Source organism: Natrix helvetica, assembly GCF_964273705.1.
Source record: "Natrix helvetica genome assembly, chromosome: 4".
Taxonomy (NCBI): Eukaryota; Metazoa; Chordata; class Lepidosauria; order Squamata; family Natricidae; genus Natrix; species Natrix helvetica.
The window spans coordinates 28,500,779-28,572,867 of NC_138550.1; positions in this window are offsets into that span (position 1 = coordinate 28,500,779).

Sequence of the window (72,089 nt, forward strand, 5' to 3'; positions counted from 1 at the left end):
CCCTCTCCCTATTTTATTTGAAATCTAGATGGGTTAAGCTTTTACCATGTGTCTTCTGCTGACATTTATACCCTAGCAGTTGCCTTCCTTTGTCTACAGCACAAGTAGTCAATCATACGGAGAACCTAATTAGAGAGTAAGGAAACCCAGGTGTCCAACTTCTTTCTACATAGTACAACATCTGCGGCTCCTTCATGAGTACTTTACATTGACTGATTAACAATGGCAGTAATGTACAGGCATCAAGAGAGATCGGTTTCTCCTTGTCAGAACACTCAGAATGCAACTATCTGTTGCACAGCAAGACACCACTAGCCTGAATACCTCATCAGACTTCACTATCTTGAGTCTTGGCCTGTTGCTGCACAGACTTGTATCTGAAACAGAAGTGTTTTTCAAAGGCTTCTTTCCTAGGATTCTAGAAGAGGCCTAAAAAGTTTTGTTTTCTTTGCTGTGCTATGCTATGCTATGCAAACTGAATGGTGTCTGCCTAATCTGCCACCATCTGAATGGTGGGCCAAAGTTTTTCATGAATTTAAAAGAATGCTATGAAGCTCTGGTGCCATTTTTTTTAGTGAAGCTTTATAGACAAAAACAATCTTTTAAAACTCGGGGAGTAAAAGAATACTTTAAAATTCATCTCTCTGCTACACTTAGAGCATTTTCACATCTTCTAACCTACCTACACAAACAGAAAAAAATGTTCAGTTATGTAAACAGAGAATCTGGTAACCTTTCCTAAAACCTTTAAAAACAAGGAAATGTAATTCTTAGGCTTCTGACAATGTTAAAAAAGAAAAAGAAAAAGTCAACTTGTGCAGTAGTATTCAAATTGCTAGGGGATAGGAGTTGACAGAGGAGTGTTTCCCCTTATCTCTAATCCCCTCCTCTTCTCCCTGGATGCTACTAGGAGAAAGTAGAAAGCATAACTTGGCTGAGTGGCTTTGTTCTGAGTTTGCAGATTTCATGTGTGATGCCTGCTTTTCAAGCATTCCTTTGCATTATTCTTCAGGCAGTAAAATGGGCATATTTTGCGACAGTGGAAAGTTATTAAGTTCCAGTAAGATACCCAGTTTGTCCTACAGCATACATAGAGCCACATATTCAGTATGCTGATCCAGCCCTATGGTCCTGTGCCTGTTTCGGTTTTTCATTTCAGAGTCCCTGTCTGAGATCTGAAGATAAGGTTGATTTGTTTGCTCACTACAGAAGACTTCAGCGAGATCAAACTTTTCATCTGCAGCTTGCTGGGTGAGGCTTATAGTATCTGACACCCTTTCAAAGCGATTCTGACATCTCAAGCTGAATGCTTACAATTAGCTGTTGTTTTCTGAAACATCACTTTTAATTCATTCATGCTTGTGAAGCACTTTGATAGAATGAAAAACTGTGGGGCGTGAGTGCAAGCACCAAATGTTGATACTACAGTGCTTTTTTGTCAAACACGCATCACCATTCCTGAGACATTGCAATGCTTCTGAATGGAAAAGGCTTCTCTGGTATTTATACAGTCCCAATGATGCAATAAATACTAATCCTGGCATTAAAAACAAAGCAAGTCATAATTCCAGAAACTGCTTTGCATTTAGAGCACCAAGTGATTTTGAAACAGTTTACTGCTGGGGACAGCAGCAGAACTTATCCATGACATTTAGGTTTATGAAAAAAGGAAGGAGAATTCACCATGCTTGGTTAGACTTTCATCTAAAATAAACACATAAATAATAATCACAATGGCTAACAATGCACACAGTATATGTTTGTTGCTGTTTCCTCTCTTCTTGGCTGGCTGCAAATATGAGGAAAATGCACGACGAACAAAATCCAACGCCGACAACAGAAATAAGTCGAATATGAAAATGCATGAAGAACAACATCCATTGCAGAAACACTCAAACATACACACATGTCAAAATTTGAAGAACTCAAAATGAGCTGTTAGTAGATAGTTGATGAAGTGTGGGATTAAGGTTCACATTCTGCATCTAATTATGAATTTACCATTTATCAGTCATTTTTTTTGGCGGACTAATCGTATTGAATTTTTTGCTTCCCTCCCACCCGAGTTCTTGTAAAGGATTTCTCAGGTCAGAAGCTTGAAGTTCACTTTGGAAATTCTATTGTAAGCGAAGAATATGGAATATTTTTTTCTCCTGTAATAGATCAGCATTCCCATATGGGTTATCTATTGAATGGTCTCGTTACTGGTAATGGCAAACTTGCTGATAATGAGGCCATTATAGAAGTGGGCAAGGCAATCCCATTTCTGTCTCCTCCTTGCCTCTTCTGCTTGATCTGTTTTATCTCCCATGTCCAGAAAGCTGCTGCAGAGTAGGCAGACATCACTCTTGCTTGAAGTTTGAGCTGACGGCTGTCAGGAAGCTTTTGAAATTGGACCAAAGTCCATATAAAATTAGATCATGTATAGCAAGCATCCCATTCCTGCTTTAAAAGGAATCCGCTGAGGCACAGTACAGTCAATCCTGCATATGTATTATAAAAGCTAGAGTAATAAGTTAAACATGAATATTGACTACACCTATTTTAGGGATTCAGAAAAAATATTTATATTTTTATTGCCCTACCACCAAACAATTCATGTCAGCAAACATTTCTCCTTATGTTTAGTCATAACAATTACATAAGTCATCTGCTAATCACACTAAATCAGGAACAGTTTAATCATTGTGGAGTAAACCCCAATTGACTATGTTTGCACCACAAGAATCTTGATTTGACTCCACTGGAATTAATGTGGCAAGATCCCCCTATCTGAAGCTCCATGTATATACCAAATATACAAAAGGCTTGGGCTCAGTTTGTATTTGAAAAATCAACATTTTTGTCAGCGCTTTAAGCTTTCCCCAATTAAATCTGAGCAATGTTTACTTTTTCTTAGGTAGGAGTCGCTGCTGTTTAAAATGTAGCATTTTAAAATTACAGGTTAACTCAACCTAACATCTTCAAAATTGTTATTACATCTCCTTAATGTTATTCATTTACTTTGCATTCCTGGAGTGAGAATGCCTTCAAAAGAGCATGAAAGTAAATATCAAATATGCAAAGAATGACTGAAGCCTTTTATTCTTTTATCAGCTCTAAATTGATGTGAAATGTGTGTTCTCTCCTGTTCCAAAATCCAGAAGGATATATTGCTAGAAAAAATGGGGGGGCCTCAATTTCCCCTCTTTTAAAATTCCTGGCCAACAAGTAGCAAATCAAAGAAGGTAAATACTGCCCCTTGGTGAACAATTGGAAGGAGTTATTTTAAGCTTCTCTAGAGCCTAAAAGCTCATTTTCCAGGTATAACTTCTATTCTTTTTAGATACTATATTAAAAGGAATTATATCTGGCACAGCTGTATATATCATGTACGTTTAAGCAAACTATGAAATGTCATGCCGAATGATTTACCACTTTTCATCTAAGAATTTTGTTCCTCTCATATTTATAAAAGGAAAAATATTCAAACCAACTCTTTTCCCAAATACGCCCGTGAAATGGAAACAGTTTGGCCTCCATCCAATATAAATAGTCTTAAAATCAATGAGAAAGATTAGTTGCAATTAATTTAAGCCTCATTAATTTCAGTAAAACTTAAGCATGAGTAAGGCACTTTAAGGTAGATACCATTATCAAATATGCAGTTTATCTTAACTTGCAAATAATTAGAAGCTTGGATAATCAAATCCAGGAACTACTTCAGGGGAAAATTGATAACTTCATTATAAATTTATAACTCATGAGTTTCTAGTACTACAAAACGATCATAGTTGTTTTGTTTGTTTTAAGTCTAGTAGTTAATAAATGAGAGCCAATTTGGTGTCGTCACTAAGACTAGAAACCAAGAGACAATGAATTCTTATCCCATCAGCTGAGTAAAGCTTGTCTCTTGGGTCTAAAAAACAGGCACTGGCAAACCACTTTAATATATTGTCAAGCAAATTGCAGGGACTCATTCATGCAGTGACAAGGAGTCAACCCTGAGTCAAAAGCATACACAGATACAAATGTGTACACACACACACACACACACACACACACACACACACACTTTAACAAAAAAATGGGAAATGGTTGAATGAACCCATATTACAGAGTAGTTTCTTTTAAACGGAGTTTATTTATGATCAGTGTATAGACTAAGATAGAGATGCAACTTAATAAATGGTAATGCTAAACCTCTGATTTCTAATTAGAGATTGATTTTTTAGAAACTAACAAGACAGGATGTTTGGAAGACTACTGGGTTATGAGGATTTTGGAAATAGTGTTGGCTGAGCTTCTACTGGACTAGACTGCAGTCTTTTTTCCGTTGCCAACTCAAGCTTTATCTCACTTTTGCTTTTTTATGGCACTTGACAGAAAGAAAACTTGCTAGTTTAAATAAAATAGACTTGTATTACAATCTTCTAAAACTCTATTTATTCCTTTATTTGATTGATTTGATTTTTATCCTGCTGTTGCTCTGTAGTGAGCATTTAAGGCAGTTGACAAAAGTTAAGAGGCGTAACATATTTATTTTCATTTATTTATTACAATGTTTTGCTGTAAGGTAACTCTGGGTGGCTTATAACACCAAAATAAAAAAAACAGATCTATATTTACTAATGTATGAAATCACAATAAAATTGTAATAAAAATACAAATTATAACTAAAACTAACAGGTGAGGAGGAAAGGAGCAGAATATTTGGGAGATGGAGGCTGCTATTGATTGAATATCACCTCACATTGGGGCCTCAAGCCAGCTGGCACAGTCAGGTCTTCTAGGTGTTGTGGAAGGTCAGGAGCATTCTCAACTCAGGAGGCAAGATGTTCCAAAGGACCAGAGGCCATGACAGGGATGGATCTTCTGGACTCCGCAAGCTGGAACTCCTTAACTGATGGGGCCTATAGCATAACTCTTTGTTAGTGCAGGCAGAGTGGGCCTATCCCTCAGGAGTGAGACAATTCCTCAGGTAACCTGAACCCATGCCATGAAGGTTTTTATAGGTAACTAGCCAATAGTCTGGCATTGCCTGGATATTTATTTATAGGGGGAAAATGTCAAACATAATTTCTAATGTTGGATTTTCCCCCTTACCAGAGGGACCCCCCTTGTGGAGTACTGTGAAGCTCTTACCATGGCGACTCCACTGTGCTGTACAGTAGAAGCCATTTTATGGCAGTACAGTAGAAGCCATTTAAAGGCACAACAGGCTACATCTTAACAGAAGCCCCATCACCAAGGGGTGTTAGGGGTGTCTTACCCCCACAGTATTTTTCTTCAAAGTCATTTGTGTATCAAGTTTGGTTGAAATTGCTCAAGGCAGAGTTATTTTGGAATACACACAAACAAACAATCTAACAGGTACGGTTGCAATGGGGTTGCAATCTAACAGGTACGGTTGCAATGGGGCCTGGCATCCTCCACATGAACGCACGCAGTGCCCGCATGCATTCTACCTTCCAGCAATGCCTCTGCGAGCCTCCGCAACACTCCAGCTGCTCAGTGGAGCATTGCACAGGCTCTTTATGCGCCGTGCGCGGAAGCACCAAAGAGTAAAGACAGATAAGGACAACAAGCAGGCGGGCGGGTAGGCCCTCTGGAGCACCATACTGGAACGGTACCCGGTGCTCCGGGCAGGAATCGGTACACCCGTACCGGGGCTGACTGCCTACAACCCACCACTGACACACACAGCCATTTATATATATAGCCATTTATATAGATAACCAATACTTTGAAACCAGCAGCTTATGGAACAACAGTGTAACATGGGCTACTCTAGGGTCCTGAAAATTGCCCTGCACTGTGCATGAGTTGAAGCATTTGAATTTTTTCATGGATAGCTCCAGTGGTAGGTTTCTATTTTTTTTCCTACCAGTTCGCTCGCGTGTGCGCATGTGCTCGCATACGACACTTCTGCACATGCGCAGACGCTTCTGGGCAGGTGGTGGAGTGGGCAGAGCCTCCTACCACCACCACTATCGGTTTGCCTGATCTGGGCTGAACTGGGAGCAACCCAACTCTAGACAGTCCCATGCTGAGTGCATATAATAAGTTGGGGGAAAACAGTGAAATAACAGTAAATATTAAAATCTTCCAACAGGTTAAAAACATAGCAAAGCAGGTTTAGATTTACTGAAGCTTTAAACCCAGAGAGAATGAAGGGGGAGGGGGGAAGTAAGTGACTCTGGAGGGGAGTGCATTACTTACCCAGAAACAGTTCAAAAGGCAGACTTATCCCAGGGACAGAAAGATTTTACTTATTGATTTAATGATTTAAATAACGAGAGTGGTGACATCTTCAAGGGGACTTTTCTTACTGACCTTAACAATCAGATACATTTTTAACAAGTGAAGCAAGTCAGCTCCTAAACCACATAGAGCTTTGAAGGTCAAAACTGTTATCAGTAAGCCGTTGGTAATTCATAAAGGTCTTTCAATACCAGCATTGTTTGAACCTGCATCTTGCACTGTTTAGTAATATAGCTGTTGCATTTTACATCAATGTAAACTTGCCACCAGTGCCTAAAACAATCCAATATGAAAACCAAGAACTTGGCAAGCGCAGATCCTCGTGGTTTTGAACATATAATGTTAAAGAAAATCACTTTCAAATCACCTTATGGATGCTTTCATAAATTATTACTTATTCTATGTGAGATGGCTAAGAAAAATATTCTAGTTCAATTTTGCACATACTGATATGATTCTTGTAGATCTACAATAATAATAAATAAGGTGATTTGCACTGAATATGAGCGATTGTACTTACAATGAATGCTATGCCTTTTGAAACCAAGAATAATAACACTCTCATATGGAACCATGGTATTTTCTTATTCGGCTAGTTTCTTTAGTTCTGTTTTCTGCTCACTTGGGTTTATTGATCACTTGTTTTTCATTCTGTAATCAACATTTCCCCATCAATTTGCTGGTTGACAGGTCTGTAATTTTGAGAAGTTATAGGCCTAGTATGTGGTGTTGCCTATGTACACAATGGTTTCCTTTATGAATTGTGATTAAGCAAAGGAAGTTTCTTCTCGCTATTCTGGAGCTTCTGTAAGTATTTTAGAACTCTATAGCAGAGGTTGGTTCCTACCGGTTTGGACTGGTTTGGCTGAACCAGTAGTGGTTTGGGGGCCTAGGTCACTGGAAGAGCAGCAACCCAAGCTTGCCATACTCCCCAACTGGTTCTCCTACGGGGCCACCATCTTGATTTTCGGTTCTGAACATGCACAGAACAATTGTGATTGCACAAATTTATTTTTTTCTCTTTTTAAAACATTTTGAGCATGCACAGACCTATTTTCGCGCAAATGCGCGCAAACACATTTTTGTGTGCATCGAACTAGCAGTAATGCCAGGAGTAACCTACACCTGCTCTATAGTGGTTTTTACCATCTCATGTAATGTTCATTTCTTTCCTAGGACATTTCTAAATCAACACTGACTTCAGAACATCCATCTTCTTTGTTTGTTAAAAATTCCTATGCGATTGGCAGTTTGCCTGCTTTGCAGTGTGCCAGCTTTCTAGTCATTATTATTATTTATATAAAGGAACTATTTAAAAAGAAAAATACAGATAGGTGCAATGTACATTATGCCCATAGATAGCATATTTTCTATAGCTGGGGTAATCGACTGTAATACCACTGTGTTTTAGGTCATTGTATTATCTAGCTTTAACCTACAACACTTGCAGTTTTAATTCATGAAACAAAAGCTTGGGGCTTTTTAATGGTGAATTGAACTGAGATAAGTAAAAAAGGAAAGTTCTGAAATGATTGATGAGACAATATCATGTAAACAAGAAGAAAAGAAAAGAAATCTTAGCTAAGTCAAGCTCAATTTGGTGATCCCAAACAAGTTGAACCAATTCCTATTATTCTCATACAGAATGATGGCTAGCTATTCTGGCTGGCTGGGGAGTATTGGAATAGATATGGGGCATATCTTATTCGATGGAGATCAGATTGGAGCACAAAGACTTATATTCCTAGCAATGGTCTTTGGTATATCAAAAGAAAAACTATTTATAAGATACAATAATTGAATTCATGAAACATACTCCAACACACACACACACACACACACACACACAGAGAGAGAGAGAGAGAGAGAGAGAGAGAGAGAGAGAGAGAGAGAGAGAGAGAGAGAAATTTACATGTGCAATATGAAGTAAGTGATATTCTCCATAAAGCCTACTTATTTAGCTTCTACTATACTAACAGCAGCTTATTACTTAGGTATTTCAAATGTTATTGAATGTTATTAACTGTGATTATTCTTGATATTTACAATGTATTATTTCATTGTCCTATTGGAAACTGTTCTATGAACAACATTTGGCTCACCCAATTACCATCCATATATATTCTGTATTTATTTATTATTCATGCTTCTAGACTGCCCCCTCTCCCAAAAAGGGACTCGGGGCGGTGTACAGTCCATGCCAAATATATCAAAATACAATAAAAATTGAATATGTACAGTTGGAATGGAGGAGGTTAAAAATGGAATTAAAAGAACTGTACAAAGCAATATATATAAATATAGGATTTTGAACCCCTAAAACACACACAATAAGTTAAAAACAATGCCCCTAAAATAACCAGTTAATACATTTGCCAGGAGGGACAGTTGTAATTATGCCAGGCCTGCTAATCGGAACAGGTGCTGATGCTATGGAATGAAGAAAAACATCATAATTACAAGGACCATAGAATAGGAATCATTCTATCAAGACCCACCTATTCCAAATAGCCGGCCTGGCTCAATCATAACTTCATAACGCTCCTGATGGGTTTTTTAATTCAGTAATTTTATTTAATGGGATTTTAAATTGTGTTTTTTAATTGTCTTTCACTTATGAGTCTACCTCCTCCATGCACATGTATATGTCTTTGTTCTTTATGTATGTATGTGTGTCTTTATCTGTATTTTATCTGTTTTGATTGTACGCCGCCCCGAGTCCTTCGGGAGAGGGTTGCGGCTAATCAAATAAAAATTATTATTATTATTATTATTATTGTCAGGAAAGCCTGAGGCATGATGACCAAAGAATCGCTGGTAGCAGAATTTATGAAGAGCTAAACATTTCTGGATTTTGTATTAATTTCAAGAATATTGGAGTGGACCATCCTCTGACTTTCAGAGAAAGTAATCAAGACTCAAGAAAGTATGTTTACTATAGGTCATTACTGCATGCTACCGAGAGCATGTTTATTTTAGGTTTGGAAACCACAATTACTACTATTACTCAGGTCAGTTTCCTCCCAGCATGGCACTCTACCTGGCTGCCCCAATAAAGCACATTGTATACAGGACAAAATTCTTTATGGCAAATTTCCCACTGCAATTAAGATTAATGTTCAGTTTACCTATAATTAACATAAGGATTTTTGAATTTATATTCTTAGGACCTTAATCTATTTCTGATTTGGCTCAGGGCTAACTAGGTGTAGTAGTGGCCCTTCCTATTGCAACCAAAATAGATCCAGTAATATCTAAGATGACTGAATTTAAAAAATGAATGATGGTTAAGATGATGAAATTGTGTATTTTTTCATATTTTTGACATTTATCTCAAATGGTTAGATTTAAAGGTTTAGCTAAATATTTGTTTTGGATAGAGAGCAAAAAACAAGCAGAGTATTTTATTATGTATATAATATACAGTATGTATAAGCTACATTATTCTAGATGATTTATATGCAATGATAGTACAGTAACATCACCCTTTTAGCTGATGGGGGATTTTTTTGGATTCTCTGTCTCAGTTGCTATAAAAATTGCAAAGAAGCAATACAAGGAACATTGATTTATGTTTTCTATATATCATGTATGGTTCACTGCTCTTCTCATGGTTCATACATCTTCCTTATATGCAAGTGGTCAAGAAGAAAATAGGCAAGTCCCAATTCTTTAAAGATCTGGCAATACAGCTGAGATTTCATGAACAACAACAACCACACACACAAACACACACACACACACACGACATGATATATGATATGATATTATGCCAGTGATGCCTTCATGCTGCAATCTATATATCCATTTTGAATGCGTGTACTATTTGCAGTTAATTTATTAGCAAAATCCCAGAACAGTTGTCCTTAAAAAAGAAATGGCTTTAAGACATATTTTTTCCTGTCTGCATCTCCCAGCACCCACAATCATAGGTTGTTCTACTCAGATTAGAGCAATGTACAAATGTTTATTTGTGAGATGGTAAGAATACTATTTAGAAAATAACTGTCTTTTTACCTATTCCCCTCACTGCTATCTATCTATCTATCTATCTATCTATCTATCTATCTATCTATCTATCTATCCTATCCTATCCTATCCTATCCTATCCTATCCTATCTATCTATCTATCTATCTATCTATCTATCTATCTATCTATCTATCTATCTATCTATCTATCAATCATATCTATCTATCTATCTATCTATCTATCTATCTATCTATCTATCTATCTATCTATCTATCTATCATCTATCTATCCTATCTATCTATCTATCTATCTATCTATCTATCTATCTATCTATCTATCATCTATCCTATCTATCTATCTATCTATCTATCTATCTATCTATCTATCTATCTATCTATCTATCTTCGATTTGTTGTCTTTAAGTCCAGCCTTTCCTCAAACAACTCAATTTTTAAATTTATTTTTAATTTAGTTATCAAATTTTGAAACCACCCATCTCCTTTGCAAAGGACCTCTGGGCTGTGCACAAATAAAATATTGAACCATTAAAAAGTACAGTTTTTTTTAAAAAAAGACAAGGATGATTAAAATTCAAATGAAAAGTTAATATAAAGGCAAAGGGAAGCTTTCAGGGCACTAACTAGTCCCATGGCTGTGTGCTCCTCTGTGGGTCCCACACCAGACAACAAAGCCAGGCTTTCAAATGTTTGAAAAAGGTCAGGGGAGTGGGGGCCCACCTCACCAATGTTCCAGAAGATGGGGGCTTTCTTCCTGAACCATGCCAGAATTCCTTAACTGACATGGGCTGCAGCATATTTTCCTTGCTTGACTGGATGGGATAGTTCTGTAGGTAACTGACTCATGCCCTGTTGGACTTTAAAGATTATAACCAACTCTGATTCACTGATTGATCTGATTTGAAAAACAGAGCTTTCTGGATGGACACTTTGACTTGGAATGCTGAGTGAGGACGCCATTTTGGGAAGATTTCCCACCATTACACAAGGAATCATATCAAAATCATTTAACATTCTTCCACTTCCTATATGGAATTTGATTTGATCATAAATATATATATATGAAATAACAAAATTAAATATTTTTCTAGCCTTATGATTTAAAGTTATATCATTTTTATAGCTGTTTAAACATTAAAATAATAAGACAAACAACCATAAACGAATAAAAAGAAAAAATAGTACAAATAAAAAATAGGATAAAACACAGAAAGGAAAGGAAATAATATAGTAAAGAAAAAGAAAAGAAATATATAAATAAATCCCTATAAATAAATAGTTTTTAATAATTTATTAACATTACAACAATAAAATCTCTTCTTACCATATATCATCTCTTATCTATAAAGAAATCTTTGAAATCATTTAGTCCAGCAAAAGTATATTAAGTTAACAACATATTTATTTTAATCTTGATCAAATAAACCAACTTTATATTTCTTTATTTTTAACAATCTTGATGTTTAATCCCTTCAAATAAATTCCATAAATTGATTTATTTTCAATGTTATCTTTGTTCATTCTCAGAAAATCCTTCAAAATTTTAAGAAGGCTCTTTTGTTGATCCAATTTCGGAAAATTATTGAGGTTACTCTCTTGGTTTGTTATTTGTGTATCTCTTTTAATTATTAAGAGCCAGTTACATGTATAACTTCAGGATAACATCTTTTTCCATACCATTCTTTAGCCTGTCACTTTTAAATCTGGTTTCAAATAACCTTCACTCTTTTCTAGAAAGTTTCTTTCTCATAACATTTTTAAACACATGCTGTCTATAATGCCAGATAGTTTTAAAATTAACTTCTAAGTCTATTGTTCATAAACATCCTTCAAAACTTCAGGATCAAAGTATTTTGATCCATTCTGTTTTAGTAAATAAAATTTTCAATTTTTTCTCCTTTAATTGAAAATGTTAGTTTCTTCTGGTTCCCTATAGTGTCCAGTCTTCAAAATTCCATCCTATCTTATTGTTCAAAACAATAGCAATTTCCCTCAGAAAGGTTTCTTAGAATTAGCTTTAAAATCTTATTTCAAGGATCATCTGGACCCTTCATCTCATGGGAACTTATCAAAATCAATTTATAATCACATTTTTATTTTAGATTTTTTAAATCCCACCTTTATTACTTCTATTTATACTTTTGATGATTATTCCATAATTTGTTTTCTTAAATCCTTATATTTGTATTTAAACCTGTTTTTTACTGAGGATTGAAGGACACTCACCCAGTATTCTGAAACCTCCTGTTGCAGGTAAATGAAGTTAAGAAGCAATTTCTAAAACTGATAAGAAACAACGCTTGGTAAACATTATGTCACTATGGGCTGCATTAAGTCATTTTTCAATTCCCAGCCACTTGGCTCAATATAAAAACCTCAGTTCCTGCAGTCTACTCATGAGAAGCAGTGGTACAAGTTCTCCATAATTCACTATTTGACCACCAATCTCTATTGCAATATTGCCCTCTTCATTCTGGGACACTGTGGAATTAGAAGTCCAAAATTTAAATTACTGTGGTTAAGTAATATGGGGAAACCATTTATCCAGACTTGGATCTCAAATTGTAACTTCAAAGTTTTGAATGGAGCTTCAAAACTGACCATCTAAAATGTTTACACAAATACTACTTTTACTTTAATTTCTTGTTAAACTTTGCCACCTTTAATATGGGATAGCATGGGGTCAAAGGAAAGGCCGTGGGACATATAATGAATCCTGGAAAATATTTTTAATAATGAGTTTCTAAAGGATTGAGAGATAAATACTAAGGTGAATTAATATGATGCTATCACACAATGTTCTTTTTTGACCTTGACTGCTACTATCTTGAGCTTCATATGACCTTCCTTTTTTCTGAGCATAATGGATTTATATTCTATTACACACAATTTATTTCTCTGTTATGCTATTTTCATAAGGACGCATGGATGCATATAAAAAGAAGAAATAAATACCTGAATGGGAAAAAAAATAAGGTAGGAAAGATTTTTTAAAAAATCCAAGTGGATAAGCTACAATATGGATCACCTATTGCTCTTTGCAACATCAGAATTAATACCTGGTACAAAAACATCCTCACAACAATAGGGTATAAAAACCTTGGTATCTCTGTGAAGTAGTTCAGAAAGGTAGTTTTCTTCTGAATGCTTATTTATTCTAAATAGCACATTTCAGAGAAATAATATTGAATGAAATGCTTGATAACGTAATTGAACCTGTCTTTTATTTTGAAGATTGCCATTAAATTTGCAAGGGTACAAGAACAATATATATTTACCTTATTACACCATCCCTATCTTTCTATTCTTATCTTCCTTCCATTGTTAAGACCCAAGGAACATTTTTGTTAGACTCACTGGAAATCAGCAGAGACTTCTATAGACTGAGGAGCAGGAAATGGAGAGCTAAGAGATATATTCAAATTCATGAGATTAGATTTTTTAAAAATGCCCTTACTTTTTACGTGATATGTTAATAACATTTTTTTAAAGTTGAATTGTGTTGTTATAGCTTTATGAATATCTATTGTATATATATACATAATTACTATAGTTACTAAAGTGATGTACTAAAATATAAGTGCTTACCTTTACATCTTATTTATATCTTGCCAATCATTCATTGGGAAGTTCATATTTGTCAAGAGCTGCTGCAGAATTGGTAGCACATGTCAAGTCTTTTTCCAAAGAGTAGACTGACAAAGGTCAAGAAGAACTTAATATTGGTCTTTGACTAGCCTATAGTCTGTTCTTCACTCTATTATCCAAAAAATAATAGTGAATAAAGTAAAAATGCAGTCCTTTGTCTTATAAATAATATTTATTATAATCACTGGAGGCACGAATGACTAGACTTATTTCACCTGACTATGCCAGAATCTAGTCTCAATATAAGAGATTGTGGAGGAAATATGGATACTTGCTGGTTGGCCTTATCAAAGGCAAAATGAGATGACTGCTGCAGATAGTTGATTTTAAGCATCATGAAAAGGTAACAAATAGTTACCAGGGAAGGAATCAGGTCCTTGGTTTTGTTTTTGCTAGATCCTGATTATAAAGCATGTTAGTTTGGGAAGAAATAGCATTTGTAACTTTTGTTCCAAGTTAAAAAAAAAGAGTCAGGCTACTCCTGGGTTCCTACCTTGATATGTTCCCTTCAAAACAATTTTGACTTTTTCCTCTCAGAATACAGCATTGTCTCTTCTCATCCTCTAAGAACTAGTACACTATCATTTGATCTCCCTCATTTTTTAAATCTATTTATTTACTATAATCTATTATTTTTGACACCCTATTAAGATTAAATATAGCATGCAGTAATGACAACATGTAACAGTAGCCAGCCTTAGAATATACAATAACAACATAGAAGTAGTGGATAGCTTCTGCCTTTTAAGACTATCAAAGGTTAAAAATAAAGCAGCAGTCAAAAAATATACGAAAAACTAGTACTTGGTAGAGTAGTGATGAAGATGTTCAGGAGCTGTGATGTGTCTATACATATAAAGATCAGAATTGTGTAGGCAATCCTTTTCCCTTGATACTCTACAGATGCAAAAGTTGAACTGTGAAGAAACAGGATAGAAAGAATATTCATGCTTTTGAACTTTGGTGTTCTTTGGAAAAGACTCCTGAGAATATCAGGGATAGCCAACAAAACAAACAAATGCATCCTAGAGTGAATCAATTCAGAGCTCTCACTTGAGGCACGAATGACTAGACTCAAATTATCATATTTTGGACATATTATGCAAAGACCTAACTCATATGATGAATCTGTAATGCTTAACTCCTTGTGTTTTAATTATAATGTACTCTTTTATCCAATTTTCACTGACAGCATGCTGTCCTATCAAAGAGAACTGCTGATATCCTAGTAATTTTCCTTATTATAAAACATTTCAGTTGATTATCCCAAAGTTATTTATCTTTCAGACAAATTTGCTTCTAAAACACAAATATTTTGCATTTAATTTTGGAGACTTATCTTGTAGGAAAAACAACAGGAGACACAACAACATTATATTAGAAGTTCTCTATGGAATTGTCACAAAACTGTAATTTACCCTGAAATATAATTATACTGAATGTATGTGCACCCAAGTTATAGAGATAAACTGCATTATTTACCAAGGAAAATGCAACTTTGTTTATCACCCCATAAACCAGAAAGAGAAAAACCTGCCATTTCTGTTGACCCAGGGCATTTACTTCAGGTTTTTTAAATTCAAAACTCTTTTTCAACTTACACATAGAATTTATTATTATCCTGACTCAGGAAAGGGGCAAAAGAGATTTTCCGATACTGCTTAATTTATTACCATGTTTAAATTTGTTTATTTTGCTTTAACAAATATGGCTTGGTTTAGAAAACTAATTTCGGAAGAAATAAAACTGGATAAACGGGGAGTTGGTACTGTTGGAATTTAATCTGGAGAGCAATGGAAAGGAGTAAACTGATTCCATTTCACTTCTCCCATAAGTATGGTACAGTTTTTTTCCAAGCCCAAAGAAAGACACTTTTGTTGCTTTTGACCAATCGTAACTTATTTAAGCCTATCTAAATATGTCCATTGGGTAAATGGGCTATGGTTAGGAGTGGTATTCACTTACTTTCCCTACCAGTTCGCAAATGTGAGCTTGTACACACTCGCTTCACTCACACATGCCCCATCTATACATGTGCTCGGCCTTCCACGCATGCGCTTTGGCTTGAAAACATGCCTAACTAGGACAGCATAGAGATGGGGCAATTTCCACTACTGGTTTGAGCGAACCGATCCAAATCGCTGAATACCACCTCTGGCTATGGTTGAATCAGGATAACTGTAGTAAAATATTTCTGGGTCTCGTTTGATGTAATGTTATTGGGGATGCTGTTTCTGTGCCTCTGGGTGCAACCATAACTTTAAAAGTACTGTATGCCAACACTGTGGAACAGCAATCTAATATATTATGGCAGGAATATCTTGCAGTTAACACAAAGGTGCCTTTTGAAAAGGCAAGTGGTCTTTGTGAAAGTCCAGTTGACTTTTGAAAAAGCACCTTTGAGACAACCATGACCTGGATGACTGAGAATCTCCAGAGATACCTTGCCATTAACATTGCATGCACTTTATGCAGAGGAATTACCTGTTCTGACTTTTAAGTAAATAAACGAGCAAATTTCTACTTATTGTATGATTTGCATATTGATTTCAGACTGCATCATTATTCAGCAAAATTATTCTATAAAGCTTAATATGAGTTATTTTCATTTAAAAAAGCATTCTAATTATATTTACGTTGAGAAAATACAATGTTTTATTTCTATTCCCTTTCATAACCAGAGTTTTTCAGTGTTTTCCTTCCCAAATTTCATTTTATGAATTCACCCTAGATACATATTTGTTGTCATGTAGAACCTAACTAAATGGGCATGGGCTTGGCCAGCATGTGATGCATCCAGCCGATGGGCCAACAGTTTGACAGCCCTCCTCTAATGCTACCTCTAAGTTTTCTTAAAGAAGTCTTCCCTAATTTGATATCCCCCAGCTAAGTTGGGTTGAAGCTCTCAATATTTCCAACCAGTAATAATCGAGCCTTAGCTATTCTTCCAGAACTTTAAGAAGATTTCCTCTTTTGGAGGTAATTCAAATATCTTTCAGACTGTTTTAAGCTGTTTGGGTAGCCTACTGGCTAAGCTATGGCAGAGTTCCTAGTCTCATAGCCTGCGTTTCCAATAAAATTCAGTTGATAATGCATTTGCTTTCTTTATATGAAGTGAAGAAAATAAATTATGTCTGTTTCCAAAAAAAATAGTACCTTGAATTGGTTAGGAGCGATCTGTAATATTGAATTATTTAGAATATTGAATTAAATTATGTGGGCTTCAGACTTTGATTTTAATTCTACAACAGCAAGCAAATAAATATAGACTTCTGCTATTTTAGCATGACAATGAACACAGATTTTAAAGCTCTCCCATTTTACCAATGGAGCATTGTATTATGTTATAAGAATTCATGACAAGGAGAAAGGACTACACAAGAATAACAAAGAGGGTAGGACATACAGTAATTGACCTACGGGACTGATGTATGGTAAACTTTAGAGTCGATCTTTTTGAGAATAAGCAGTGGAAAGGAAAATAATGAAATTGGTCTAAAGGTTACAAAGTTCTGAAATAATATATCATTTCCCCCCATTAGGTTCAGAAAGCTGATACAGTCCTCTAAGTAAATGTTCTTGTATCTCCATTACCTGAAAACAAAGTCTTGTGGTGATTACTTCTCCATTTGAATATTCCTTTATTAAAATAATAGTAATTAATTTTGCAGATGGGATGTAGGTGTTTTAACACAGAGAATCTGTTATAAGAAGCACATTTTCTTAGAGTACTACAACCAGCGATTAAAAATTGTTAATTGATATTCAATTATTTTAATTGCTGAGCAACAACCAGTAATAAAGTGAGGTAAAAAAATCTTGCTCTGTATCACTTAATTCTATAGCATTTCAGAATTGGGCTGCTTCAAAGTTCCATTGCATATTATTTATTCTTGCTCCCACACACCACCCACACACCACCATCGAAATCCTTTTGGACTGAATGAATATACTGGGCAGAGCCATGAAACGTTGGTATATAGTTTTTCACATAAATTCCATACAAGAATCTTACTAATATTGGATGATCTCTTAGATTTCATAATACAACTTTTCACTCAGCCCTTGCCCTTTTCTTAATTAATTACTGATGATGCCTTACCTTTCTTTCAATACTGAAGACAGTTTTGTAATGACCCTTAGAGTGGAAGAACTCAATGCTACTGGTAAAAACTTTCCCCATGAAGTGGGGCTAAAATATCCATTGCATTTGCCAGGCAGAATTTATACATTCCCCATTTTTTTAGAGTCTGTACCTGAACTAGAATAATAATAATAAGAAAAAGGTAAACTTTCAGGAATCATGCAGCCTTTATTATCGTATAAAGGACAGTCCTTTATTTCAAAAATCTTTTTTATTTAATTTATTTAATTATTTATTTTCTTTGTTTTACTTCCTGAATTCTACTTTACCTTATGAAACTTTTTGCCCCCTTTTCAGGTTTGTTCTTCATTTTTTCCAAAACAATATGGTCAATATAAGTGAAGTGTTTGTAGAATACTGTCTCAATATGGATTTTAGATTTATGATTTTATGTATCTTGGATAGGTTTTTTTTAAAAAATGAGGCAAATGGTCTTTTATCCCAAATGCTAGAAACTCCCAAGATAAGTGCCTTAAATATAGATTTGCAACATTCAAAAATGTTAATTCTTACAATTACTATAATTCAACAGGAGAGGCCAAATGAAATAGCAGTTCAGCAATAACAAACATATATTCTCTATTGAAGGGGATTGTTCAGAGTGCATTATTTCTAACAATTTGACTTTCAGCTCTAGATGGTTGAAGTAGCAGTATATGCTAAACTGTACAGAAAGATTGGCTTCCTAATGTCTCCCAACCTATCTCTGAGGGAGAATGTGAAGAAAATGGCTGCTGCTAAACCTAATATTCCTTGTTACTATGGCAATTGTACTATGGTAAGTCAAAGACTTTTACTATCTTTTTAGTGCAGGCATCTTAAGAATACAATGGAATTTGCTTTGAGAATAAAATATTTCATATTAGGCAAGTTGGGGAAACCTGGATTATAAAACAACCTGGACCTTTGCAAGGAGAATCTTCATTCCTGTACCACCTTATGCCATATCATTCCTGCAATATGGTATTCATGTTGGTTGCATATTGGTTTTCCTTTTCCACTGACTCCACAGTGCACACCTGTTGGTCATTTCTCCATTGTGACGTGTAGGAATGTGACTTTGCTATCACTAATTTTGGATTCTGTGTATCTCATCAGTGAACACGGATTTAGCTGTGTTCCTCTGATAAAGAATTCATTCATTCTTTTCTACACATCTCAACTTCTGTGCCCAGGGGACTACCTTCCAAATAAAAAGAGAACATAATTTCAGTTTTTTTAAAAAAAAAAACAATTCCATGTTACACTTCATTTTTTCAAAGGTGCCTCTCTGAATCAGTAACTTGGTAATGCAGGTAGTCCTCGACTTACGACCACAGCTGAGCCCAAAATTTATGTTGCTAAAATTGGTTAAGTGAGTTTTGCCCCATTTTATGACTTTGCTGGCCACATTTGTTAAGTGAATCAATGCAGTTATTAAATTACTAACATGGTTGTTGAGTGCATCTAGCTCTCCCATTGATTTTGCTTGTCAGAAAGTTGGAAAAGGTGAACACATGACCCCGGGACACTGCAACCATCAAAAATGTGAGTCAGTTGTCAAGCATCTGAATGTAAATCACGTGACCATGGGGAGGCTGCAACAGTCATAAGTGTGAAAAATGGTCCTCAATCACTTTTTTTCAGTGCCATTGTAACTTTGAACGGTCACTAAATGAACTGTTGTAAGTTGAGGACTACCTGCACTACAGTCAGATCTCAGTGTTTGCATAGTCATTTTAGTATTTATTTATTTAGAGCCACCCGTCTTCTGATCATCTTTGGGCAGCTCCCAATCAAAAGTTCAAACAACTTGTAAAACCATATTAAAACTAAAAAACGAAACCTACTAAAATATTAAATCAAACAAAAACCTGGCATCACATCAAGCTTTTAATGTGCAGTCATCCAATCTGATCCCAGTGCTTGGGAAAAAGTCAAGTCTTCAAAACCTTATGGAAGGCGAAGAGTAGAGGCCTGCCAAAGTTCAGAAGGGAGGGGCTGCCATGGAAAAGGCACACTTCCTAGCTCCTATCAGACGATAATATTTAGGGAAAGGGACTAGGTGCATGCCCACCCTGTAGACCAGATAGAATTGGTAGATGTCTTTATGAAAAGACAATCTCACAAGTAACTTGGTTCTGTGTCATAGGGCAAAATGCCATTCATGAATACACCAGATAATTATTATGAGCCACGGTGGTGCAGTGGTTAGAGTGCAGTACTGCAGGCTACTTCTGCTGACTGCTGGCTGACTGCAATTTGGCAGTTCAAATCTCACCAGATTCAAGATTGACTCAGCCTTCCATCCTTCTGAGGTGGGTAAAATGAGAACCCAGATTGTCGGAGGCAATATGCTGACTCTGTAAACCGCTTAGAGCGGGCTGGAAAGCACTGGAAAGCAGTATATACAGTAAGTCTAAGTACTATTGCTATTATATATTATTATATTTTACTGTATATGTTATTTATAATATAAAAATATATTATTATTATTATTATCATGAGTAATCCAGATTTGCAGCTATAGAGGAAAAAGGAGTGTTGGGATTTGCCAAAAAAGCCTCTTTACCAAAGAGAGAGAGAGAAAAAATAGAAGATTCTTATATAGATGAACAAATGTCTTCTAATCCAAATGAAACACGGACAGTGGAAGAGAATTTGCTGTATCAAAAAGCAGATGCATGAGGCAGATCTTTAGTTCCCTTAATGTTCCTTTTGAACAAAAGTTAATTTGAAACTACACTGTAATTTTGGATAAATAAATGATCAGGGGATCTCAGATAATCTCTTTATTATGTGGATGCAGAAATGGAATAAATTAACTTTGTACTGATCTTGTGCATCTGCATCTTGCCTGAAGCAGTTGTACAGTTGGAAAAGTATCTGAATATGTGGAATGTTTCTGTGTGCGTGTGTGTGTGTGTGTGTGTGTGTGTGTGTGCATTTATCCGTATATGTATATTATATATTGAAAATGTAACATTTCTTAATATTCCTATAGGATTCTGAGCTTGTTTGCTAAGGAATTAGCAGTCTTCCTCCTCCTAAATTTGGTGTAATTAACAAATTTTACAAAGTTCTCTTATCTCATCTAAGTCATTTATGAAGATGCCTAAGACAGAACTCTACAGTTCCCCCCTGCATACATCTTTCCAAGTAGACAGACCTATTAACAACACATTGGCTATGTTTAATCACTCAATTGCAAAACCATTTCCTAGTGGTACCATCCAACTCACATTGGTCCAGTTTATTAAAAAAGAACCTATGGTCTACTTAATCAAATGCCTTACTGAATTTAAATTGTATTATGTTTATAGCATTTCCTTGGTATACTGATCTAGTCAAAGTTGTATGAGTTGTTTGGTGCAATCTCTTTTTAACAGGACCACATTGGCCTCCAATAAAAAAAACCGTTTCTCAGTGATCATAAGCCTATTGCCTGATTCTCTTTTCTAGATTTTACCAGGTACTGATGTCAACTTGATTGGCCTATAGTTTCATGGATCTACTTGTTTCCTCTCTTCAAATACTGAAATAACATTAGTATTTTTCCTTGTTCCAGGATTTCTTAAAGATTTCAGTCAATGGTTCCAAGATGACTTTAATGCCCTGGTGAAAGAGAATTGAATTCATTCAGAGCAACTAAGTGTTATCTCATAAATTCTTTACCTATTTTGATCAGTATTTCTCTTCTGCTCCTCATAGTTTACCTTTTGAAAAGTTGGGCCTTTTTTCTTTTTCAAGGTAGCATTTTTTTAAACATATAACTTTATTGGTTGTCAAAAAAGTACAAAGTTACAAGGTAAGAAAAGATTTGAAAAAGAAAAAAAGTCAAAGAAATATGTAGTCATTCTTAACAATAATGCAATTTCACCTCCTTTTTTGTTTGATCTCCTCATCTTGAACACATTTTATCCTTCTAGTACTGTATGTTTCCTCATATTCTGCATATTGATGTATAGGCATCTGAATCCTTTAGTACTTCCCTTCTTAAATATCCCTGCTGCTTCTCTGGTGTATATTTGAGAACCATCTTTCTCATTTTCTTTCTTACCCCTGACAACTGTGCACTCTTGGTTGGGTTACAGTAATAAATTTCTTATGCTGGATCATTATTATTAGTAATATGTAATACACTTGATTAGCTCTGCAGATCAACATTATGGTTAATATTATGCTAACAGACATTACTCTGTGGTCAGCCTCCTAAAGGAGCCTGTGTCATTTGCAGTGCAGATTCTGCAATAAAGAGACACAACTCCTGTATTAATTCTTCATGAATGCTGGGCCACACACCTCTTGCAGCATCTGCAATGGTCTATCTAAGTGAACAGATAACACCTGGAAGAAAAGTTTGGAATGTAAAGCTACTGGAACCCATCTATCCTATCATAACATTTCTTCTTGCAGTATCCATATAGGGATGACAACCAGCAAATTCAACTTCTTGTTATTGAAACCATATTGGGGCTCCTGTTTCCCTTATGCTACCAACATATTGCTATTAGGACATTCAGTTTTATGGACTTCACTTTCCAACAGGTGCTGGAAGCTAATAATATATGCACTTCATGAGCAGAAGAGATTTAAGCTAGTGTGTTTCAATATAGATAAATGCAGTATTTTGCAAAATAACTGTCTATTGTACCAAATGCAGCACTGAGGCTGAGAATGATTGAATTCTGCAAACTTGAGGACAAAGCAATTTATGTTCTAATCACAGCTTAGTAGGACAAATCCCTATAGGTATAGATTGCAGTATGCTGAAGTCTAGTTAAGTATCATTATATTAGATAATAGTTGAAAGCAAAATAATGGTAGTTTGAAACAGTATCAGGGACCATTAAAAAAACTTATATAACCCATTCTTGAACTCATAGCCATTGCACCATCACCCTGAATTTATATTGAAGGAGTGCTGCAAATCCCCCACCCCTATCTCCTGCAGGTCTATGCTCTTTTGGACACCCTGCACAATGGCATTAATTGGCAGCAACACAAGGGCTGAAGTTGAGTACCTAGTCCTTCATCAGTCTCAGCCAGTGACCACTGCCCCCAGCACCACTGCTACTACTGAGAAATGTTGCCTCGAGCCACACAACTTCCCCAGCCCCACCCAGCACTACTACACAAAGTTCCAACTGCTAATCTTTCCCAGGTCTTGCAAGAATGGGGCATCTGCCAGTCTCCAAATAGTGTAGACTGCTGTAGGGCCAGCATCTACTTTAGCTGCAGCCCCAGCATTGCCACCAAATATGCTGTGCAAGGTGGCCAAAAGGGCCTAGATGAAATGGAGGATAGGTGGGTTGGGGGAGTTGCAATGCTCCTGCAGTTGTTAGGGAAGCTGACTCAGTTGGATGGCAGACTTTTCCTAGGTCAGAACATGTTTGAGCCATGCAGCTAGGTGGGCTGCAGCAGTTGACACTTTTAGGGGCAGCTGCAGTTCTGTACCACATTGCAGTACCACCCCAATTCAAGTGAGATCTGTGCAGGGCCTCCCCCTCCCCTCCTAAGGCACTTCTTCATACTTGTTACCCCCCTCTGCTTAATGATATGCAATTCTTGGGTTAACAATGGCAACCAGGCTTGATGTCCCCCTTATCACAACAAGACTAGTTCACCTGCTGTCCAGTTCGGAGTGGATGCTAGTGATTAATCCTCCAAATGCTGAATACATTCTTTACAATAATTTACAAGTCCTAATTTCAGATCTAGCAAGTAAATCTGAGGAAAACTGAATAAAGTTTCTGAGCAGCTACCCCCAGACTCAATAAACTTTTTTTCATTGCTTTTACTGCCATTTTTACTTGTTTTGCAGCAGTGTTATTCTTTACTTCTATCACTTTATCTCCTGTAACTTTTTAATATACTAAGAAAACTTGTTGAAATTCCCTAGCACAAAACACAATCTTTTTTTTAACTTAAAGGTTGATGGTACCTCCTGATCCAGGGTGAAACATCAGAAACCCACGTCTGATCCCACTTGATAAAAATCATCCACAAAAGAGACCTAAAACAAGATGAATTGACAGCATCAGCAAAAATTGCAGGCCCAATTGGCAAAAAGAAAGATTAGGATGGTATTGGTTGGAAACATACATAAGTGGCCCATATCCTGCAGTGGATAGACAATGGCTAAAATGATGATCATGATGATGATAGAAATATAGAGATAGAGAGAGAGATGCGCACACACATACACAGATTTCTATTATAAATCAAGTGACTGTCAAATAATCAAGATAACACTCGAGAGTCAAGCCCTAGAAGGCATTCCAAGGAAATGCGTAACCACAGGACCAATAAATTTCCAGATGAGTAAACCACAAGCCAATGCTGAATTTCAATATTGAAATGAGAGGTAAGGGGAAAGTGACTGTTCAGCTAGAAATATGAACGGTTGATGAACCAAATGGATCTTTTCATTGAATATACTGTATCTTTTTGGGGAGGGTGGAGAGTCATCTAAATACCATTCTTCAGGCAAGATGGCATTTTGTTCACTTGCAACTGAATCTTACAAAACTAGGTCAAAACGATGGCAAGGTGAATAGTTATGAGCAAAGAGTGAGCCTGTTTGTAGCTAAAGTCTACGGGATAGAGCATAAAAATACATTATTTCTTTTATTGCAAGAAGCTAGGCATTGTTAATAAGAATTTGAAAGTTGATAACTTATTGCCCTTTTTTTGCAAGTTCTTAATGGACTATACCACTTTTTGCAGACGAATGAGACAGAGAGAGTGCTCTCTGTTACTTGGTTATTTTAGGGCTAGAAAAATATTGTACTAGTTCAAAGTGTATGTAGCCAAGAACATACTTTCCTTCTATAATTACACAGTGTTTAAAGTTCTAAATGAATCTATTTGCCAATATGTCTCTTTCTAATTTACATGACCTCTTGTGAACCAGAACATTTCTGAGATAGTCTCACTAAAAAGTTTCTATACCTATGAATCTGTCCCTTTGTATGACTAAGAGATTAAATGGTTTAACCCTATCCTCTAATAACACGTTATTCCACATTTCTTTTCTTCAATCTACAATTTTCTACAATACAAGCCAGTTTGGTGTAATGGTTAAGGCACCAGGATAGAAACCAGGAAACTGTGAGTTCTAGTCCCACCATAGGCATGAAAGTTGCTTGGATGACTTTGGGCCATTCACATTTTCTCAGCCCAACTCACATCACAGGTTGTTTGGGTAAAATAGGAGGCGGAAGGAGTATTAGACATATTTGCCGCCTTGAGGTTTTTATAAATAAAAATTAAAGATGGAATATAAATTAAATGAATAACTCAGGTAGCCTCCTATATATTTTTTTCCTGCCATGAGTTTAGGCTTTGGCCAGTTTTTGATCCAACCATTTTTTAATGCTAGCCTTGTTTCTAGCCACTTTTTGATTTCTTTTGAAGTGTTCAAAAGTGCATATACCATCTCAGAATTATTATATTGGCTCTCATGGTACTTAGACATGACTGGAATTTGGAAAGCTGGGATAAATCCTGTGGTTTTTCTTAATAATTCATCTGTGCAGCCTTTGCAATATGTACAATGGCTGTTTTATTGCATGGGTAACATTTCCCTGCCTTGATTAGCAATCTAGCCTAGCCTAAATTCAAATCCCTATAGGTGTAAAAGGAAAGAATATGATATCCATAATTAAATCTCAAATGCATACAGGAGCTATGCTATTGAAAGATCCCACTTCTAAAAATGTCAGAGGTTGCCATGAGCCAAGAGGTCATTTCTCTAGCTTCATTTATTCATAATTTTTTCTTAGCTGTACATAGCTTGAACATATAAGATTTCTCTATCAAAAATATTTAGTTTCTGGTAAACTTGTGCTATCCTTGTTCTATCTATTGCCATCCTTTTTCCTGAAATTCTTCTAACTTCTTTTGATAATTCAAAGAGATTATACCCGTCTTACACTCTATATCTTAGAAATACTGGAAAGTCTCTGTGGCAGATGTTAAACTATAAATTGGCTTCATCTGGGAGAAAGTGGTTTCCTAGATTTCTTGGCCCCAAACAATTTCAGGATATTATAGGCTGGAAGATGGCTTTCTTCCTAAGGAATTTAGAGTCTGCTTTTTTTTTTTAAAATGAAATAATGGGAAATAAGGGAAGGATAAACAGTGAAGAAAAGAATGCTGATGCTTGTATCAAAAGCCTCATGAGCAAATGTAGATTTTGAGAACACCTGTTCTAGAGGACATGCCTGTTTTGGGGTCACCTTCAGTGAAAATTGGTCTAAACAGCTTATAAATTAAACACATTCTTAAAACAAATGGCAACTTCAAGCATGAGATAAGCAATCTCAGTTAAGTTTGTTAGAAAGGTCAAATAATAGGGAGAGGGCAATGGTCATAAATTCAGCTTCTACAAGACATTTTCATATTTAATCTAAAACTCTGTCCCAGTTGCAAATTCTTTAATTAAAATGATCATTTTCATTTACCCGCTATTCTCCTTAAGTGTGAATGTGGATTTCAACATTAAGTTTTATGAGTTTGATGTGTATCTGATTTTTTGATAAAACTTAGTTTTTTGTATCCCCCCCCCCCCCAAACCATAGCTGACTATTTTTGCCAGCTTATAACAAGATCAGTCAGCGGATGCTTTTCACCATAAAAAGTTACATTGCTTTTAAATGCTTACTTCATCTGTTGAATTGCTTAACCACTAGAAACATAGTGGGGCAAATGTTATCTCCTCTGCCTACTGGCCTTCGTAACTGGTTGTAACTTGCTTTGTCAGAAGAAAAAGGAAATTTCTGCAGGCAAAAACACTGTTGGAAGAAATGTCCTTCTGGGTTCAGTTCCAAGTGGGGAAAAAGACACTGAAAACATGGAGGTTGCTTGGAAAGATGGTTTAATGGTGGACAAGACCTCATGATTTGAAGTCCTGGGGAAAAAGGTGATTACATGCTTCAAGATGTTGGGTGAAGAAGAAAAAGGGTCTTGCTGAGAGTCCCTGAGATTTTTATATCCTCTGTTGGGCTCCACCTTAACAGTTTCCTGTTCCTGTGTAAGAAATGTATCCCATTGGCTGTCAGACTCCCAGGGGGCAGGGGTCTTATGTAACTTTGTAGACTGTTTCAGGCCTGGTTGAATCTTAATGTAATCTCCCTAAGTGCTATGTGGTGAGATGGTAAGGTTAGGGTAGAAGGCTAATCCTACCTTTGTTGAATCTTGGGTGAGGGCATTTTCCTATCAATAGACATAGCTATCTCTTAAGGACATTTGCTGTGAGCTATTGAGGAAGGTGGGAGCTATTAAGATTGAGTCTGCTTCCTGCCTAAAAAACATTTCTCCATTTCTCATCTAGGAAAATATAACACTCTGCCTTTTCAATATTTCCTAGGATATTTCATTTTTCTAGGAGAGGGGTGGATGCTAACTTCCTTGAACAGAGAGGGAGGGAGGGAGGGAGGGAGGGAGGGAGGGAGGGAGAGAGAGAGAGAGAGAGAGAGAGGAAAAAAGAGAAAGAAATAAGCAACCCCCTCAAACATTTCACACTGCTGTTGCAAGGTAGATAGTACTGTACAGTTTTACTGAAAAGTCCAAAATCAAAGTTGCAGACTAAAGAGTATAATTCTACAATATTTCCTAGGAAATAAAGGCCACAGCATCTTCCTAGGCTTATTTCAAGGTGCAGACAACTGCCTTGGTTGCCTCAGAATCACTTACAGACTTCTTCTATTGAACTACTGGCTGTCAAGGAAGGAGTGGCGTCCTTGACTGCCTCGACTGCCTCTTACCGCCTCCCCCCAGCCTCTTTTCTTCTTTCTGTTAATTCCCTTCTGAAGGGTTGATATTTTATTCAGCAGCTCCTGCTGGGCTTGAATCTGTGACAGAAGTTTCTCAAAAAACTCTCAGTAGACAAAATGATAACAGCTGCTCTTTGAAACTCTTGGAGCCATAGCCTGCGAGGTGGTGAGGAGAAAGGGCTGCGAAAGGCACTGTTTGTTAAGAATAATGAGGCAACAAAAGTGACAAAGGTTTTCATTACAAATAATAGACAGCAAGCTTCAAACAACAAGAGTGTGCCATTAAAAAAAAAGCAACAAAGTTAAATAAATGTCTAATTAACAGCTTCAGGAGGGCTGCATGTTTTATTCTACAGCTTTGTAAGGGGCAGCCAGTATGTATACAAGAAATGGATTATGAGTTTGCTGAAATTCGTCTTTGTTCCTTACAGTTTAGTCCTGATTGGCTGCAAAAACAGGGGAAGGAAGAACTTAATGAAGCAATGCAAGAGTGTACTGTAAGATAAACTGTAGGTGCCAGCTATCTATAATTGTCGGTGCTTTTTTTTTTTGATAATAAAGATTTAAAGAGTACACATACCTTTCCCCCCCCCAAACATACACTTTTTTGTTGTTGTTTATATAAAGATACAATACATGCTAGTGTGCTCTCAGCTGAGACAAGAAGGAGGACGAAGAACCTGATTGAATTCCCTTTCTGGGAAAGAAATAAGCAGACAAGGTTGCATATTTAGGATACATATTAAATTGTCCTTCTCATTATTCTTGTCTGAATTAATAATTTTGGCAAAAGAAAGCAAAGAAATAGTAATAGTTGCTTTCTGTAAAATCCCCCCCAAACCAGAATATGACTTGAACAACATTGGCATTGACAAAATTACCATCATTTGCAAAAAGCAGTTTTTCTTGGAACAGTTGCATCCTGCAATGATACCGTTAACACCTTCAAACAACATCTTCCTCTCCCAGGTCCTTGATAAAGGTAGGTGGATAAAAACATTATTATTTCCAAGTATAACAGATGCCAAGATTAAAGAAGGCATTTAATTTTTGGATCACAGATCAGATACATCAACAATGACAAGCAGTTTTCCCCGGTGGGCTCCCCACTCCTTGGGGGGCACACGACGCCCCGTAGAGGCTCCTGCCGGAGGAGCGGCACGGCGGGGGATCCCCTGGATCGGCGGCGGCCGGGGGCCCCCCGCTTCGCTCTAGGCACCGGGGAGCATGATGGGGGATGCTCCGGCGTCTTCGCTGCGAGGCTGATGAAAGAAAAAGACAAGCAGAAGGACGCGGCTGCGGTGCGGTGAGGCGACAACTCCCTCTCATTCCCTTCATTGACTTTGAAAAATTGCCAGCAGTTTAAACTTCTTTCGGCTTGGCTGGAGAAGCGCGGCTGGAGGGAAGGGGATTCCCCCCCCCTCGGACAGGCAGCTGGAAACAATTTCGCTCTCAACCCCAAGGGAAGGAGGAGGGGGGAGAGCCAATTAAGGATGTCACGCTCCTATTAATGGCGAATTTTGAACTTAAACCCATAATGGAATGATGATCTGGAAAGTTTGGAAAGTTTGAAAACTTTGTTATGCCTCTAAGCCCGAAGCTGGCAGGGCAAGATGGCACACTTCCGTTGTCTTCATGAGCTGTGAAACCTGACTCCACCTTTAAAACTTCAGGCTTCCGGTCTTTGTCTCCGTGCTACTCAGACAAATATCTTGTTGACTGTTATCTCTTGGACTCCCTGGAGTGAAAAATTTAACTCTATTGCCAGGGTGATTAGAAAAATCCCCCTCTGCCTGAACCTTTTGTCTCCTGGACTCTCCTGGCTGTTCTACCTCTCTGACTGACCACTCTCTACACTGTCTGAACTCTTTATTCTATAAACAATGTCTCCTAAAAAACCACCTCCTGGAAAGCCTGGATTTGCTGCTTCTGCCCCGACATCTGCAACGTCCAGTCCTAGTACACAATCAACAATAACAGCTTTGATGCAACCTAAAACTACAGAGACTGAGTTTCAACAAATGTTTCAGCAACTCCTACAGGGACAAGAGGAAATAAAAAAACAACTAAAGGAGATGAAAGAAGAAATCAAAAAGAATCAGGCCCAAATCAACAAAAACTCACAGAGACTGGATCTCTTGGAGGGTGGGACGGCTGAGATGAGGGAGGGGATGGAAGGGGTGCAGAAGGGGAACAAAGAACTTGACACCCAGCAGATGAAAATAGAATTTGAGAGAATGTCCTTTTACCTTAGATTTCAAAATGTAGTGGAGGCAGATGATGAAAACATAAGGGACATTATGACAAGAATTTTGGCTGAATACATCCAGAGAGAGAAACAACAGATGGGGTGGGAAATAGATTTGGTTTATAGAGTGAACTCAGCTTATGCTAGAACACATAACGTACCCAGGGAGGTACACATTAAATTTCTTAGAAAAAGCACAAGAGATGAAATTCTGAGTGCACAAAGGGGGCAAGAATTGAAATATCAGGACAGGCAAATAACCATTCTGAAACAGATTCCCAAGAAAGTGAGGGAAAAAAGAAAAAGCTATTCGCAGATAGCGAAGAGACTATACCAGAAGGGGGTGTAGTTTAGATGGCTGATGCCTGAAGGTATGCTAGTATTCTGGGAGGACACAAGAGTTAGAATCAACACACCCATAGAGGCACAGGCCTTTATGGAAAAAAATAAAGCTCTCTTAGAAAAACCAGATGATCCTACACCAGATACACAGGACACGGGAGGGGCCGGAGCTCTGCCAGCAGGGGGAGATGGGGCGACACTGAGAAAGCTCAGATCACAAAAATGAATAAGATATCTGCTTGACATAAATTGACCGAAATTATTAATTGAACCTATATGCTGACTATATGTTACTATTTCATAATGACTTCTTTGTAAATGTAAACTTTGAGTATGGAGGGAGGGGGCACCTACCGCACACTGCAACCGCCAAAATTTGTACCTTTCCATTACCTTTTTCCCTGTAAAATTTAAAAAAAACCAATAAAACTTTATTGTTGTTTTTTTTAAAAAACAATGACAAGCAGTTTGAGGAATTGTTAGTTGGGCCAGAGGAAATCATCTGGAACACTTTCAAGAATGCCATTGAGAATTTTCTTGGCAAATACAGAGCACCAAACTACATTCAGCTGGTTGACAAACTTCTTACAGAACACAAGACTATGAAGTGCAACATAAAATTGAAGGATCATTTTCTGCATTCACACTTGGACTTCTTTTCCCAAAATTTAAGTGAACATGGAGAAAGGTTTAAGCAGAACATTGCCACAATGGAAAAAAAAAACAATTTCAGGTCAACTGAAATTCATCAATGCATTTGGCCCTGTTGAACTCATGTAGAGCGTTGGAAACATGCAATTAAATACATTATAGTCATTAAAAGTTAATTTAATATTTCTCAAGATTCCTACATAGTAATTCTAAAATTATCATAATAGAGCTGGAAGGGACCTTGGAGGTCTTCTAGTCCACCCCCCTGCTCAATCAGGAGAACCTATATAATTTCAGATAGGTTGCTCTCCAGTCTTTTCTTAAAAACCTCCAGTGATGAAGCACTCACAACTTCGGAAGGCAAGCTATTCCACTGGTTAATTGTCCTCACTGTTACAAAGTTTCTCCTCAATTCCAAGTTGCTTCTCTCCTTGATTAGTTTCCATCCATTGTTTCTGCTCTCTGGTACTTTGGAAAATAAATTGACTCCCTCCTCTTTGTGGCAGTATCTCAAACACTGGAATACTGCTATCATGTCCACCCTAATCCTTCTTTTCTCTAATCTAGCAACACCCAAATCCTACAACCATTATTCATATGTTTTAAGGCCTTTAATCATCTCAGTTTCTCCTCTTTGCACTTTTCCCAAAACATATTTTTTGTAATGTGATGACCAAAACTAGATGCAGTATTCCAGGTGTGGTTTACTTCACATGATTTTGGTTCTATGACTCTGTTTATACAAGCAAGGATTGCATTAGTTTTTTTGACTGCTGCCGCATACTGCTGTCTCATGTTTAAGTGATTGTCCACTAGGACTCTAAGGTGCTTCTCATCATTACTGTTTTTGAGCCAGGTTTCACCTAATCTGTCCTTGTACTTTTGGTTTTTCCTACCCAGGTGTAAAACCTTGCTTTTCTCCACATTAAATTTCATTTTGTTGTTAAGCCTGTCAAGATATTTTTGTAGCTTGTCTTCTGGGGTGTTATCTATTCCGGCCAGCTTAGTATCATCTTCAAATTTGATGAATTCCCCTTCTATTCCTTCATGTAAGTCATTTATGAAGATATTGAAGAACACTGGGCCTAAAACAGAACCTTGTGGTACCCCACTGCTTACTTCCCTCCATGTAGACGTAGTACCATTAAAGTCTACTCATTGAGTAGGGTTTGTCATCCAGCTATGATGCTGTCTATCTCACATTTTTCTAGCTTATCAAGAAGTAGGTTGTGATCTACTTTATTAAATGTCTTGCTGAAGTCTAAATATACTATGTCCACAGCATTTTGCTGATCTACTAATTTAGTAACTTTGCCAAAGAATGAAATAATATTGGCTTGGCGTGATCTGTTTTTAACAAACCCCTGCTGGCTACTAGTTATGACTTTATTTGTTTCTAGATGTTCACAGTTTTTTTAAAAAAAATATTTTTCCAGTATCTTCCCAGGTATTGATGTTAGGCTGATTGGTCTGTAGTTTTCTGGGTCTGTTTTTATCCCTTTTTTGAAGATGGGAACAACTTTAGCTCTCTTCCAATCCTCTGGTATTTACCCAGTGCTCCAAGAATTTTTTTAAAGATATGATACAATGGTTCTGTATTTGCGTTCAGTTTGAAGGGTTCTAATCATTCTATCATAATCACTAAATGTCTTACAGGAAGCCAAAAATTGTTGTCCAGTCTTTTTGCCTTGAATGAAAATGAATCAAATCACTATGTCCATATTTAGTGTTATAAATATTTACATTATTTATCAAGTGAACATGAAATAACTCCCCACCCGAATGCAGTATATTATTTGATGACCAATGGTAGAATCATATTTTTCCCAACTATAGTGGACATGTATTATTCCCTATTCCTGCTTGCCTTAAACTGACATGTGAATTTGGTGCTAGGCATGTTCATTCAGGGGAAAAATGTCCTATTCTTTAGGCATGATTTCAGTATGTTCACTGCATGTGTATCCTGGTATTCACATGGTTCCTGAAAACCTAGAAACATGGATTAACCATACATAATTTCTAATATGCCAAAAATATAAAAGTCAACTACAGAAGAAAGGCTTCAGAAAAGCCTAGGATGCATATTAACACATCTATAATTTCAGCAATTGATGAAAGAAAGAGAGAGAGAGAGAGAGAGAGAAAGAAAGAGACAGAGACAGAGACAGAGACAGAGAGACAGAAAGATACTCATAGGTAGATTAAGAATTTTTGATTTTTTTAAAATTAGAAATAACTCAGTATAAGATATAAGGGATTTTTTTCTATTAGAATTATGTATACCTATTTGGAAGTGCTCTTCCCATTGTTGATCACTAACCTTACCTTATTGTCTTAGTCACTGATTTCTCATTATGACAATGGGTGGCCAACCCTAATAGATTTTACTTGTCTCAAGGATGTGTTTAAATGATATCAGAATAAAGGAGAAAATACTATGTTAATCTGGTATAGCTAGTAATGAATTAAGACTGAGTCACTCATTGTTGGCCATGAAATGAAATAAACTCACAGAGATAATGCAGACAAAAAAATTATTTCCAGGCTTTTTTTTTTTTTTCAAAAAGTTTTATTGGTTTTTTTAAAAACATTTATGCGGAAAAGGGTAAGTGGAATGATTACAAATTTTGGCAGTTGCAAGTGTGGCAGACGCCCCCTCCCTCCAGACTCCTAGGTTACATCAAAATATCAAACCTTAATACATAATCATAAAGAATCAGCATATTAATTCTAGAAAAGATAATTTTCAATCAATTTATATAATTATAATATATAGTCTAGTTATAAATTCATTATTACTTTCGGTCTGTTTATAACATTGTGGTTTTCTTATTTATTTTTGTGATCTGAGCTTTCTTGGTATTGACCCTTCACCCCCCGCTGGCAGAGCTCCGGCCCCTCCCGTGTCCTGTATGACCGTTGTAGTGTCTTCTGTTTTTTCTAGGTTCGCTTTATTTTTTTCCATAAAGGCCTGTGCCTCTATGGGTGTGTTAATTCTAATTCTTGTCTCCTCCCAGAATATCAGCATACCTTCAGGCATCAACCATCTAAACCACACCCCCTTCTGGTATAATTTATTCGCCAATTGCGAATAGCTTTTCCTTTTTTCCCTAATTTTTTTGGGAATCTGCTTTAGAATGGTTATCTCCCTGTCGTGGTATGTCAGTGTTTGCCCCCTTTGTACACCCAGAATTTCATCTCTTGTGGTTTTCCTAAGGAATTTAATGTGAACCTCCCTGGGTACATTATGTGTTCTGGCATATGCTGAATTCACTCTATAGGCTAGGTCTATCTCCCATTCCATCTGCTGTTTATCTTTGTGTATGTATTCAGCTAACATATTAGTCATAATGTCCCTTATGTTTTCCCCATCTGCTTCTATTACATTTTGAAATCTAAGATAAAAGGACATTCTCTCAAACTCTGTTTTCATTTGTTGGATGTCGAGTTCTTTGTTCCCCTTCTGTAAAGCCTCTACCCCCCCCGCCTCCGCCACCCCACCCTCCACAAGGTCCAGTCTCTGTGAATTCTTAAAGATTTGGGCTTGATTCTCTTTAATTTCATCTTTCATTTCCCTTAACTGTTTCTTAATTTCCTCCTGGCCCTGTAAAATTTGTTGAAGCATTTGTTGAAAGTCTATCTCTGTAGTCTTGGGTTGCATCAGTTCTGTTATCTTTGACTGTGTAGCTGGACTAGACGTTGCAGACGTTGGGGCAGAAGTAGCAAAACCAGGCTTTCCAGGAGGTGGTCTTTTTGGAGACATGGTTTATGAAGCAAGGAGATCAGTCAGAGTAGAAACTGGGCAGCTGGAGAAGTAGAGCAGGCAGGCGAATTCAGAAGGCAGAGGATCCAAACAGATGGGGGTTTCTTTAGTCACTCTAGCAATAGATGAAAGTTTTTTCTCCAAAGAGTTCAAAAAAGAACAATCCACAAGAGATTCCTCTGGGTGACTCGGAGACAAAGACCGGAAGCCTGAATTTTAAAGGTGAAGTCAGGTTTCACAGTTCATGAAGACAACGGAAGTGTGCCATCTTGCCCTGCCAGCTTTGGGCTCAGAGGCATAATAAAATTTTAAAAGTTCAGAAAGTTCTCAGTTCACCCATAAGTTCTGGAGCTAAGTCCAATGAAAGTCACTTTTATAAGGGTGAGGCATCATTAGTTGGCTCTCCCCCCTCCTCCTTCCCCTGGGGGCAAAAGCAAAATCTTCTCAAGCCGCTTGTCCAAGGGAGGGGGGGAAATCCCCCTCCCTCTAGCCGCACCTCTAGCAGAAATCCGAAAGTTTAACTTTTTTTAAAAATGCTGAAAAGTCCATCAATTCAAGAAAGAGGGAGTGAAGAAGGGAAGCCTCTCACCATACTGCCGCTGCTTCGTTCAAGAGTGCGTTCTCCGATCGGCATGGGGCGAGACGCGCACACATGGGCGCCCTCCGAAACTGCTCCCCAGTGCCTAGAACGAAGCGGAGAAGCCCCCGCCAGCCGCCGCCGACGCCAGGACCCTCCGCGAGCCGTTCCCTCAGCAGGACACCTCTCCGGGGCGTCCTGTGCCCCCCCAGAAGCGGGGGAAGCCCACCGGGAGAGCGGGAGCAGGCAAAGGCTTGCCTGTCGCCGTAGCCGCCGGAACCGGAAGTCATTTCCAGGCTTTTTGTGTGCACATCAAAGGGACCAACTACGAGTGTAATCTATGAACATTGTCATAGTGCTATTAATACATAATAGTATAATGTGATTTTGCACTGAAAACAAAACTGAAGCCTGTGTTAGGTTTTCTGGTGGTCTCAGTGTCAATTGTTGGACATTATTAAGACCTACAGAATAATTTATCAGAAAAAAATAGGTTGGGATAATGTATATTTGAATTATCTCAGGTATGTACTCAAAATCAAAGCATGAAGCATGATAGAAAAAAGTGTCTGGATAAATAAATATTCATAACAAAAAATATCATGGATAGATCCTTTAAATAAAGTCAGGCAAGCCACACAATTTTTTTTTAATAGAAAAACTAAGCTTGCCTTTTGTGTAGGTGATAATCTTCCAAATGGGTCAGTAATTATATTGGAAGACAGAACAATATAATAGAATAGAATTACTTTGTGAGTGCAAACACAACAGAAAATCAGCAACCTTTGTAGTGTTTATATTTCCACCAGGGAAATTATATTTCAGTTAATTTGAAAAATAGAGCTAAAGCAAATAATGACTCATTTTGAAATATTTGTATATAGTGGTGGTGGGATAAGGAAATAAGGGAACTCACATTCTTATCTATTTTTTTTTCATTTGTTAGAGTTCATTGATTCAAATAGATATAATTTTAAGATTTGGATAATAGTACTGCAGTTTGGTCAATTTTCACATTATTCAGTAAAAATGAGACATTCTCTAAGTTTTGCCTTATATTAAGATAAAAGAAAATGATATTGTATAGCTCCCATATGTTGGTATCTGTCGATCATACTTCTTCTGTATTTATATGCATAACCCTATATACTGTATTAACACATATATATTAACACATGTACAAACACACAGAGACCTAACTCTCTACCTATTTCCTGCTAATTAGAGAAAATGCAAATATCTCCAAGGCTGTGAATATTCTCACTCTCTTAAGGATGGAATCAGCCGGTTGCATTATTGAATGAACAGGCAGAAAAGCACCCACCAGAAGTGTTTTTTTGTTAGTGTTCTGCTTAGAAATCAACACAAAAGTGTCTGCAGACTTATCTGCAGTGTTTTTTAGTGTTACCATACACCCACACATTTTTTGAAACAATATTAAAATTGGTTATTACAGCCCAAAATTCTAAAGGACTTAAAGTTTCAGAAATTAAGATGTCTCATCATCATAAAATCCTTTCTTATTCCCTATCAATATTGAAATAACATTTTTGTTATATATGTACATTTATCATTTCCCCCCCAATATGACATTCCCAGATATGTGTGATTATAGATTCCATCGTTCCAGGAGAAATATTGACTATGTTCGCTGGTGATGGGAATTAGAATTCAATGTCTCTGAAGTGCATCAGTTTGTGAATGCTATCTGAGATGTGAAGACAATCTTTCAATTGATAAATGTAAAAATCAATGGCTTTGCATTAACACTTGCATTTGCCCATGCAGTAGAACAAATGCCTAAGTCAGCATTGTTTGCTTCTGTTTGTTCTTTCTACTTAATCATATTGTGAAATGTTGATGAGCAGTGGTAAGGAAATACACTGCAGAATAATACCACTAAACAAAACAAGACAGAATATCTGTAAAAATCCATCAAGTTTAGAAAGAAAGAAATGACAACAATATTTTTTCCACCTTTATCACAAGCATTAGAAAACTTTCCAGATTACAGCACCAGGGTCACCCCATTGAGGAAAGCGTAGTTCAACAGTCCACAAAGTAATCCTATCAGTAAAAATGGTGAAGAATGAATCAAACGAGACAAAGGGGAATCTCCAGACCTTGCAGGGTACAAAGTACCCTCCTTTCTCAAAAGAGTTCTGGGCTAACTTGTATAGGGATGAGATGTTGCACAGCGTTATCTGTACACAGGGCATTGTTCCAGCTTTGAAGCAATGAAGGAGAACAGGAATTGGATATTGAGGTCACAGAGGGGAACAGCATGAAGTGCCATTTACCTGCTGGGAACAGGTATTGAGGATACCAAGGTTGGACTCAGAAGATTCTAAAGCAGTGATCTGAAACTAGTGCATGTCACCTTAACCTGGCAGGCATTGTCAAAGAAAATGATGGAAAATTATGACAAAATAAATAGACACTGATACACACATAAGGGCCAAAGACCACATTCCATTTCTTTTACTAGTAGTAACAGGCTATTAGGTGTTTGTGATTTGTTTCCTTCTTAATTTCAGTGACTAGATCTTGTGTGCACCAGGAAGAGGTTGACAGTCAACTGATCTGTATATTAAGGGATGAGTTTTGTGCCTTATCAATGGGACACAAATTCAAGAGTCTTTGATAAGAAATATATACTCGTTTTCTATGATTCTTGCCAATCTAGAAGTAGAATTTCAATGTTTTCAGGTGGAAGGGGCTAAAATAAATATGGCAGTCATAAACCCTGTTCTTTTTAATGTGCTTTATTTTAAAACACTGAAGCTCTGAGGAAACTTAGAGGGAACGTGAATAAACTCTGTCTATTTGAACAAGCTTTTCTTGTCCGGAAAGGTCTGATATTATTTAAATAAGCCCTTTAATTCAAGCTCTGTCTCCAGGCGCTAGATCAGAGGGGGCCCTTTTGGGGGTGTTTTTTGGTCTTTTGACTTGCTTGCTTTTTCCTCAGCTTTCCCATTTGATGATCTATTTCCCCTGCTCTGACTTCTGCTTTTTATTGTTGGATTCTGTTAAACTGCTCAAAGTCCTAACAGATTAGACCGGCTTATCAAAATCAACCAAAAAATGTAAAATTAGAAACAAAATCATACTGCAGAATACAGTCTAATATTATTATATATTTTTTGGGCTGCAATGAGATGCAATTACTTAGGAATAAGCAACAAAACGCAAAAAGGAGAAGTTGTTCATTTGATGCTGCTTTTTAAGAGTGATTGCTTTTATGTGGTTCATTAAACAGAGAAACCAGCAAAACCTATCTGCCCTGTCTGTAATAGTTGGAATATGTATTGCTCAGTACAAAATAGAAATCAATAAGTAGAGGAATTCTGTTATAAGGATCAATTAGAACCGTGTCTCACTTTTTAATCATTTGTAAAACAGAGGATTGCTGTAGCACAGGAAGAGAAGGGGGGGGGGACCACATCTGTCTCCCAAGGACATCCAACCAAATCTGCTTAGCCTCCTAATGCAAGCCTGAATAAGTTCTAATTAACTCACCCACAAGCTGTGACATTCTTTAATGTAACTAGGGAGTGCATAAATAGGTAGATAAAAAGTCATTCCTATTTTTACCAAAATATCAAACAAGCATACTTTCTAATCGCCCTCATTGGATAGCTAAACAATCAATATGTGGCTATTCCTTTCTCTGTGTGTGCTTGTGTGTAACAAGTTTGATGTGTGAAGCAAAGATTGCCAATAAGCAGTACAATAATGAGAGATTTTCAACGTGTGGTGTCTCTGTAAGAGACATCACATACATCATTGTCAACAATTTCCTAAAGTTAGATCCTGTATACAGTATAAAAATGTTTTATAAAAACTTGGGAAAATTCTTTTAAAACAACTCTACTTTTTCAATGGGTATTCTGTAGATAAAGTCTAATAAATGAACCAATCACTTTGCTGTATTTGTTGAGAGTCAGTATAGATTTCAAGAAAACATTAAGAATCTGTTACTGCTTTTTGAGAAAAAAACTCTTGGTATGAATTGTCTGAAAAAATATACTTTATATCAAATTTATAAACACAAGAAAAAGATCTTGCTCTAAATTAATTTAATCAGAATTAATTAACAATTAATTCTGCAATTAATTAATTAATCAGCCCTTCGCTATTATAGTCAATTATCTCTGTTCATACAAAGAGCTAGAATAATATATTATGGCATACTGTTAAAAAAGGGAAACAAATCAACCTTGTCCAACATTAATAAACAATATGACGGTACTTTAATTTTTTTTCTTTACCATAGTTTTTAAAGGACAAATCATGATTGGTTTTCATTGGATAAAGCTTAAATAACTTAATTCTTAAAATCTATTATCATTGCATGTTATAAGAAAATCACCTCCAGATTGAGAATTCATTCATGGTCTGCATCTAGGTTTTTAGTAGAACTTTTTGAAACAAAAATCAGTGATTGGAGAACATAGCAGGGATTTTTGTTATCCATAAGTCTCTTTGTATTTTAATTGTTTATAACCTTAATTGAGCCTTAATCAGCTTTCCACATTTGTTTTTCATTAAGATGACATCTTCTTGTGAATTACTTTCTAAAAGATGTGGTTAGTTGGAAATGGATTAAGAAGCTGGAGTGAAGGTAAGGAAGATTTAGGAAATAGGACTGGTTAAAGGAGAATACAATAAACTGCTTTAGAAGGTGGTGTTTAGGATTATGATGTGAAGGAGACAGAAAAAAATATCTGACCAGTGGCAGACTCTTCTTACATAGTATCATTAGAATTTGGAAGAGTCTGGGGCTAGGCTGAACTGATTCCTGAGTGTAAAATCAGTATCAGAGGATCAAACCAAGTGAAGTTGTGTAAATAGCATTGTACAGTGGAATTCTGGATAAGATAGTGGCATCAACACAAAAGACATTGCCTTGAACCAGAGCTAGAAGATAACTCAAGGTAGAGATCTGCTGAGGGTTGAGCTATTGAGTTTAGGAAACCCCACATTGTTTGCTGTGTGGACAAAATTTTGTGAAAGTTGAGAGTGTGTTGATTGAATGTTTAATCTCAGAAAAGGCAACTGATTCCTTGTGCTATGAGGGAAAAGTGTTCCAAGCAGACTCAGTATAATGGAGGCTGGGAATTCCTATTATAGTTTTTGAGATTATTACTTCAAACTAACATTAAAGGTATCTCACTGAAGCATTATTTTGTTTACTTGCCAGTTACTTAGGCCTTGACATGAGGGCACTGTGGAAAGCAATACGTTATTTTTTTCACAACCAGGACTACAATGACAGAACTTAGACTGAACTTAGAAGACACTGATAATAATGGTATTGGTAGCAGGTTTGACCTTCAAAAACATAGGATATGATGAGAGCTAAAGGTGGCACATTGTGTCCCCAGAAGGTCCAGGCAAGGAAAGAAAGGGGTGTCCAATATTGGACTGATGAAAACATTCTGATAATCGGGCTGTGAGATTGGTATAAGAACACCAATCATAAATCATTTATAGTTCTCAGCCTCACTAAGTAGGACAAACCAGAAAATTAACTCTATGGGAAGACTAGAACTACTTATATTTTGACTCTGTAGAATAACAGAACAGCAGACTCATATCTCCCTTCTGATATATTCCACTGAATCAACAATGTGTCTGTCTGGGCTGCTTCCAAATATGATCTCAAGGTTAAAAAAGGTTTTATTTCCCTTTGCTTAAGTAATGTTTTTTCTCTATTTTGTCAAGGTCATCTTAATTTATTTTGTAAAATAGTATGGCTTTGTTCAGTTGAATATGCTGTGAATGCCTTCTGGTATAATGCATACAGCTAACCTCTAGGTATAAGGCAGGGTGACTTGGATATCTCCCATTTGTAGTGAGAGAATGAAAAGTGGAATGAAAGGGATTCTGGCTCCTTATTTCATAATAAGAGAGAATCCTCACTAGATGTCACATGACATTTTTTTGTCAGTTGCTAATTAGATAATATAAGTTTTGTGATAAATGGTATAAGGAAGATTGGGGTGTAAAACTACATTGTTGGCTCCCAAATGCTGGTGATAAATATCTGAACTACACTAGGGGATAGGATCAGTTGAATCCCAGTTTTAATCCCTTCGGGGAGAGGGGGCGCTCTAGAAGTCTAATAAACTAAACTAAACTAAACTTAATGGGCCAAGAGATATGTGGCAAGAAACTTTCAGGCACCTTAACTGCATAGTACAGTAAAGGAATCAGGATTCACATAGATGTTCTTTAATTAGCTTTAATGCCAATAATTAGGAGTTAGAGTGCAGAATTTTGAGAACTAAGATAAGAACCCTCCAGCCTTCCTTTATTAGATCATTCATTAAAATAAGATTTCTTTGAAGCTTTTGAATCTCTTTTTTCTCTTAATGTTTGCATACGGGACCGCGTGTTGGTTTGTTAGATAAACCTATAATGGAATCTCCTATCTGCTGATTGTGTTTAGAGATACTGCCTTTCCTTTCTCCTCATTCAGCACAATATTTTGCAAGAAAGGAGACTGACAAATCTTTCAGACTGACAATCTGTTGACCCCCCCACTTCTGGGGATAGCTTCAATCCTGGATCACTGGTGATTGTAACATCAAGTTGAGTTGCTGATGGGAAATACCAGATCCACTTGTAAAAAGAACATGTTTATCTACAGGAAAGGACAACTGCACATGTTGTGTATTACTGAATCTATTTGGGCAAGGAAGACATCACCCTGAGAACTGCCCTCTCAGGTTTCAGAGTCTGTTCAGGAGACTCAATGTGATTGAGAGCAGGTAACATGCCTAAAAGACATCTTACTTGAAACTAAGGGGCCTGCTGCTAAATGATCCGGTATGAATATCTGTGTGTTTGTTAGGCCAAAGTAATAAAGAAGAGATCCCACTAATGTATTGACCATTCTGATGCATGGTATAGTCCTAAGTCACTTTTTTCACTGCTATAACTTTGAATGGTCATTAAACAAATGTTTGTAAGCCAAGGACTACCTCTAGTTCTGATTCATCTGTGAAAACCTGAGTACATTATAATAATAAAAAAATATCCTTCAAGACATACCTCCCATGGTGACGTAGATCTGCCTGTTTTATCTTTTAATGGTTCTGTTAATGTTTGCATTTATTTTAATTCATGTTTTAAACTTTTATTTCTTTATTCTGTATCTTAACTTACTGACAGTCACCTTGAATGCTTAGCTGAACTGACAGATGGGATAAAAATAAAATAGAGTGGAAAGAAGAGATCTTCCCACCTATCTTCTTTCAATTATTTCTTTGCCCATTAAATAACATTCGTTGTATTTTTATTTGCAAGCATTTGAATTTATTGTAAGCTGCTTTAATCCTAAAACCCAGGATATAAATAATTTTAATAACTAACTCACTAAATAATGAAATCTATTTATCTATTTACCTCAGCATTACAAATTATGTGACAAATTTATTGAAATTTCCTTTCCTAAAGTAGTTTGTTGTTGTTGTTTTTAAATCCATTTCAAGGTAATTTAGCAATTCTTACTTTTTAAAAATGTTATTACTACATGGAGACGGAAGAGGCACCTCCCCTCCTCCCCTTCTGCATGACTGTAATTTCTATGACCTCTTGATTTCTTGATTTGCAAAGCTCACAAAAGAGTTTCCTTGGAACTGAATTCTCAGAAGTGGGGGGTATTGAAAAGATTGCAAAAGATAGAAGAGTAACTATAGGAGAAGAGCAGGCAGAATCTGGATCTGGATGTGGAGTCAACAGAGGACTCAATCTTGAGGAGGAGCTTCCAGAGGGAAATGGCGACCTGCTTGTGAGCTCCGCATGACTGCGGGGCTTCCCTGACGGGGGAGGGATGCTGCCAGCCTCTGTTCCATCTCAAGGGGCCGGGAATTTGTTGATGATCACCCCGGCTTTGCCCTGGCTTCGGGCTGGCCCACCAGGGTGGTCAGACAGCCAGGTAGAGGAGGAGAAGCGTGCCAGCTGGAGCTGGAGCTGATGACTGCCGCTTTTGAGCTTTTGAGCTGGCTCTTTTGGTGTGGAGCGGAGCAAAGCAGAGCGGAGCAGCGAAAGCCCGAGTGAGGAGGGGAGCAGCGATGGGGATGGGGATGACCCAGGCAACCCGAGCGGCCCAGGCAGCGACGGTTTGGCGGCGGCGGTGGTGGTGGTGTTGGAGACACCGAGCGCCAGACTCCTCGGCTGCCATGAATCCCAGACCAGCGGGGGGGGGGGCGCGAGAGAGAGAACGAGGCCCGAGGCGCCGGAGGGCGCTGGAAGATCGGCGGGAGGATTGCAGAGAAGCTGAAGCGGTCCTGCGGGCCCAGGAACAACAGCTCCGGGTCGCCGAGTAGGCGAAGGGCCACTTGCGTTTGAGGCCGGATATGGAGGAGAGACGCCTGAGAGACTGGTGGCTGTTTGCTGAAGGTTTGTCTCTTTACCCCTGCCATTCTTGCTGACAACCTGACTCCCCTGCTCAATTACCAATTCCATCAATTCTCTTACTATCTTGACTATGGCTTTACCCTTACCATCCGCTAGAAACTGCCTCCCAGTTTCACCTATAGACTCCACCCTTAGACCAACTGGCTAGCTGGCTAGCTCACCACCCTACCCTTTCCATCTAGGGTATGGACAATCATCATCTGTTTATCCCCTTTTGTAGGGAGTCCTGGCTTTCAAACAAACTCATGATATCAACCACAGCACCCGTAAACGAGCTCGCCCCTGTGACAACTACATGAATTTAATATATTCAAGGTCAGACCTACTGCTGCTGCGAGAGTCCCCCCTCTCGCAGGTATGGCCCTCAGCCCTTCCAAGGGCCCACCTTGATGACGGGTTTACTAACCCAGAGAGGTGGAGGAAGCGGAAATTAAGGGGTTTTTTAATTAAATGTTTGCTAACGGTTTTAAGGGTTTCTAGGGCAGGGGGGAGGGTTAATCAGGCCAGGAGTGAGATTAGAGCCAGGCGAATAGGTGTGGTCGGGAGGGGAGTGAGCAGAGCGGGGGAGGAGAGGGAAAATAACATTCTAGCAGAGGGCTTTGCCATACCAACGGTCTTGGGGAGGGGTGGGTGCGAGGACAGACTAAGAACCTGTAGTCAGTTGGGAGACCGTGGCTGCTGGACACACCCGGTCGCTTGTACCAACCCCCGCATTCTAGGTGGCCAGGATCTACAGAGCCAGGGCCTGAGGCTGATGTTATGCAATGCGAGGTCCATTGTCAACAAGGCCCCCCTCATTAATGATCTGATCTCGGAGGGGGAGCCGGACCTCGCAGGAATAATGGAGACCTGGTTGGGCCACGAGGGAGGTGTACCCCTCGTGGAAATGTGCCCATCAGGCTATCGAGCATTCCACCAGCCACGGGCCCAGGGTAGGGGCGGCGGGGTAGCGGTGATTATCCGGGAGGACCTGGAGCCGAGAGAGTTTGCTGTGCCACAGATATCCGGGTGCGAGTCTCTTGTCATGAGATGGGGTCCAGGGAGACAGTTGGGCCTGCTGATTGTATACTTGGCTCCTCGCTATACATCAGCGGCCCTGCCTGAACTCCTCGAGCTGATTGCAGCGATGGCGGTTGAGACCCCCAAACTTTTAGTTATGGGGGACTTCAACCTGCCATCGATGGGAGAAGCATCCGAGGTGGTTCGGGAGTTCATGGCTTCCATGACAGCCATGGACCTGGCTCAATTAATTCAGGGCCCCACACACGAGGGAGGCCACACGCTGGACCTTGTTTTTGTCTCTGGCCGGTGGATGAGTGATCTGGGAATAGGGGATTTAGCTATTACCCCCCCCCCTGTCATGGTCAGATCACTCACTTCTCCGGCTTGACTTCCCTGGCACTACCCCCCGCCGCGGGGAGGCGGAACCGGAATGTCCTAGATGGTTCCGCCCCAGGCGCCTGATGGAACCTGATGGAACCTGACATTAACCTACCCCACTCTACTTAGCAATCTCATAATTTAAATATATGGCACGCCACCAATAATAACACCATTAAAATATTTTTTTCCTTTTAAAATTTCAAACTGTATTCTTTTCTATCAAATGATACAAGTTGCATAGAATGGCTCATCACAGTACTAGCAATAAATCTTAAGAAAGCTAATTTCATTATTGTGGTTATTCTATTTTTTTCAACAATTGCACAGACAAGTAATTGGGTCTTGTCCTATACAGGTGACTGATGCAAGAAGGTGAGACTTGAAGGTAGGTGGCAATATTTGTTCAAAGTCCCTTGAGTATGTGAAAGCAGAAAGGGAAAGGGGTGCAAAGGAGAGGTCTTCTTGCAGATGTTCCAAATAGAATAACTGTACTCAGAGGTGGCTTCCTATCGGTTCGGCTGAGTAGGTAGTAACTCGGTCGCCCAAGCACCCGAACTGGTTCTATTGTCAGTGGCACCATCTTTATTTTTGGTTCTGTGCATGCGCAGAGCACTCTCCATTGCAGAAATGTAATTTCCCCCCTCTTCTAATGTTCTGCACATGCACAGACCTTTTTAGGTGTGAATGCACATGTGCCCAGAAAGCTGATAGTAATGATGGTAGCAACCCACCCCTGACTGTACTGGATTGCTAAAGTGGAAAAGGAAAGTCAGTAATGTTCATCAGATGACCTTGAACATATACCGACAGGTCAGCACAGACATCATTACCAAATCAAAAGGCTATAGGACCGATAGAATAACCACTGAAATATGATAAGCAACAGAAGAAACGGCAGAAAAAAGAATAAATCAAAATTCTAATCACGTTACTCCAGCAAATCTGGAGAGCAACATAGTAGCCACCTGATTGTGAGAAGCCAGTCTCTACAGTACATTTCAATACCTGAAAAGAGAAGAATAACAGAATATGCAAACTATCATACAATATCTGTAATTTCACTTGGTAGCAAACTAATGCTTAGGATCATCCAATGAAGATTAGAGCCCTACAGTATATAGAAAAATAGATGGCAGATGTTCAAGATGGCTTTAGAAAAAGCCAATGAACATGAAACATTATTGCAGATGCATGCTGGATAATTGAGAAACCCAAAGAATGCAAAAAATAATCAGCATATGCCTCATGGATTATAAACAAGCCTTTGATTTTGTTGATCATGTGAAGCTGTGGAAAGTTCTTAGAAGAAGAAAAAAAGAATTCCAGAACACCTCATTGTTCTTATGAGACAATTATAATAGATTAGGAAACCAAATGTGGACAGAACTTGGACAAACAGGGCATAGCAAGGCTGCATAGTCTTCCTTATTTATTCAATCTATATGTTGAATATTAAGGAAAACTTGTTTGGAAAAAAATGAGTATATTTTTAAAATTGGAGAAAGAAACAGTAATAACCTGTAATCTGCTTAGTGACACTACTATGATAGCTAGAAATATAAAGGTTCTGCAAGACCAGTGCTAAAAGTCAAAGAGCACAGTAAAAAAAATGAATGAATGTGTGTGTGTTTGTGTGTGTGTGTGTGTTCATTCCAGCATAACTCTGGAACACCTCGAGCAATTTCAACCAGACTTGGTACACAAGATGACCTACTCTCTGGAAAAAATACTGTGGGGGTAAGTTACCCCTAACACCCCTCGTGTGTATGTGTTCTGTTAAGATACAGTCTGTTGTGCCTTAAAATGGCTTCTACTGTACAGTGCAGTGGAGTTGCCATGGTAACGGCTTCACAGTACTCCACAAGGGTGCTGCCTCTGGTAGGGGGCAAAATCCAACATTAGAAATTATATTTGGTCATGACATTTCCCTCCTATAAATAAATACCCGGACAACACCAGGTTATCAGCTAGTTAAATATAAAGAAGACCAAACCAATGGCAAAAGTAGAACAAACAGCCTTAGAACTGACAATGAAGATATTAAAGTGCTTCTGTCTTTTATGATCAAGCATCAACAGTAAAGGAATAAACAGTCAAGAAATACACCACAGACTAAAACTTGGTAGCACAGCCATGAAGACCTTGGAAAAAGATATTTAAAAATCACATTTTAAATATCTTTGCCAAGGTCTTCATGGCTGTTCTACCAAGTTCTATATCTACAAAGATCAAAATCATGCAAGCCAGTATATTTCCTATGACATTCTATAGAAGCAAAATTTGGACTTTAAAGAAGCAGATAGGAGGAATATTGACACCCTTGAACTTTGATGTTGGAGAAGACTCCTGGAGAGTTCATGGTATTTGGAGAAAATACCATGGACAGCTCAGAAAACAAATCAATAGATCACTGACTAAATCAAGTTCAATTGGGAAAAAAACCCAGCTCAAATTATCCTACTTTGGACACATTATATGTAAATACAACTCTCTGGAAAAGATAGTAACACTAGGAAAGGTGGAAGGAAAGAGAAGAGGACTCCGTTACAATGGCAAGGAGTCCATCATTGGGATACTTCTACGAATAGTTTGGGGATAGATTGTCCTGGAGAAGATCTATTTATGTACTCACTAGGACTCAAAAATGAGTTGATAGCATATAACCAATAAATCACTGATATGGAAGAGAAGCCTCTTCCTTTGGAGCTTGCAGCAAATATGCAGCCCCCTTTCAAACTCCTGACCTAGCTGTCTTGTTTAGAGCAGAAAGAAAAAGCAGTAGAGTATTGCAAGTGTAATCTATTGCTTCTATCTTAGATTGGGCTTGCGAGCATCTCATTCACCTTAAATTCTGTGGACAGCTATTCTGATCACAACTGCAAAACTAATTCTAATTTTATGTCTGAGAGGCCATTAAGTGGCAATGCTTTTTATTACTGAGGCCATTGGACACAGACATATTTGGTAGTTATCTCTGACTCTCTTGCTTCCATCATGATTAATATAGCCTAAGTCACCCACTTTCACCCGCACCTCTTCAGCTGCTTGTGAAGGAAGTGATGACTATATTACAAGGGGCAAGGAGTGCAGATCAATACAGAGAGTGGAGAGTTCATCAAGAAGTCTCTCACGACAGAATTACTCCGAGTCAGCAAGGACTCTCTCCTTTACGCATGTTCTGCACAAATTGAATGCATATATTTTCATTGATGTTCTTTGCCTGATGGTACTATTATTATAACTTCATGGGAATTTGCTGCTGACGCCATGGACCTTGCACATCTAAGCACAAAGGTTTTTTTTTTAATTCAGTTTACCAAATGACAGTTCCTGTGAAAGCTTAAATTACAAAATGTATTTATGAAAGATCTTGATCTGAGAAGACTTATAATTTGGACATAAAACTAATAACTCACAGCAATTTTAAAAAATCAGGCTGAAGTAATGATAAATCAGATTAGCCTTTCTCATGCTTCTTGCCCCTACCCAGTGTATCCCCCCCCCCCCTGTGAATAATGAAATCAGAGCCCATATAAGCGAAATTCTGAAAACATGACTCCCGGGGATTGTGTGGGTGTGTTACTAAGCAGTACATTTATGCCTTGAAAATAATGCCTGCTGCCCCTCAAGTTGATCAGACAGTAAAACAATAACCAACCACTCTAAAGTTTTGAAAATATCTAGGAAATTAAGTTTGCTCCACTACAGCATCCATTTTCTTGCTTTCCTGAGCCCTAGGCTGTATGGTGAACATTGTTTGTTGCATCATTGTTCCTGTCTACATCAGAGGTGGTATTCAGCCGGTTCTCTCCGGTTCAGGTGAATGGGTAGCGGTGGCTGTGGGAGGTTCTGCCCACCCGCCCCAATGTAATGCGCAAGCACTGTATATGTGCAGATGCCTCACTTTTGCGTGCTCACATTTGCGAACCGGTAGGGAAGATAAGTGAATCCCACTGCTGGTCTACACCCTTGTAAACATAATAGTCTATATAATAAGCAGTGACATTTGCAACTATTAACCATGTTTTTTTTTAAAAAATGAACCTCGAATAAATAATCTGCTGCAGCATATCACCATGTTTCTGGGTCATATACAGTGAAGCATAAGGCACATCAAGACACATTGCAAGGGATGAAGAATGGCAGCTTTGCTTTTCCTGCTTCTCTAATGTCCTCTGTTTTATTATTCATTTGTTTGTTCTTCTATTTTACCCTTCCTTTGTAAACTGAAAGTAACAATCATAGGGATCTTCATTATCAATCTTGTGATTGAGATAGGCTTATCTTTTCACGAAGAAACAAATGACTGGTTTTGTCATTTTGGGAGGGGGGGGTTCAAATGAGCACATGTCCAAACTAACTACTGTTTTGTGTTTTTATGCTTATCAATGCCTGTATGGGAGACATAATTTAGAGATAATGGTAGATGTCACTGTTTGCTTTGTAATACGAGGGCAGGCAGGTGGTAGAGATAAAGTCAGATAGAGCAAAGGGTCTGGCCAATAATAAAGGAAGTGTGTGTCCAATTTTATGTCATCTGGTAGGTCGGAGACATTGCAATGGTGTCAGATTGGCATTGCATTTCCTCTGCAAAGTTCAAAGGAGCTGTCCTAGTAATACAAAATGCAAAAGATATGTCTCTCTCCCCCCCCCACCTCCTTTTGACATTTCATTCTGAGATACTAAAAAATCCCAATGACTCCAATGAATTTTCTGCCCAAATAAGATGGCAAGCACAGGATGTCTGTCTGACTCAAGACAAGTGACACCGAGGTAGGCAATTATTTTGAAGGGAAGAATGTGGTATTTCAAAACCTATCTCAGAGAAGCATCTGATTTTCCTCCATCGCTTTTGCAAACACGTCACTTTTCACAGCCAAACCCTCCCTTTCTTTCATCGGAGAACTGCCAGTTGGATCCTTGTCAGCTCCTCAGTCCTAAATAGCCTGCATCCCACACTCCATTATTACTGCTAATGCTAATCTCTGACCATTAAACATGGATCAGAATCAGCAGATAATTGCTACTTCCTTCTACCATGCATGGTCTTTTGTGAGCAGTTAATGAATGTTCAGAAAAATAAAGCTGAATAGAGAAAAGAGGGAGTTGCGGTTTGCATACAGCAAGATAGAGCACAGATAGGGAAAAGAGAAGAGCACAGTTCACCAGGGGAAAGGGGAGAATGATAAAAGATCTACAGCATAATGGATTATTTCTGTTCCAGCCATGTGTCCGTTGCTAACTGTATTGTTCAGAATGACAGCTTCTCTGGGAGCCTGATACATAGATTTTGTTTTATGCGGGGGTGCTGCCCTCATGCTACCACAGTTAGGTTACCTCACTTTGCAATAAAAGGCAACTTGTGTGTTCAAAGCCTCTGAGATATAGATATACTGTTCCTTAGAATAAAGACTCGGCAAGGGGTAGAGGTTGATCCTATCATGTAAAGATCAAACACGCACACTTCTGTTGGTCTCTCCGGAGAATGATCCACTATCTAGCCTCTATCAGTTGTGAAAAACTGAGAAGGGTGTGAGCATCCAACTCTATGATGCTCTGTTAGACATTGATTGAAAGGCTGCAGTCATAATTTCCCACAATACTAGTCTAAAGGTTACAGTAGAAATTGGAACTGATGATATACTTGCCCTCTTTATGACAAGACTGAGACATAGTTAAAATAAAGCCAGAAATGTTTAATAATTGTAACCTTTGCCTCCACTTACAAGAAATACGAACTGAGAATAAATGAATCTAGGCTTATTTATTCTTCAAACCAGAACAAAATGGACCACCATAATCCGAACCTGTCCCCAGAAAGTTTCTCCATATAAAAATAATGAATTTTTCCACAACATCTCCCAAACCACAAAAGATGCAGCCCTCTCTCTGTATGGAAACATGCACCATCATTTCTACCTCATACAATGCATTCACACAATCAGAGTTTAATTAGGCATTAGAAGAATGCAATCTAGTCAACCAGGATACTTCCTGGTGCAGATCATTTGTTTGTGATATCAAATATATAGCTTAAATCGAGATTTATTTTTAAAGAATAGTTGTTCCCGCAAGTCTTAATCTGGAAGACTTTTAAAGTGTAAGGTATACAAAGAATAGATTTAACAAATTACCATGCAAAAGAGAAACCAAACTACTACAGAAAAAGATTAGAGATATTGTGGAAACCAAAGCAAAAAACTGCTGTCTAGGCACTGTATTGGGCAGCCATACAAGTTAAATAGACAAACAAATCCATAATTGAAAAACTTCCAAGTGGCTTTCAGAATAATAACTCTTATGATATTGAGGGAAAGATGGAGAATGAAAACGCTGCGGCAAGAAGAAGGATGTGTAGTACGGCAACTAAATGCAGACTTTGAATGGCAAGAGAGAAGTGGAAGAATCAATAGCTCAATCAAGAATACAACTTAGGAAAATTAACAATATTGACAGAGGATTTAAGAAAATCAGAGGAATGACAGAAAAATGAGATAGAACTATTCAGAAGTAATCATGACAGAGATCTAATTAAAGCAAATGATGTTCAAGAAAGAATATTGTCCCCGTATTTGTTTTAAATATAAGGATGGCAGAACTGGAAGAGATCATAGGTGAAATCAAACTTGGAGGATTTGTAGATTAACCATTTTGTTAACTGAAAGTAAAAAATCTCAGAGAAGGACATCATGAAAGTAAATATGGAGGACATTGGTGGGTTTCTATTTTACTACCGGTTTACTAGTGCGCACTTGTGTGACACTTCTGCACATGCTCAGAAGCTTCAGCGTATGCGTAGAAGTATCCAGGCAGGTGGGCAAACCTTCCTGCCATTGCTACTAGCGGTTCCAGGGCGAATCGGCAGAAACCCACTTCTGATGGAGGATGAAAAATCTGGGTTAATGTTACACATTAGGAAGATAGGAAGGTAATGTTAACCAGCATGCTTTGCGAACTCACTAAAACAAAGGTGGTAAATTTTCTTTGTTAGGCTTAAGAATAAAGATGGAGAGCCTGCTGGCCACATAAAGAGGAGCTTAATTCTAGAGAGAAGTTAGTGAAAAATGTAGGCCAGATTTTGAAAGATAAGCATCTTTCTATGATATCAAATATGAATAGTTCAGCAAGCTAATCATTGTGTTAACTTTGTTTATTTTTATTATTTTCTTTTAAAATTATTATTTATATTCCACCCTTCTTATAGTAGTTTATGACTATAATAAAGATTTGACTGATAGTTAAGCAATTACAATTTCTTTCTTGCTAATAACATATAGTTGTGAAATCTGGGTATTGAGAAAAAGCAAAATAAATAATACAAATACTTTAAAAAGTATAAATCAGGAGAGAGCACTTAAAAATACGAATGGTCTAATATCTATGGAGATTCTCCATTCTATTGAAGAAACGTCTTGGATGAGAAGCAAAATGCTTTTCAAGAAAAAAAACCAAGAAGGTCCAGTTGCCTTTTGAAAAGCACCTTTTGGACTACCGATGGTTTGCATTATGGACCTGCATCCTGATACCTGTTTAAATCAATTGTTGGGTTGTTAGTTAAGGAGTTATGTGTGACCCATCACAACCTTATGGACAACATTCCTCCAGGCCTTCCTGTCCTCTACCATCCCCCGGAGTCCATTTAAGCTCAAGTCGACTGCTTCAGTGACTCCATTCAGCCACCTCATTCTCTGTCATTCCCTTTGTCAGGGAAAAAATGCCCTGGGGAAATCTGAGATCAATGGACCGTGGCTGATTCCCTTCCGCATATCTTTTGAGATATTGAGAAAAATAAAAGTCTTCAAAAGTATTCTAATTAATAAACAAACTTTAATAATAAAATAAAAAGTAAATGAAACAGAAATAACTAATGGTTACATTTTGATAATGAAAGCTACGTCTGCCAAGCTGGCAGCCGAACAAAGAAGAAAGGAATTTTGGAATGTGTAACCGCATGCGCAATAAATCACTTTCAGATAAGAACTTTTTGTTTTATGACCTGCGCAATAAAGCTTTCTTAGTTTAACTCTTGAGTGTCAGTTTAGGCAGTTCAGGCCTAGCAAACCTTTTAACATCGTGACACCCCTTCTTTTGCTAGTCTGGGCTGACGTCATCAAATCATCAATTAAGGCACATCTTCTTTCGCAGATACTCGTGTTGATTTGCGGCAAGTGGTTTGTTAAGCATGTCTGCGATTTGATCATGTGTAGAAACATATTGCAATTTAACAAAACCTTGCTTAACTAATTGCTTTGTGTTTTGATAACGAATGTCAATGTGTCTGGACCTAGAACCTGTAAAATGTGACTCAGAAATATAGACAACAGATACATTATCTTCCATCACGGTGATTGGTCGAATCGGATGTGTCCAGATATCTGTGATCAAAGCATCAAACCACGTTAGAGAATTACAAGCATCTGAAACACAAGCATATTCAGCTTCAGTAGATGAACATGAAACAAAACTCTGTTTTCTCACTTGCCAGTAAACAGGACAACCATTTAGGAACATCATGTAACCAGAAGTGCTTTTGCGTGACTTCTTGTCGCTCGCCCAGTCGGCGTCAGCAAAACAAATCAACTTTGGTTGATCAGTGTGTGTTGGTTCTAGCAATAACTTCATGTGTTTAGTGTGTTTCAGGTATTTCAACAACTTCTTAATGCATGACCAATGAAATTGTGTTGCCTTACCTACGTGTCGTGATAAAAGATTAACACTAAGTGCGATGTCAGGTCTGGTCCAACTACTAATGTATCATAGTGAACCAATGACTGAACGATAAAGTGTTTGATCCTCGAACTCAGGACTTGGTTCATGTGTTAAGTTGTGAAAATCTGTTTGCATGGGTGTCTTTGTTGTGCTAGCATCTTTCATGTTGCAATGATGTAGAATGTGGTCAATTTTCTCTTCTTGTGAAAGACTAAACTCCTTCTGTGTCTTTTCAATTTGAACACCTAAATAAGTGCTAATGTGTCCTAAAGATTTCAGTGTGAAGTATCTCTGCAAACTTTTGGCAAAAATCTCACTCATTTTCTTATTTGGACCAATATAAACAATATCATCAACATAAACAAGAATTATCTCATATGCATTGTTAAATCTTTTTGTGAACACGCATTCATCAGTTTCGGACTTAATAAAGCCCATTGAATTTAGTTTGTCAGTAAGACATAAATACCACATTAAACCTGACTGTTTCAGACCATAAAGACTTTTGTTCAGGAACCAGGTATCCCCTTCTTGCTTTCGGAATCCTGGAGGGCTTCTCACGTAGATCTCTTCATCTAGGTCTGCATGTAGATAAGCTGTGTCCACATCAAATTGAAAAACTTCTAAACCAAGAATAGTTGCAGTGGTTAAAGCAATTTTTACACTTTCAGTTCTGACTGTTGGTGAGTAAGTGTTTGTGTAGTCCTCAGGATAACGTTGAGTGAAACCCTGAGCTACAAGTCTGGCTTTGTATAAAGACTCACCATTCGGTTTCTTCTTGATTCTGTAGACCCATCGGGTGCCAATGACTTTCTTGTTTGCTGGAGGTTTTGCAGGTGTGAATACATTAAGTTTTTTTAAACTGTCCATTTCATCCTGCATTGCATCATACCACTTGTCTTGTTCTGAATCAGGAAGCTGTTTGATTTGTGTGAATGTCTCTGGAGGAAGAGTAACGTTGCAAATTAAAGGTAATGGTGACTTTGTCAGTTGCCATGAATAACGTTGTGGAGGGATTCCTTTTGTGGCCCTCTTGGAGCGTCTAGGAGCAACAGTCCAGTCTTCTTCTTCTTCTTCATCATCATCCTCGTCCTCACGTTCGTCGCTAGCATCAGCATCCGCGGCTTGCGAAGACGGAACATCAGGTTGTGAAGAACTGGTAGAAGGAATATCTGCCTGTGAATTATCATCAGGCTGCGTGGCATCTGGAACACCATCTCTAGGAAAATAAACTTCAGGATCATTGGAATGAATCCTGGACCAGTCAATGTCTTCCTCAAAATTAGCAGATTGTGAAATGACAATCACATGTTTAGTATCAATGAATTTGTACCATTTTGAATTATCATCAATACCCATAAATCTTAGTCTCTTTGCTACTATACCTCCCTTTCTTCTTTGACTTAAGGGAGTGTTCACCATAGCATACGAACCAAATATGTGGAGGTTCTTGAGATCAGGCTTGTAGCCATACAGCATGTAGAAAGGAGTTTGATTGATTACACTGCTCCAAGTACGGTTGACAATGTAATTTGCATATTTGATTGCTTCACCCCAGTATGCGTTACTGAGATTGGCATCTTCTAGAAGACAACGCATCATGGTTTGTAGAACCCCTTGTCTTCTTTCTACGACTCCGTTATGAGCCGGTGTATATGGAGCAGATGTCTGATGAAGAATTCCATTCTTACGCATCCAGTCCTGGAAACGCTGAGACATGAATTCTGCACCACGGTCACTCTGGATTCTGGCGATGCGAACTTGGTATTGTGTAGAAACAAACGCTGCAAAGTCTTTAAAGATCTGAAAGGTCTCAGATTTCTCTCTCATAGGATATACAAATCCATATCTAGAATGATTATCTACAATTGTTAAAAAATACTTTCTGCCACCAAGTGTTGGTGGGAAAGGACCCACTATGTCAGTGTGTACCAAATCAAAAATGCGTGTTGACAGGCGTGTAGCGTGTTTTGGAATTGGAGCCGCCTTGGATTTAGCCTTTTTGCAAACGGCACAATCCAAAAACACCTTACACCCCTTTAGATCCAAACCTTTTGCGAACTCCGGCATCTTTCTAAGAACACGGAAACTGGCATGCCCCAATCTTCTGTGCCACTTGTGAATACACCTGGAATGCAAAGGTTTACCAGTTAGTGAATTCTCAACATTAACAGTTTCATGAGGACCCTCAGGCTTGCTCTGAGCAATCTGTTTCTGTTTTCTTTGTTTGTTGGCTTTAGGAGCCTTTGGCACAGTAACGTTTTCTCTCTCTGGGACAACTCTCTCTGGGTTCACGTTGTGCCTTTTTGGAGTTTGCATACTTGCCTGTGCTTGCCCTTTAGGCTTTGGCTTTAAGTAATAAACACCACCAATCAGCATAGTTTCAGCAACAATATCTCCATCTTTAACTATGTAACTTGCTTTTTTGAGGTGGTGAACCTGGAACTTTAAATCTCTAGACAAGTGACTTTGACTAAGCAAATTACTGGTTGCTGAAGGTATGTAATAAACATCAGGGATGTGTGTATCGAGTTCTTCAATGTAAACAGTTCCTTTTCCCATAACCTTGCAAGTGTGGTTGGTGAAGGAATACAGTTCTCGATACTCGGGCTCTGGTTCGCCCATCTCTGTGAAAAGTTCCCTTCTGTGGGTAACGTGCACAGCTGCTCCACTGTCTAAAGTCCACAAAAGACGTCTGTCGAACTTTGGATCAGGTTGTGGAACGTTGGTTATGGCCAGTGTCACAAGTGGAGCTTGTGAATCACGCCTTGGACCACGACGACCTTGTCTTCCGCCTCTACCTCTGCCTCTGGAATCTGTTCCTCTGGGCTGGTACGTGACGGGAGCTGGAACTCGTTGGGGACAATCCCGGGTGTCATGTCCCACACGGTTGCAGGTGTAGCATTTTGGCATCCTTGGAGCGTGGCCTCTTCCTCGGAAGGGACGTCTGGCTGGAGCCTTTAACGCTGGAGGCCGTTGCAGATGTGGTGTAGCTAACCTGATAGCTTCGTCTTCCACTAAAAGTCTGCAAACGTGGTTAACTGTGCGTTGAGCAATAGGCACGTAGTTAATCTTTGCAACAGCATCTTTCCATTCATAATTCAATGAGTTAATGATGATGCTAATCATTTGGATATCATCGATTACATGGCCATTTTGTCTCAATTCACTTCTCATTCTTTTCAGTTTGGTCAAATGTCCACCAATTCGTTCACCAGGTTTCAACTTCGAACCATGGAACTCAGACATGAGCAAACATGAAGATTCAATTGAAACGGGCCTGTAGCAATCTTCCAAAATAGCCCAAATTTGTTGGGCAGTTGCATCAGGTGGAAAGATACCTTGGATCTCAATTTCCATTGACATGAGTAAAATCGTGATTGCTCTGTTTTCGAGGTCTCTCATTGCAGGCGTCCAGGGCTGAGGGGGAGGATTAAAAACCATGGAATGTGTGCCTTCTCTTCGAAGCAAGAGCGCAATTTCACTGACCCAGGCTTTATAATTCTCTCCTGACTCCTTTAATTTGGACTCACCAGTCAAGGGGGTGACTGTGAATACCTGCTGAGGAACAATTTGTTGCTCTGGTTGCAAATCTGGTTGTTGAACCAGGGGATGCTGGGGTTGCATCATTGGCCTTTGCGTGGCAACATCAAATTGGCTTCCTCGAATTCGCCTTTGGCTTTGCCCTTTTCCATCTAGGGAGGATTCAGCACCGCCAGGAGGTGTTGAAGACTTATCCTTTGAGGGCAAAGTTTGGGCTTCTGTAAAACTCATAGACAGATCTCTAAAAATCTGGTCCAACTGCTTCATCTTTTGCTGTAATAATTTTTCTCCGCCAGCAGATGGCAGTGCAGCTTCACTTTTTGGCTGCCTCACCTTTCTATACGTATGCGGAAGTTCAGTTGACTCAAAGGGACCACGTGACCTCGGTGACGTGTACATGTCTCTTTGTTCTGATTGACCAATGAACTCTGTGGGGTGTGTCTTAGGCTGTTGTTTTGAAGACAAGATGGCGTCCTCAAATATTTTGGGAGTGGGGGAGCTCCTCCTACTTTGCTTTATTTAGTTAAAGCACTCTCTCACCTCCCTAGTATATTTTTCAAACAGCTTTATTTGATCAAGATAGCTTTGCATTTCTTGCTCATCATTTGGGGAGGATTCATAAACTTTGCTTTCTGTGTGGGAGGATTTTTTCTCTGCCAGCAGTTGCCGTTTAGACTTTTGCCGTTCGTTAATTGTATCTTGATAATGAGGAAGATTTACTGACCTCAGTCCGTAGATCTTGCCTTCTGTAGCTCCTTCCCCCACATCTGGTTCGGCACCTGAAGAATCTTGCTCCTCTGTGTCCGAGGGGGCCTCCTTGTCAGAGGAAGCTGATTCATCTGTGCTCGCCCCATCTTTCCTTTTCTTTTTTTTCTTTTTCTCCGACATTGCTAATTAGGCTTAGTCGGTTATCTTTAGATAGCATGAAGGGAAAATACAGCCATAAATTGTAGCCATCTCAGCTACAGCCAAGCTCTGCAACCAAGTTGTCAGGGAAAAAATGCCCTGGGGAAATCTGAGATCAATGGACCGTGGCTGATTCCCTTCCGCATATCTTTTGAGATATTGAGAAAAATAAGTCTTCAAAAGTATTCTAATTAATAAACAAACTTTAATAATAAAATAAAAAGTAAATGAAACAGAAATAACTAATGGTTACATTTTGATAATGAAAGCTACGTCTGCCAAGCTGGCAGCCGAACAAAGAAGAAAGGAATTTTGGAATGTGTAACCGCATGCGCAATAAATCACTTTCAGATAAGAACTTTTTGTTTTATGACCTGCGCAATAAAGCTTTCTTAGTTTAACTCTTGAGTGTCAGTTTAGGCAGTTCAGGCCTAGCAAACCTTTTAACATCGTGACACCCTTCTTCTCTTGCCCTCAATCGTTCCCAGCATTAGGCTCTTCCCCAGTGAGTTCTTCAGGTTAAATCATTTTTCCTGCATTTTTTCCTACCATTTCTCACTCAAATTGATAGAAAGAAATTTTGCTCTGAAAATTTATTTAAGGGAAAATAAGAATGCCAGACAAATTATCATTAGTGGGATATAGTATTATTCACTATTTAGTTACCTTCTCTTTCATTACCCAATCATGTCTCTAGTGGTGAACAGTTTTCCTGGCATTACAAGCTTTCCTTATATCCCAAAGAAGTGGGGAACATTCAATCAGAAATGTTTTCAGAGCTGGAAATGATGGTAACCAAGGATGCTTCAGAATGAAGAAAACTTGTGCAACAGAAAGTAGCTGCACTAGTGGTGGGTTCCGGATCCCGTTGCAACCGGTATGGTGCAACAGGGGTGGGCATCCACTACATAAACATCCACAGCATGCGCACGTGCAGCACATGCATGCATATTTACCACTTGCAACACTCTGCGATGCCTCCACGACGCTCCATCTGCTTGGCGGAGTGTCACACAGGCGCCATTCATTCTGTGAGCATGCGCAGAAGCCCAAAAAACCTCAAATACCGGTAAGGAGTGCGGGTGGGTGGGTGGGCCCTCCGGAGCACCATACCAGAACGGTACCTGCTGCTCCCGGCAGGCACCGGTACACCCGTACTGGGGCGTACTGGTTGTAACCCACCACTGAGCTGTACCCACTACAATCTCTAAAGTTAGCTTGGAAACAAAAACAGGATAACTCTGAAATAAGTTTTTCTTAAGTATCTTGAGAATTGAGTATAAAAACCCAAACCTCTTCTGCATTGGAAGAATACTTTTGAGAAGTTTTAAGTCAAATTCTGGCATAGCATTCTCTCAGCCAAAAATGATACATGGGCATTTCCCATTCTCTGCTATCAGAATGAAGCAGCAACTATTCAAAGTCATTTTGGTTTCATGGAATGATGCAACAAGATGAATCTGTCACAACAAAGAAATGTCCGCACAATATACATAAAACAACTCATGATCCAATGACATTAAATATTCTACAGGTTTACTTCCTTTAATATCAAACCTCTATAACCTTAACCAAAGTGGTAGCATCTGCTTCTCAAGCATAGGTGATTGTCTCCAATGATGAACTCAAAGGAAGGAATAAATAAATGCTAAGTGTGTTTATGTCCATATGAGTCCTCTCCCTTAATAACAATGCTAATGTGCTCATAAAAATGATAACGGTGCAAGGGGGGAACATGACTGTAAATGCTGATTAGTATTTCATATTAAAATTAAGATGCATGACAAATGGCTCATTGGTTCAACTGTTTTTACAGTATAGAAAAGCACAATTGTATTATTGTGGAAGTGTTAGTTATGAAAATCCTCTTTTCAATGGGACCATGAGTAACTCAAAACATGCTAGAAAGAGATTAATGAGAGAAAAATGCAGAAGCATCTGGCAGATTTACTATCAGTATTTACATTCAATTGTTATCTGATAACAACCTCGGTAACCAAGGTCAGGGCTATGTGATGGCACTGGTCAAAATACCAAAATAAAGCAGATATACTGTGAATTCCAGAAGATTGAAAAAACAAACATAATAGACTACAAAAATCATTCTGTGGATATTCTACACCTGCAAAGGAAAATGCTACAAGTATAAATATACCATAGATATGCTATATTGTATGTGAATAAACTACTTAATATTAGTCTTGATGGGATTTTAAAATGACTGTGTGGAACCAAAACACGTATCTTCTAACAGAAGAATGACCATTTATGCCGAAAGGAAAGAAAAATGATCAGAAAAAAGTACGAAAGAGAATAAACATATAATTTGCATAAGCTATTCATCAATGGCAAATTTTATATTGCTCTTGAGTAGCTGTTTCTAATAATTCTCACTAATTATTAAATTATGAATTTAAATACTACCATTGTCAGAAAGATTGACCAGTATGCTGTATAAAATATTTATAAAATATAAAATAACCCTATATTAATTCAAATGCTTGTCCAATCTCTGAATTTTGCCATCCAGTGCTCAGATTCCCTGTAGCCCAGGGGTGTCCAAACTTGGGAACTTTAAGACTTGTAGACTTCAACTCCCAGAATTCCCCAGCCAGCCATGCTGGCTGGGGGATTCTAGGAGTTGAAGTCCACAAGTCTTAAAGTTCCCAAGTTTGGACACCCCTGCTGTAGCCTTAATTCCAAGTGGACATAGTCTATAGTGGGAGAATGGACCACCATTTCCCCCTGTTATCTGGGACTACTTCTAGTCTGTGACATTTGAAGAAATGGATGAAGTGCTGTCTTTTATGACTTCTACTATGTGGTGGTTGGACTCCTGCCTTTCACAACTTGCACATGAAGTTTGTTTGTGAATGGCCACTTCGTCAATATCTCATTGTGGAAAGGATAAGTTTTCAGTAGCCCCCAAAGAGGCTGTGGTATATCTTTCCCTTAAAAGGCCATCCCTGACCCAGGGATGTTAAAAGAAACCACTTACTGACCAGTCTCCAATGTCCACTTTATGAAGGTTGTTGAGACAGTGGTGGTAAACCAACTTTGCAGAATCTTAAAGGAAGCAGATTACGTTGACCCTTTTCAGGTCTGGCTTTGTTTCTTCTCCTAGGTGACCTATGTTGTGACCTGGATAAGAAAAATGAACCCAATCTAATATTGATAGATCTGTCAATAGCTTTTGATACTTTTAACTGTGATGTCCTTTTTGACTGCTTGGGGGGTTTGCACTGATTTCCCTCCTTCCTCAATGGGCAATCCCAATCTACATTGGTAGGGAAAGAGAGATTGCCTAGTAGTCACTGACTTATGGGGTGCCACAGAGGTCACTCTCATCTCATCTCCTTTCCCGCATCTATATATTGCTGCTGGGAAGCACATTCAATAGTTTGGGTTACAATGTGTTCATTACAGAGATGATTCTAGTTCTACATTGCTGCCCTGGACCTTGTCGTAAACACCATAGTAGGTGTTTACTAGGGTCTAGAACTCCGAGAAGTCAGAGTTACTGTTGCTCTTGATACATGGACGTCCTCATTCACTATTGGAGCTGATGGGCAAATATTCAAATCAGAAACAGGCTTACAACTTAGAGGTCTTCTAGATCAGAAAGTGAAAGCAGTGACCAGATGGGGCTACACCTTCTCCAGCTGATAAGCCATTTGCAGCCTTATTTGGAACAGGAGGACATAGCAACAGTAAAAAGTAGTCTCAAACCATCTGTCTAGATATTATAACGCTATCTACCTTAAACAATATTTAGAAACTTCGGTTGTTTCAAAATGCAGCAGCCTGCATACCTTTGGGCTCCCAACATTGGGAACACGTAACCCTGGTATTATAAACCATTCATGGCCTAGGCTGCCTGTTGAGGTAATGCTTCTCACTGTTTATATGTTTCATTTCTTTAGTTTTTAAGCCACCAAGAGTCCACTGGATTTGGGAAGCCAATACATTTAAATATGTAGTAAATAAATAAAACAGGATACTAATGGGTTTCGGGATGTAATTGAAGGTGCTGGTTTTAACTTATAAAGCATTCATGGTTGTCTTCTGCAATCAGTTTTGGTGCAACCCATTAAATCTACCAAGGAAAAATCTCTGCAAATCTGACACTTTGGACAGGTTTAAGGGGCTGAAGAAAGGGAGGTGTTTCTGCTTTTGTTTGCATTGCAAACAATGTGGAAAAGTTGTTTTCTTTGGTCTTTCAAAGGCTCTTGAAGATAAAGCTGTTTTGGAGAGCTTTCTCTGATTTTATTTGATGTTGACATCTGTTTAATTCTATCTACTTCGTATTGTTGTGATGCTGTGTATTTTACACACACACACAAACATCCACATCCACAGTGTGTGTGTGTGTGTGTGTGTGTGTGTGTGTGTGTATAAAATATTGTATTTTTCTTTCTACATCAGCTGTTCAGAGTTATTTTGATTGGGGTGGCATAGAAATATCAGTATGTCACAGAAATACTTGAAATGAATAAATACAATACAATACAATAGTAGAGTTGGAAGGGACCTTGGAGGTCTTCTAGTCCAACCCCCTGCCTAGGCAGGAAACCCTATACCGTTCCAGACAAATGGCTATCCAACATCTTCTTAAAGACTTCCAGTGTTGGGGCATTCAAATAACCAGTTCTCTCTAGTAAACCCCAATGAAATAAAAATGATCTTAAGTAGGACAACTTCTTAGTCTGAGTAGATTTGAAAAATACTAAAAACAGCATATTTAACCAAAAAGGGAGGGGGAACCCCAAATAATAAAGCAGCAATATGCTGGTATTAAGTTTCTTTTATGTAAAACATTGTTTTACATTTATCAAAAATATTTCAAGCAAAATAATAATTGAGTGGTAGTAGTTTAATTAATCGATTAATCTTATGTCTATATCAAATAAAATAAAAGTAAAATACAGAATCTGATTAGAGGATAAAGTAGATAAAAAGAAAATACAGTAATAAAATATGTATGTAGAAAGTACAAAAAAATCAGCATTCTGATAAATACATCAGTTTTACACAATATCCTATTTTTTTTAATTCAATGGGTTATCAGCTGAACTGCCTTGACATAGCAGTTCTGCTCATAATGTATTTGATCCCAGGAGGAAAGAAGACAATCTTTGATTCATATTCCAATGGGTTGTTCTTTCAAGTAGGGATGTTAAATATCTAAGCCCAAAAGGATGTAGAATTAACAGTCAAACAGAATGTGAGCAATTTCTGTAACTGTATTCATAACTACAAAATGCATGAATTTTAGAGGGGAGGAACATCCTCAATATATTCTTACAAATGGACAAAAGTTGTATGTTAATAAATTAGTTTTTAAGCTTCCCTTCTGTTGTTATCTACTAAGACAATATCATCATCCAAAGGAAATATCCTAAGCTCCAAAATAGCAAAAGAGGAAAAAATAGGAACTTAGTTAAATATAAAAATTAGAAATTGGGAATCAGGAGGAAAAGTTTGCTTGCACTCCTAAAACAAAAGAGTTAGATGAAAAACCATGTGGGGCTTTTTGACCTACTGACAGCAACTTCACATGAGACACTAATGCAGACTACAGAGAGAATGAAAATCTTTAGGTGAAAAACATTATTCCATTGTAGTAGTTCAGACAGTGCACCAGAATTATACTGCTCAAAGGAAACATTCCTTAAATGGCTAGTTGACTATTTAACTAAGAATTTAAATAGGCTAAATTAAATGTTTATTTTTTTAACTTTTCCCAATATCCTACAGGCCTTTCAGCCTTGGGGAGATGACTGCAGAAAGATCAATGTTAGTTTTTCAGCTGGCATGAAAAACACAAAAGAAATAACTTCTCCATGTAGAGCTGTTTTTTTCCTCACTAGAGACTGGAGAATAGACAAATAGGATGATAGTACTTTCTTTCACAGTATCCTAAATGGGGCATTACTTCTACAGATGTTCCAGCTGGGGTCAATTCATCATTCATCTGAAAAAACTCATCCCTATAGTTGGGGCATAAGTTAATTTGCCCAGAAAAACAATTCATTTGCCAACTCTAGGGCCTGATAAAAGTTGAAGATGAATTCCACACTTCTCATTGCTCCATTTCCTCAAGACCCAAATTGTGGTTTGTGACAGAGTGAGCACTTTGCTTATTGTTAGTGTGCAGAGAGCTTTGCAGAGCAGAGAGCATTCATTTCTTGATGCGGACTGATTGATGGGAGAGTTTCACCTGGGAAAGAGTCACAGCATATAACTACATTTTAAATAATGCCATTCAAAAGTCAATCTTGGGAAGAAATATGACAGATATTAAGTAGCCAAAGTTCACAAGAATATCAATTTTTATACCTGAGATTTTAGAAATATGACAGAAGTGGATTTCAAGGGAAATCAATCCTCTAAGTAAATGTGAGATGGCATGAAAAAAACACCAAGTTGAAGATTCTGAATGTTACGGTTTTAAAATTTCCAAAAGCACCTTTGGCTGAGAATTTCTTTCTGGCATTCTGATGCTCATTGTAAGGGACCAGTTAATACATTAAGTACTTATGTATATCAGTCCATGTACATACATGAGCTGCATAGATGATTCTCATCTCCAAAAGAAAAAGATCACAATATAAAATAATAAGTTAGGGAGAATTCATAAGATTTGAGTCATATAGTGAAGGAAAACATATCTACTTCTTGGTATTGTAAGATGTATGAGGAGCCCACCACACATTCATTAGAGGCATTTTGCATGTAACTTAAAAGAAGCAGTGGAAGACATAAATGATTGGGCGTCCCATATTCTTGGGATCTTAAATGAGCTCACATCAGGAGTAGGATATCATCTCATAAAGTTGATAAGTGTTCTCTTTTTTCATATCATATTCTGAGGGGTGAAAGGAAGAAGCATAGGTCCTTCCCATAGGGCAGTGGTGGGCAACCTTTTTTTTCAACTGAGCCAAATCTCGCCAAAATCACGATTGAAATTTATTTTGAGAGCCACATTTTTAAAACCGAAAATACATAGGATGGCACACTGTTTTTAGTTTCAATAAACTCTGCCATTTGAAGTACGCAAGTCTTAAAGCTGTCGAGTTACAAGATCCTTGCATCCCTAACCCTTTAGGAAAAAAACCCCAAGGGGTCTTCAAACCTGACAGCTTTAAGACTTGTGGACTTCAACTCCCAGAATTCCTCCTCCAGTCATGTTGGCTCAGGAACTCTGGCATTGGAGCATGCAAGTCTTAAAGCTGTCAAGTTGCAAGACCCTTGCACCCCTAACCCTTTAGGAAAAAAAACCCAGGGTCTTCAAACCTGACAGCTTGAAGACTTGTGGACTTCAACTCCCAGAATTCTGAGAATTGAAGTCCACCAAGGGCATCAATCATATTAGCCCAGGGATCTGCAAAATTGGCTCTTAAGACTGGTGGACTTCAACTTCCAGAATTCTGAGAGTTGAAGTCCATCAAGGGCCTCAATCATATTAGCCCAGGGATCTGCAAAATTGGCTCTTAAGACTGGTGGACTTCAACTCCCAGAATTCTGAGAATTGAAGTCCACCAGTCTTAAAACAGCCAACTTTGCAGACCTCTGTGTTAGCCCAAAGCCTGGTGCTGGGCGGGCCTTGCTCCCCCATTGGTGGAGCCCCAAGAAGCGAGGAGGGAGAAAAAGAGACGGAGGCCAAGGAGCTTCCCCCCCGCCCCCTCCCAGCAAAAATCTAACTGGGGAGCCAGGCGGGCAGTAGCAAATTAGCCGATCACGCCGCGTGGGCAGTAGCAAATTAACCGATCATGCGGCGTTATCGGCTAATTTGCTACTGCCCGCCCGGCTCCCCGGTTAGATTTTTGCTGGGAGGGGGGGGGGAAGCTCCTTAACCTCTGTTTCTTTTTCTGCCTCCTCGCTTCTCGTCCCCGCCCGACTTCAGGATCCTCCCTAATCATTGTGGGTCGAAAAGAAAAAAGGGAAAGTGGCGCTTGTTTTGAAGTGCCTGAGAGGAGGGAGGGGAGCGGGCGCCCGGCACACAGAAGAGCCACATTAAAGTGAGTAAAGAGCCACATGTGGCTCGCGAGCCGCGGCTTGCCGACCACTGCCATAGGGCATTACCTGTTGTTCCTTCATTATTTTCAAAATGGGCCATGGCTTACAAAAATTAATTTAAAAAAAAATCACCCATTCTTCATACAAATGTAATTGGCATGTTATAACATTCACAAAAGAATATTGGGCGAACTCTGAAATAGGAAACTTGCTGTATTTATGAACTCTCACCATGATTTAGAACTCAGATTGCCGTTTCCAATCACAAGGGAGAGCTTTTGAGGAGACAATTCATTTAAATCATAGAAATAGCTCTCTAAAATGTAGATGGGGGTCAGGGGAGGAAACGTAAGGGAAGGAAATATTATAGCGATGGTGGCAATATGCTATACGTTCCCATGCAGTTACAATTACATTAAACAAAATCTTAGAATACAGTTCTGCACTGTCTTGATGTGAATTTTTGATGGAGATAATAGTAAAGGTAATTGTCATATTATTATCTTGCATTGGAATGATTTTTGACTACACAATAGTTTTGCCCCAAAATTCAGTAAAACTTTCTAGTGGTCATCAATCAAAATAAAGCCATCACAAAAACAACCACAACAAAAAATATTCCCTCATCAGGTTGGATGAGAAATTTTTATATCTGGCCACTACAATGTGAGGGGTGAAATATATTTTGACCAGAGGTGGGATCCTGCTGGTTTTAAATAATGCCATTCAAAAGTCAATCTTGGGAAGAAATATGACAGATATTAAGTAGCCAAAGTTCACAAGAATATCAATATTTATACCTGAGATTTTAGAAATATGACAGAAGTGGATTTCAAGGGAAATCAATCCTCTAAGTCAGTGGTCGGCAAGCCGCGGCTCGCGAGCCACATGCGGCTCTTTACACATTTTAATGCGTCTCTTCTGTGTGCCGGGCGCCCGCTCCCCTCCCTCCCACTGTTCCCTCTAAGGTGCGCGGCTGCAGTGCTTTCTGCTGTCACAGGCGCCGGAGGCTGGGGAGGTCCTTTGCAGACGGCTAGAACTGGCCTCCCGCAAAGGACCTCCCCGGACTTGTTTTGGTGAGCGCGGGGCGACTGATGCCAGGAAAGCAAGCCCGGGGAGGAGGTCCTTTGTGGGCGGCCAATCCTAGCTGCTTGCGCCCGGCGCTGCAGCTAAAGTAAAGCCCCTGCCGCTACAGGTTTTAAGGAGGAAGACATCAGGGGGGGGAGTGACTCGCTAACAAACTGTACTTTCGCTTTATCTCCTTCGGCCTTAATCTGTTTAAATCGCCCTCGGTATTGGGGGCGGGGGAGAAGACACAGAAGATATTGCATTTCAATGACACTTTGTGGCAAGGACACATGTTAGTTGCTCCCTTTCAGCCTCAAAACGACTCCGAAAGCGGCAAGCGGGGAACGGCAGCCACTTTCCTCTTCCAACAGCCCCCCCCTCTGGGAAAGTGGCTTTTGTCGGTTGCCTTTTGAGCGGCCAATCCTAGCTGCTTGCACCCGGCGCTGCAGCTAAAGTAAAGCCCCTGCCGCTACCGGAATATCTGCTGCCGCCTCCTCCTCCTCTAACAGCACCCGACGCTGCGGCAGAGGTGAAGCCGCCAAAGCTCCCGCCGGTGCCCCCGCCTATGGCAGCGGCGCCTCCCCCTCCGTTCGGAGCACCTGAGTTGGACCCCGCGTTACCCTGCCCCCTCCTCCTCTGCTGTGCTTTCGAGGAGCCATGAGGCCGCGGGAGCCAGTAGGAAGGCGGCGGGGGGGGGGCAGGAGCAGGGGAAAAAGGCCTCATGGCTTCTCAAAAGCATGGCGGCGGCGGAGAAGGCAGCAGGGGTAACGCGGTGCTCCGAGTGGAGGGGGGTGCCAGCGGGAGCTTTGGCGGCTTCACTCCAAATGTAGTGGTGCTGTTGGAGGAGGAGGAGGAGGCAGCTGTTGTTCTGGTGGCGGCAGGGGCTCGTCGACATCTTCAGCAGCAGCCCTGCCCCCTGTGAAAAAAGCCGAAGATGGATCCACACAGATGACGTCGCCGCAACATGACTGGAGGAGGAATTCTGGGAGTTGAAGTCCACAAGTCTTCAAGCGGTCAGGTTTGAAGACCCTGGGTTTTTTCTTTTTTCTAAAGGGTTAGGGGTGCAAGGGTCTTGCAACTTGACAGCTTTAAGACTTGCGTGCTTCAAATGCCAGAGTTTATTGAAACTAAAAACAGTGTACCATCCTATGTATTTTCGGTTTTAAAAATGTGGCTCTCAAAATAAATTTCAATCGTGGTTTTGGCGAGATTTGGCTCAGTTGAAAAAAAAAGGTTGCCCACCACTGCTCTAAGTAAATGTGAGATGGCATGAAAAAAACACCAAGTTTAAGATTCTGAATGTTACAGTTTTAAAATTTCCAAAAGCACCTTTGGCTGAGAATTTCTTTTTGGCATTCTGATGCTCATTGTAAGGGACCAGTTAATACATTAAGTACTTATGTATATCACGCCATGTACATATATGAGCTGCATAGATGATTCTCATCTCCAAAAGAAAAAGATCAGAATATAAAATAATAAGTTAGGGAGAATTCATAAGATTATAGTTTTGCCCCAAAGTTCAATAGTTTTGCCCCAAAATTCAGTAAAACTCTCTAGTGGCCATTAATCAAAATAAAGCCATCACAAAAATAACCACAACAATATATATATATATATATATATATATATATATATATATATATATATATATATATATATATATATATATATATATATATATATATATATATATATATATATATATATATATATATATATATATATTATTTATTTTTTATTTTATTTCTTAGATTTTTAGACCGCCCCCTCTCCCAAAAAGGGACTCGGGGCGGTGTACAGTCAATGCAAATAAAATACCGTCATAACAATAAAATACATTTAAAATACATTTAGAGGGGGAGATAGACTGTACAAGAAATATATATATGTATATATATATACATATATATATATATGTGTGTGTGTGTGTGTGTGTGTGTGTGTGTGTTGTAATTGTACTGATAAATAAATAAAGGGAGACTAGGATAGATCTATTTTGAGCTAATTAGCTCTCATCAGCTAGCCATACCCTTACTGGGATCAGTACAATTACAACACAAATATAAAAAGGCAACAGTAAAAATAAAAATATGGTTTTCTGCCTGCATGGTCTTTGTGATAAGCCGAAGGACAGAAAGAGGGAGTAGTGACCTTCCTCCCATATTTAGTCATACCAGGGGTTGTAACACAAATATATATATATATATATATATATATATATATATATATATATATATATATATATATATATATATATATATATATATATATATATATATATATATATGTATGTAATTTATAAACCACATTTTAAAAATATGTATATAATTAAACACACAAGCACATACATACAATCACACACATAGAGTGTAATATGACATTTGTTATCAATTACATACTGAGCTTCCTTACTTTATATTTGGGCTAAAATATTTCAGTCCAAAAAGTGGAAAAGATTGATGAAACCTTCAAACAACCGTTTGACTAATTTATCAAATTCATGTGAATACTGTGAGTTTGCATGAATGAGGAGCTTAAGATACAGAAAGAAAGAAGAAATATTCCTATTTATGCACAAAATAGTTATACTCCCTAATAGAGGAGCCACATAGTTTGTTATCTTGCTTCTTAATTGGGTATATTGCAAGGTTTCTTCTGCTGTTTGAACTATAATTTACAGAAAGATAATTATATTAGTCTGTGTTGCAGCAACAGTAACAAATCATCTTCTTATTCAATTTCTTGGTGGTCTGGAATTATGGAAATTATTATTCTGTTCCAGAAAACAATCAGGCTACGGTAGGACATTCCAAACTCAAATCTGTTATAAAACCATTTCAACATTTGACTGTTGGGAATAATTGATGGGCCAAAATTCAGATAGATTTATATAAAGTGCCACTGATTCACCAAACTGCATCTCATATTCTGCCTCCCTCCCTCCCTCCCTCCCTCCCTCCCTCCCTCCCTCCCTCCCTCTCTCTTTTATTTTTATTTCATTTATATATATTTACTAGCTAAATACCCATGCTCCAGTATGAAACTATGTGACCAGGCTTGATAAATTCACGCTTATAGATTGAAAATAAAAGAGTAGTTATGATTGGCCTCTCCTCTGCCCTTCTCTCCCTTAGGCTGGCCCCACAGAGGCCTCTCCTATCTTATCCCCTTCTCTCCCTCAGTCTAACTTGTTAGCATCAGAGCATTTTTCATGTGGGGAGGGGGAGTAGAATGTCTAAACTCCCAGCCAGCAGGCCGGATGAGTCTCACACTGGTCACGCCCACGCCCAGGTGGCAGTTGGAACAGAGTTCTTTTCAGGTGGGTTTAGCATCAGTGTGTGTTAATAATACTATAAGAAATGCTAATGATCTGATGGTTATTTCGAAAAATTCTTTCTTAGTGAGCACCTAGAAACCAAGAGGAACATACGTGCCAAATTTCAAGTTTGTAGGCTTTACGGTTCTGGAGATTTTGTGATGATGCATGAGTGGTATTTCGCTTTTATATATATAGTTTTTTTTAATCTTTTTAAGAATATTGCTAATTATAACTCTGGATACCTTAAATCACAAAGAGTCAAAAAACTGGGAAAGGTAAAGTAAATTTACTGAATAAGGAGTAAAAATATTTTTTCCTTCAAGGAAAACTTTATGCATTTAATATTTCTAATATGGCTGAAAAGATCCAAAGAAGGTGAGGACAGAACATTATAAAGACTGTAAGGTAATTTTACAATGTTGGTGAGAAAATGAAGAAAAAGAAATGCTTCTCCTTCACTTTTTGGAATTATCTAATCAAAATGACTGATAGGAGAATTAGGATAAACAAAAATACTTCTTATTAGCATATAACAAATTTATGGACTTTTTTTTTTACTGCCAGATCTTACAAGTTTAAATAAATTTAAAGGAGACAGATTCTGCTATGATAGGACTATGAATGGCTATTAGTCCTAACGTTTAAAGGCAATTGGAAGACATAATTGTATATTCTTTGAGAAAGTATATTTTGCCATCCGTTGTATCTTTTCAGTCATTGGCCATTACTCTTCATCAAAACTTTCTCCAGTTTCTTATATGTACTAATTTGGCCACTGGGTCCCATTTATAAAATTACCTTTCCAACTTCAACTTTTGATTGTCACTATAAATGTGCTTGCTTCCTGTTTTCAAGTGTTCACTGTTTTTCTAATCTCATTTTCAAATCTTCTCAAGAGTCCATTGTTTTCTAACAGGCTGTGTCAAAAGTACTCTATTTGTGGGTGCATTTGTTCCTTTGGCAGTAAGAATATGAGGAGAAAGCACACTGTTTCAAAACATAATTGTAGAAAACATGCAAAGAATATTATTTCCAGACAACGATAAAGAATAGTTAAATTAAATAAAGCAGGAAAAATTTGTTGGTGAAAGGACAGTAAAGAATCAAGTAGGTCAAATTCTTCTGGGAAATTTGAGCATAGAATAAAACTAGAATGTCAGTATCATCCCAAACTGTATAAAAAAATAGGTTGCCTCTTTTATCATACTGCTAAACAACGCCTCAAAAAACACTAGAGACATTTCTTACATTTTTCAGTTTTATAGAAGATAAATTTCTCTGCATGTCAAATTAACTTTTCAAACTCTTTCCTGTATTTTTCACCCAATTCAGATTGTCACTGTGATTT